Here is a 72089-nt window from a genome sequence, read left to right as displayed (position 1 = left end):
AAATAGGCATGTCTATTTTGATAAATTCTTGGTCAAACATGCATATTTTTATAATTTTCCTATAATAATTTTGTGAAAAGAACGAGAACAAATACATAGTTGACCTGTGGTATTCCATAAGTTTACATGTAAGGGTAGTAATGCAATTTTCTTTTTGTTTATTTTATATTTAAAATAATTATTTAACGGTGGTTCCAATATATTTGTGTAAATGAATACGTGGGTTTTTTATTTTATTTAAAATCAAATTATTAGATAAAACTTCTTTCAATGGTAAGCGAATTTATTTGTATTGATTAATTCTGTAACTGATGTTGTTGCATACAATTGGTGGGTCGGTTCGTAATACTTGCTAACCTAAGTTTTTTTTGGAAAGTTGTTATTTTAATCGCGTGTTCAACATTTTATAGTAAATTTGATATAGTGTTTCGATTCAAACAATCATTGTTACTTGCCAAATTCTTATTGAGCAGTTTGTAATATATTAATTAAAATACACTACATTCTACATTCTAGCCTTAATTAACGTGAATTTTAATTTCATGTGAGGGCGGTTGAATATGTTTTCAAACACTATTTGGACGGTTTTACACATGAAAGACTTAATTTTATTAACCAAAATGAAACACCATTCACTTTTTAAGAAACACTAAATCTCAACCAATATTTATTCTTAGATCTAATGGTTTATATTTATTCTCACACTTCTCATAAAACTATAGTTTTTTTACAAAAACCCTATCACACACACACACATGACGTTTTTAACAAAAATGTGGAAAAACACTTGTAGCATTGACGGTTTTTAATAAAATATAATTTATTTATTGTTTATTTACATTATCATATAATAAAATACTAAAATTGCCAAAAATATACAAAAGGGGTGGCTGGGGTTCAAACCCGCTACCAACCACTCCACACCCTTGACACAAACCAACCGGGCTAGCGTGCCAACTGGTTATGACATACAAATTCTTTAACATAAGCTAATCAAAAGTCTACTATAAACCCTAACAACATCAATCGGTTAATCCGATTGATATTGGATTGATTATTGTTAGGGTATTCATTAGTTAGGCAGCGACGAACGTATTACAGTAAGCAATTACCTCAATTAAGATCGTAGATAGGTTAATTTTGAAAACAACACGAGCCGACCAAATGAGTTGATGAATGGACATGTGAACGACAAAGATAATTCAATTAAATATGGGGATATGTTGGCTAGGGTTTGTAGATGATGTATGCTAAATTAATTGAGTTATTATGAACGATTTCTTGTATAACAAGTTCGTTTTGTTGTCGGCTTCGTTATTAAGGAAGAACATATCGTGTTCGATCGTATTAACATAATTACATTGTTGTTTTAGCCAGATTAAGCATGTATAACATTGATTTGATTCAATTTCCAAGTTTGTGTCGAGAATTAAGGTCCAAGTTATTCTAATTTTAACCGGGTTTAAGAAATGGGTATGGATTATGGATTTGGATCAGGGTACGGGTCAGGGTAACCCGTTTGTGTAAATGGGTTATAACAATTTTTCAATTTAGACCTTAAAGTTTGAAAGTAGATACATAGAGAGGTTATAGTTTACTTTAGGGTAGGTTTTGTTTAAATACTAAAGTTATAATTACATAATATATAATTAATTAAATAATAATATAATAATAGTTAATTGTCTCGATAAATGGGTAAAATTTCTCGAACATCGAAAATGGTCGGGTTTTAATAAAATTATAGATTTTGAGAAGTCCGAGTTGTTACAGCAGTTGTTCTAAACGTAATCGACAAATATACAGCCGAGGTTGAGGTGCTTGAGACCAACGAAATGTTCTTGTTTGATCATGAACATCTTTGAACTGTCATCCCGCACTTCACTGAACATGCTAGGATAGTAAACGGCAGGTACTGCTGCATGGATGCCCGGGTTCTTTCGGTTAAAACAAAGACGTCGACGACAATGATGCAAATTTATAAGGGATTATATGCGGAGAGAGGATAGAGTAAGACCATGTGTAGTCATAATGCCCCACCCATGGGCATTATGTGTCATGTGGCGCCCTGTTAGAGTTATGATTTTTTGCAAAAAGAGGGTGTAGTCATAACGCTGGGCATTATGCGCCACGCGGCGCCTAGTCACTTGGCGATGCGTTCGCCGGGACTCAAAAGTCCACTCAAAAGCCCAATAGTAAGGCCCACAGACTTCATCAAATCCATTGGCATATTCTCCAATATGCTCTAATGAGCCTACTAGGGTTCCCGAAACACACCATATAATATCCTCACTTTTAAGTTTCACAAAGCAAACACCGGAATCCTAATCACGGGGAACAACCTCGGTATCATGGTCATCATCATCCTCTCCGGCAACCACAAATCTCACTATTTCCACCTGCATTCTCAACTACAGATCAAGATATTCAAAACCCACCTCTAAAACACCAAGATAATCAAAACCCAAGTTCGAATATTGAATCTTGAACCAGCTGGAAACCCATGTTCAACAAAGTGTTTGAAAGTGTGTTCCATATTAAGCGTTTTGTAGAAATATCTCCATCCAAAACGCCCGCGCGGGGGGTGCCCCCGGCATTTTCGTCAGAAACAACACCACTACGGGTGATCTTAATATGCTACCAAACAATAAAGGTCTTCCCTTCATGTGATATTCCCACTTTTGAGCACACGAAGTGCATTTAAAATTTTCTCATTCCCCGATCCAACTCAGCTTTCTCATTTTTCTTCATTGGGAGGGGGGGATGGTGTTCTCAGTTCTTTTTGGCAGGCCTGCCGCAAGGGGAGGGCGAGGAGGGAGAGAGACCCCGACCCACTCTTCCTAGAGTTCCATACTTAAAAAATAAAATTTATATTTTATATATAATTTTGTTTTAACACAAAAACCTATGAAACGACTCTTTGGTTGAACGAAAAGTGTTTTAAACTATGAAAACAAATGTCATGTGTTCAATTCCCACAATTGATATTCTTTATTTATTTATTATTATTATTATTTGTTTGTTTTTGGTTTTTGAAATGCAACATAATTGTTAAAATTGTCGAATTATGAATTACATAATTGAGAACGCGATTTTAGGGGCTCATTTCTTTACTCATCCCAGACCCCAAAATTTTAAAGGGTTCTCAAAGACGGCCTTGCTTCCAACCCCCCCCCCCCCCCCCGCGCGTTCTTTATTTTTTATTCTTGAATTTCAGTGGAATTCATGGAATGCTCCCCGGATTTCCCCACTTCTATCATCCACCTCATAACTCTACTCCCTCCACCCCATCACCTTCTACCTCCACCTCAACTCCCATTCCCCCCCCCCCCCCCCCCCATTTTGCCATTCGCAGAACCACTCCCAATCCTCTTTGAGATTGCAATTTCTAATAGTTTCTCCAACGTCCTGCTTATAGTTATAGCCAACCATGTTTCTGTTTTGAAGTGGCCTCGCGCACATTCTATTTCTCTTTAGGGAGGGTTTGCATGAAGCTCATGCACAAGTCATGTGCCATGCAAGAAGAATATATTCTCAGTCACACACTATTTTCGCATGTCTACTTAATGGAGATTATGAAATTTTCTAGAAGTGTTTTCTAAAGCAGTAATGGTACTTCATTGAACATAGCCACTCCTTAATAGTAATGGTACTTCATTACTTGATGTGTTGTAGATATATTAAACAAAATCCGTAGTTAATTAGTATTCTCAGTTTCAGTATATAGGTCCCTCATGAACTGTAAACCACCTCTAATTTAATTTCACAGATAGGCCACGTTGAGAGGGATAAGCTCATTTAGGCTACCCAAGCTATAGAGTAGGCATAAGACCAAGCCTTTTGGTGAGTAGGCTAATAAACCCTCACAAGTCGGTTTGTCTTGTTTACTACACCTTAATATTTGTGTGAGCACGAGCGCGCACTTTCTTTTAGTTTAACCAAGCCACTTAATTAACTGGTTTCGTACATGATTTGCTTCATTGACTTGTCCTCGGAAAACTAAAACTTTAATTGAGAACCATAATATTATTATATCTCATGTGAACGGACTAAAAATAAACGGTCTGGTGAAAGATAATTGAATAGCAGTAAATAATGATTGTTGTGAGATTTAATTTATACTAAATTTATAATGTTCATAAAAAATACGAATGAATATATAAAAATATATTCATTCGTTTTATTGTAATCGTTTTATAGTAAATTATATAAAAATATAACATATATCAGGCTGACCTTTTAAAAAAATATATATATATTTACACGCGCACACACTTTTGAATAACCTGTAAAACTGATTAACTGAACCATACCGAAAATAACTACACGAATCGACTTAAAAACCGGACACCGGTGCTTCGGTTATGATATTATTTGTGTCCAAATGACTGAAGTAACCAAATTGAAATTAAAACCAACTTTTATATTTTCTAAAAAAATGTTGTTACGTATTGTAGCTTTGTCGTAATTTTTTATAACTAAGTTAAAAGATGCTAGCTAGTTCTCGTTTATGCTCCTTCATGAATTTAAAATAATGCTAATTAGCTTATTTAAGAAAGACAAAAGGATTAAGATTAATTGATTTATTTTGTAATCCAAAAAATATTTTGTGGCTACTGGAATTCGAGCCCAGGTCTCCACGGCAACAACGTGGAATTCTTACCACTAAACTACAGCCACATTGATGACAAATATCCAGATGAAATTAATTAGAAAGCAAGCAGCCAAAACTTTTTCTTTACAAACATTTCCGATAATATTCACTTTGATGATCAAAATGAAAAATGTAACGATTTTACTTATTGATTATACTTATTTGCTAACATATTGATCTTACTTATTTATTACTTTAGCAATTCACGTTGATTAGACTGGTTATTAAAATCAATTATAAAATAATTTCAAACATTGTGTCGTTAGACATCTCGTTTATGACCATACACCGGCACAAAGATGCAAAATAAGTAACAACTCCAGTGCGTTACTGATCAACTTTTTATTCTTCAATGTTCGATACTAACTCCAATACGTGAGATGTGTAAGGATATAGATGTGTAAGCTGTACTGCTGCGGTTTATAACTCAACTTTTCTAGTATCAAAATAATTGATCTTTGGTTTACACTTGTGATTATATAAGATTAATAAAAGGAATACCTAAAATGTATTGTTACTAGAATAAAGCCCGTGTGATACAATGGTGGTTAAAAACAACAAAAAAGTTAAATTTAATAATATACATGATAACATGCCTATGAATTCATAAGAAGTAAATAACGATAAACAAAATATTACAATTCATAAATCTCTAAAAACCTTTTTGAATACAACATTGGATATTGACTTAAATGTTTAATGATTTGCTAGTATATATTAATTATAAGTGAATTAACAATATGTCATTTTTAAGTCTAGAAATCCAACACAATTACCACTTAAGTGGAGTTGGTAATCATCTTTAATTTGAAATATGAGGTCTTGGATTTAAGATTTGTATCACACAATAATTTATTTTTCTAAATTTATAGAGCCTCATTGCAATATAAAGATGGATGTATTTGAGAAGAAATCAGATCGTTATTCTAGCATGAAAACCGGGTCATTGGTTATAACATAACTAAACGGGTCCGTGCCCCATACTGTGTTTAAAAGAAGAGATGATAAAATAAAAAATAATGCTCACATGACATCTATATGACATCCTATATGAAGGCCCAAAAATAATGTTATATGAAAAAATCATCTTACTTTAATAGTATAGTCAGATTAGATTAGATAGTTAAATTCGAACATTCAAACATGCACGGGGAATAGGCTTACTATACCAGATCACCAACTCCCGTTTGTTCTTTAGAACTTTCACATGATAGACATACTTATTCAGTTATTTGCATCTACCTTTTGAATATTGGATCGGCTAAAATATACACACAAACCACAACCCAAATATACAAAACTATAGCACAATTTTGCTATCAAAACTAATTAATAACTTTCCAATAACAAAAAACTCATAAATACAATACTTAAACCATCAAATTCATCATCTTATCTATTTAATAAAGAACCACCACTCACTCTAAAGAAACAAAAATCAACATTAGAAAAGGAGAGCTAGCATGAAAGGAAGAAGTTGTCAAGTTAGCCAAGAAGACTGCCTCATAACCAATCTAGAAAAGGTCTCAATATAAGTATAACAAAACCTTTTGGAAAAAAGTAACAGGCAAGTCATCCTTGGCTACTAAACAATGTTCTTCCCTTCATGTAAGCCCCTTCTTCATTTCACACTTAGAGATTGCATTGTCTAATTAGGGCTTCTCTAACATCCTATTTATAGCCAAGCATTTTTCTGTTTTCAAGTGGCCTCATGCAGATCCTATTTCTCTTTTTAATGAGTGTTTGCATGAAGCTCATGTACAAGTCATGTATCATGTAAGAAGGCTATATTCTCATTTCCCACCCTATTTTAGCATGTCTACTTGATGGAGATCATAATATATTTTTTTTTCTAAAAGTGACTTTTAGATTTGGCACCGATTTTTCCCTTTTTGACATTGGCATAACTTTACTTAATTTGCCGACTTTAGCCATGTGTAATACTTCGTTGATTACATAAACATTGAATTCAGTCACTCTAATTTTAGTTTTAGGCTTTTAGCTAATAAACTATTAAAGCTAAAAAAACCATCAATCCGTAAGCAAAATTAAATATTAAGTAACAATGGTACTTTGATATATCCATAGTTACTAACTGTTATATTAGGTATTTAGTTTAAGTACGCACTCAGTCAAGACCGAACTGATAAGACACAAAACGAAAACATGCACAAAACTAATATTGAATAACTGTTGTAAATGAAATATAACTCAAAAACCCTATAACACATAACCTGTGAATCTTCTCTCGCTTTTATGAAACCACAACTCCGTTCATCTATATATAATGGTAGCCCAACGTACTTGGCTAACAAGAATTCCAAATAAACCCTGTAATTAGGAAACTTAACCCACTATAGCATACTCGTCAATATTATTCTCTCAAATTCATCTACTTGTGACTTGTAGTCATATATATATTACCAACCCTCGGGTCCCTTAGGGATTGTGATCCATTCAATTCAGGGCTAGCCTTTGGGGGTGGCAGGGTGGTCGAAGGCCACATGCCCGACACCCCGCTAGGCCCGGAATTTTTTTTTAATTTTTTTATGTATTTTTATTAAATACAATATGCATATTTAATGTTTAAACTAAATTATATAACCTCTAGCTTGATCTAGTGGTAAATGGGTATTACTCCCAAGTCCCAACAAAAATGTTATGGTATCTAGTCTCATTTGAGACATGTTTAATATTTTTATACAAAAATTTTTTACACAACCCAAATTATAACCAAGTAAAATCATATAAATATTAAATTGTTTAAACCCAACAAAATACATTTTTTATTTAAAGCTCAAAAAATGTTTTGACTTCAGTCCAAAACTTTTTTTTTTTGCTTTTTCGAAGCCGGCGCTGCTTCAATTACACATCTGAACTATGTTGATATGTTATAAAATGATATGTTACAATCTAGGTTTGACTCATTTTTTTGGCATGTTGCCCGATTGTTTTGCTAGGCTTACTATTTAATCAAGCTTTTGAATTTAGCATGCCCGATTGTTTTGCTAGGCTTACTATTTAATCAAGCTTTTGAATTTAGCATTTATTGTATTAAGAGTATTAATATTCACTGATTACTATCCATTTGGTTGGTATCGTTTGCCTTTACATATATATGTGGTAAAATGAAATTTTAGCTGTTAAAAATAGTTATTGTTCAAACAAAAATTTGGTCGGTTGTTTTAATATAGTAACTCAAAATGTAATATCTATGTTTAATTTATGTGAAAGGGAGGCAATAAAAGCGGTTGTAGCCAAATGAAAGACAAAAAGTGAAAAAACATAAAAGTCAAAAAGTTTGATAGAAATAATGAATGTTTTAAATTTATCTAAATTTATTTTAGATACATGAATGGTAAAAAGGTGAAATGATTTAATAAAACTTATAGTTCGTGTATCAAGGCATCCACGGCTAGGCTTTCGGAGTCCGGACTTTGAAAGTTTATTGTCAAGACGTCTGTTGAATTGTCTTTGACATGTGTTGATCTTAATTCGAACATCAAATTTATGGCTTCGAAGTGGAGAAGAAACATCATTATGGTTGGATCTATAGAATGAAATTGAACCTTTTTACTCCCGGTTTCCGTGATTGTTCACGTTGGAGACGGAAAAGAACTGCACGGTTGCGACTCGGTTACTCATGGAGTCTAATTTTATATGTGGATAGTGGGGGTTGGTCATGATATCCCGGATCATTACAGGAGGTGGAAGAATTCCGGCAGCTGCTTCGAGTATGTCAAAATGTGGTCTTAGAAACGGGTGGTGACAAATAATGGTGGGATTTAGACGAAGCGGGCTTGTTTAATGTTAAGAGTATCAAGTTACACCTGGCAAACGAGTGCGGTATGATGCATGAGTTCGTGTTTAAGTAGAATAATTGGATACCAAAAAGGTTACTTTGGTGGCTTGGAGAGCGAAATTGGATCGCTTATCTACACAGGTCGCGTTGGAAACCCGTAATACTATCGTTTCCTCGCGTATGTGTGCTCTTTGCGGGGATCATACCGAATCGACGGAACATATATTTGTCTCGTGTGTTCTTGCACAAGCGGTATGGTAGGCTATATTCGGTTGGTGTCGGGTCCTTGCGATATACACTTATCGAGTTTGGGATATCCTAGAGGTATATAAATCTGATGTGGTAGGATCGGTTCAAGCAAAAAGAGAGAACCTGAGAAGAAATAAAGAGAGTAATTGGAACAATTTTCTCGATATTTTTATAAAAATAGATAACTCCCTTATAAAGGGTACAATGGGCTCAAAGCACTACTCAACTACTCCTAACAAACTGGAAATACATGCACATGGAAACTCAGTCATGGACCACAGTTCCCTTTATTCTCTCACCCACTTAGAATTGAAAATACTAAACATAATAACAAAACAAAGACTCCGTAAACAATTAAAATAAACCCACGTGCATGGGCCTTCCATCATTCTGACTTGGACTTGGGTACGTAACAATCCACCCCGCTTGAACTCACCTTGTCCTCAAAGTGAAAGTCCGGATACGCCTTTGCAAATCTCCACTTGGTCTCCCATGTAGCGTCTTCTTGAGCTCAACCGACCCACTTGACGAGTATTTCGGTACGTGGGCGATACTTTCCCTTTTTAATCACCCTTTCATCTAGAATACTTTCTGGCTGTGGTAAGGAAGAAAAGATATTGTCATCTACGGTTGTTGTAGTTGCGTCTTGGACTTCCCTAATACACTTACGTAAGAGGCTAACATGGAACACATCATGTATTAAGGATCCGGAAGGTAACTGAACTTGATACGCTACTTGCCCGACCTGTTTAAGAACTTTATACGGTCCCAAAAACCGAGGGCTGAGCTTGTGAGACAGCCGGGTTGCAACACTAGTTTGTCGATACGGCTGCAATTTAACATATACAAAATCACCCTCTTTAAATTCAACCTCCCTACGTTTTTGATCAGCCTGGATTTTCATGCGGTTCTGGGCCAAAACCAAGTTAGCTCGGAGCTGACGAAGAAGTACGTCCCGATAACGAAGATAGTCGTCTACAACCTGAACATTTGTAGTACCCGGAACATAGGGTATGAGCTTCGGAGGCGGACGGCCATACAATACCTGGAAGGGAATCATTTTTGTAGAGGCATGAATGGAAGTATTATAACTATACTCGGCCCATGGAAGCCACTCGATCCACTTTTTCGGTTGATCACCCACATAACATCGTAAATACTGCTCCATTGTACGATTGACAACCTCCGTTTGACCATCCGTTTGTGGATGGTAGCTAGAGCTCATACACAAGGTGGTACCTTGCAACTTGCAAAGAGCCTGCCAAAATGAACTTATGAAAACCATATCCCAATCACTCACCACCGTAGTAGGAATCCCATGTAGCTTAACGATATGAGTGACAAACTCTTGTGCCACCGTAACGGCTGTGAACGGATGCTTTAACGGAACAAAATGAGCATATTTAGAAAGCCTATCGACCACCACCATAATAACCGAGAACCCCTTTGAGTTTGGTAAACCTTCAACAAAATCCATACTTATATCTTCCCAATTTTTTTCAGGAATCGGTAAAGGCTGCAATAACCCACCGGGTTTCATATTGTCGGTTTTAAACCGTTGACACACTTGACATCCCTGAATGAAACGCTTGACCCTTTCTTTTAACCCAACCCACCAAAAAGTTTGCTTGACTTTACTTAGTGTTTTATGATATCCAAAGTGCCCACCTTCAGGAGATGCATGGCAAAGATGCAATACTGTACCCAATAAAGGAGAGGTTGGACTTAAAAGAAAAGCCCCATCACGAAACCAAATACCATCCCGAAAGACCACTTTATGTTGAAACCTTGGGTTTAAGTTAGAGGGCAATTCAAAATAATAAGGATCAAGTTGTACCTCATGTTGAATGTCATGCCAAATAGTGGAGCATGGATGTGAAATAGCCAGGTATTCAGGAAGACGTGAGAATGCATCCGCCCCTTTGTTGCAAACGCCCTTTTTATATTCAATAGCATAGTAGAAACCCAACAACTTAGGTAACCAACGAGCTTGCGCCGGTGTCGTGAGGCGTTGCTCCAGTAAATATTTAAGTCTCATGTGATCGGTCTTAACCACAGAGGGCCGCCCAAGTAAGGAATGACGCCACTTCCGAACCGCCTTAACTACCGCCAACATTTCTTTTTCATAGGTGGATTATGTTTGTCACACCCCAACTTAGGGTCTAGGCGTGTGACCAATAGTTGATACATGTTTTGTAAATATATCAGAGTTGCGGTTTAGTTTTAGCGGAAGTCTTTAATAAAATATTATTATATTAAAAATTTATTAAAAATTCGGGTTTAAATACCCGTTTGATATTTCAAATACATTTCTTTATAAAACATAACTCTTTATAATATTTTGAATAAAATATCTGAGCCATAAGATAGCATCTAATGACTATAACACCAATCTTCTATTCCTTCTTGTTTGTCTGTTCTAACCTTTATTGTTTTCCTGTAAAATGGTTAGAAAATACGTCAGCACACAGATAGTGAATGACGCTGACTCTAAAAATATCTTTTCAATACCTTTGTGAAACCAACAATAATACCTTTGTGACTACTCATTAGGCACCCAACTAAATTGGAATCAAATTACCCTAAGTACCATGTACAATTAATTATATAAACAATATCATTTCTCTGAACAGTCCCGCAGACCTTCAGAGGCATGTTGATGATATGCATGGCCTCGGGGAAATGCCAAGTCACCATGTATGAATGGATCTTGACACATGTATACTCTTAATCAGAGTGTCCGTTTCTTATTATTGTAACACAAAGTTTTAAGGATTCGTAAATCCTACGCAAACATTCAGACTCATTATAAAAAGTTTGGGGCGTATTCACCTTTTATGTTTATAATCAGTTTCTGTTACTGATTCCTGTTTTCTGTTTCCTTCTTCTTGTTTTGTTACCTCGGACCTATAGTACGAGAATAACCTTTATATAAATAACTAGATCATCGATCTAGCTTCAGACCTTTAGTCCATTTTGTATAGATTTAACCTTGATTAAATCATTTGTTTATATAAAACATTTGGACCTTTAGTCCCTTTCTTTATTTACCAATTATATGCTACGTTTCTTCTTCAGGAAGAAACGTCTATACTAAGTTTCTTCTTCAAGAAGAAACATTAATTTCGTAACGATAATCCCTTGTATAAATATTATACTTCTTAGTCGTAAAGAAATACTGTTTTAACTTATAACCTTCGCTTAAGAAAAGTTATATGATTCATAATCGTAATCAAGGTTTGGGCTATAACCCCGACTATGGTCTAAGCCATTTATAATAATAAAATAATAACTTAGGCAGAACCCCTACCTCGAACGGGTATTCGGAGTTAGATATTCCTAAGTTTATACGGGCAACACTTCTACTCTATATGCACGTTTATCAAGGCGTTCTTAATCAACCTTCTTGGCACGCAAACCGAGACGATGTTCAGATGTCGCCGGGTCGTGCACGTACTTCGAGACGAAATGTCGGGTTACTATTGGGTGGCACGCACTTCGAGGATAACGCCGGGTTTTTGGCACGGATTACAAGGTAATATTTGTCGGTTTGGTGGCACGCAAAACAATGTAGAGAGAGAGTAAATCTAGAGAGAGTGTGTTTTTGGTGTGTGGGGAATGAGCCCGTGGCCTCCCCTTTTATAGCTGATCTCACACTACATCGCGGTATGCGAGGGAGTCTTCCATGTGGCCGTCGAGTACCGCGACGCCGCCACTTATGCATGAACGCCACATGTTGCCACGTGGCTTGACACATCTGCCACGTGTCGCCACGTGGCCTGACACGTCTACCACGTGGCCTGCTTCTCTGCCACGTGTCACCCGGACGTGACACGTGTTCCTGAGTCATTATGGGTCATCGCGGTACGCGATGCCCGTCTTCTTGGACTCATCGCATATCGTGATGGGTTCCTGAATATTATTTTTCATTTTTAGTCCTTTTATCTTTTGTAGCTTGTCACATCTAGGTCTAATTCTCGTTGTCCAAAAATACTAAGGCGGCTCTTGGCGATGCGAGTGTGCGAAGTGCAAAGTGCGCCATCAAAGTGCCAAATTGCGCCCAACGCCCTTCGCCGTCGCCATCGTCCTCGTCCTCATCCTCTTCCTCACCCGAGCCCGTGCGCGTAGGGTGCTACGCACCTTCCGCTAGGACCACTTGGTGCATGACATCCATAAAAGAATATTTTTATGGAAAATCTCTTCCTTATAAAGAGCTTCCATTTATTTACCACTTTCCATGTGGGATGTGATTTATATTCCTTATTTATACCATGTTGAATGCTTTCACTTTCTTGCATCTTTCCATGTGGGAAGGAGTTTTCTTATTTCTTTCTTATGAAAATACTTAACTTAGGAAATATTTTATTTCCTTTTATTTTTCTTATTTTTCCTTATTTAATGTTTTCTCATGACTTGTCTTGATATTATTTTTGGTCCATCAACTTTCCTAAGTTGTCAAATTTGGATGGAAATTTTGGGAATGTTACATCCTCCCCACCTTGAAATGAATCTCGTCCTCGAGATTCGTTGTCTTAAGAGTGAATGGTTCTTACTTTTCAATTGTTGATTCTAATCTGGTTCTTTATAATCCGTATGCAGAATGATTAGGGTCTTTATTTTGTTGCTAACTTATATCTTTGAATGATGTAACCAGTCAATAGTTCAGAATATCATTTAGTAAATATAAATTGTTAAACACAGTGATCAGTTGTGTTTAATTATTTACCTTACCGTTTTTTATTATAAATATTTACTGACGTTAACTACATTGCTGTTTGGATTCAATATGTTGAATATATTTTCTTTTGTTGTTTGGATTCAGTCTATCGAATCTATTCCATTCCTTGATCCTGATCAATGATGTTCTCTATATTCTAACAGTACCCCTGTACTTTGATATTTGCTATACTTAGCGATTGTATTTTCTTGAATATCTTCGATTTTCTTTGACTTTTTGATCAACCTTACTAGGTAGGTAATAATATTCCATCAGTTGTTTTGCTTAAATGTCTTGTGGTCAATAACGATCTCCTTTCGATAATATATTGCCCTTGCATATTTAGATATCATATAACGTTGATACATCATCTTCCTAGATGATAAGTTTCCTCAACGTTTATTTGTTCTAAGTTTCGATTGAACTTTTCAACATTTGAACCTCTTGATTATTTTTTTAGAGGTAATGAATATAAGCATTTATTGTGTATTAACACAATCTACATGCTAACATTTTATTTATAACTTAGGAATTTAAATACCCTTCTTTGATTACAAAACTTCTCGTTTGAAAAAACGAGTTACAATTAATATACAAAAGTTAGCTAATCTATCTTGACATTTCTTTGATATGATCTTGTCATTTATTAGTCTTGACTAGCTTTTCTTTTCGGGCATTCAGTCTTAAAGTGACCCGTTTCTCCACATGTAAAACATACTCCTAACTTCTTACGACATTCTTCTATTGTGTGTCCTGCTCTTTTGCCGTATGCACAATTGTTTGTATTTTCTAGTCAACACTTTCCAGTATGTTTTCTTCCACAAGTCTTACATGCTGTCTTAGAAGTACTTTCTTCTTTTCCTAACTTCTCGGAATCTTTTGGTTTCTTAATTTCTTTGTCTTTCTTCTTTTCTTCTTCTTGATTCCATATCATACTGTTGATTAAGTATCCGGCCAATTCCATAGCCGAATCAACTGTTTCTGGCATATTGGATCGTACAATGTCTCTTATTTCTCTTGGTAGTCCATATATGTAACGAGTTACTTTGTTATATTCCGGAGATACTAAATGTGGAACCAGTCGGCAGTATTCTAGGAATTTAGTGTTATATTCCCTAAGATTTGTGCCAACAACCTTGTGATTCCATAACTCAGTTTGAATTCGATCCATTTCATGAGTTGGGCAAAATTTCTTTAATATAAGACCTTTGAATGTTTCCCAACTTAAGTTATACATTGTTTCTCGACCCTTGGTTTGAATCAGGGTGTTCCACCATTCAAGAGCTTCTCATTTGAACATTTGTGAGGAATACTGAATAGCTTCCTTGCCGGTGCATTTGCTAATGGTAACGATTGATTCTTGTTCTTCTAGTCATCTCATAGCGACTATACCATCCGAATCTCCATGAAATTCTTTAGGATCGTAAACTTTAAAATTCATAAAGTTACATCCTTTTTGAATCTTTCGTTTCTTTCGTTTCTTGTTCCTTGAATTATTAACAGATGTGGAACTTTCATGAGGTTCTTCCTTTCTTGAATGAACGGACTTACTTCGACTTCTCTTGTTAGATTTTGGTTGGACTTTGACTTGTAGATATGTCCTTGATTGCGTCAAGAACAGGTTTCATAGCTTCCTTAACCATCTTTTGAATTCTATCCATATATTGGGCGAGAATTTCATTATCTTTATTTTCAACGCTTTCTTCATTTACAATTTTCTTGGGAGGACTGTTGTGAGAGTTTGCACTTTCTTCTCTTGACATACTACAATAAAATTTTAAAAGATAAGTCCAATATTCGAAGAATTCAAAACATATCTTTTATTCATTGTAGTTACAAGAGTGCACAATATTTATTCAACTATATTCTTTACAACTATTAGGGTTCTATTTCTTCCAGCGAATAACTAGTTTCTTAATCTTGCCATCGTTTGTCTCCTTTTCTTCTTCCTTTACTTTTATCTCCATTTCTTTCTAGAGCATTGTTTCTTCATTTTGAGTGCAAGCAAAGTAAGGATCTTAAGTTGCCGAAAAATTAAAATATTCTTTATAGTGAGTATATTCTTCCGGATAAGTCACTACTTCTTTTTTCCTTTGGCATCATTGGTTTCTTGGATCTACTTGATCCTGCTCCATATATGTTTTGATTTGGAATTATCTGAGCTAACGAAATGTCGGAATCAAATGAATCCGAATCTTCCTCCATTTTTGTTTGGCATGTACTTTCATCGCTAGATATAGGAATTGGGAGAAAAGACGTTCCCATAAATCCTTTTCCTTTACCAGATCGAGGCTTACATGATCCTTGGCTAGATTGACAATCGGACATCTGCGCGAGGTTTGTTTTAAGGATAGGTAGACGCTCTTATCTTATTTGTGTTGTATCTTATCCGTATTAGTTTTGAATAATTTCTAGATACTTTTCTACTAAGTATCAATATTTGTATAATAAGTTTTCAAAACTTATCCTTAATCAAAGCCTATGTATAATTAAATACCTAATTCGCTAAGATTGATCGCTCTGATACCAACCTGTCACACCCCGACTTAGGGCCTAGGCGTGTGACCAATAGTTGGTGCCTGTTTTGTAAATATATCAGAGTTGCGGTTTAGTTTTAGCGGAAGTCTTTAATAAAATATTATTATATTGAAAACTTATTAAAAACTCGGGTTTAAATACCCGTTTGATATTTCAAATACATTTCTTTATAAAACATAACTCTTTATAATATTTTGAAATAAAATATATGAGCCATCAGATAACATCTAATGACTATAACTCCAATCTTCTATTCCTTATTGTTTGTCTGTTCTAACCTTTCTTGTTTTCCTGTAAAATGGTTAGAAAATACGTCAGCACACAGCTGGTGAATGATGCTGACTCTAAAAATATCTTTTCAATACCTTTGTGAAACCAACAATAATACCTTTGTGACTACTCATTAGGCACCCAACTAAATTGGGATCAAATTACCCTAAGTACCATGTACAATTAATTATATACACAATATCATTTCTCTGAACAGTCTCGTAGACCCTCAGAGGCATGTTGATGATATGCATGGCCTCGGGGAAATGCCAAGTCACCATGTATGAATGGATCCAGACACATGTATACTCTTAATCAGAGTGTCTGTTTCTTATTATTGTAACACAAAGTTTTTAGGATTCGTAAATCCTATGCAAACATTCACACTCATTATAAAAGGTTTGGGGTGTATTCACTTTTTATATTTATAATCAGTTTCTGTTACTGATTCCTGTTTTCTGTTTCCTTTTTCTTGTTTTGTTACCTCGGACATATAGTACGTGAATAACCTTTATATAAATAACTAAATCATCGATCTAGCTTCAGACCTTTAGTCCGTTTCTTATAGCTTTAACCTTGATTAAATCATTTGTTTATATAAAACATTTGGACCTTTAGTCCCTTTCTTTATTTACCAATTATATGCTACGTTTCTTCTTCAGGAAGAAACGTCTATACTAAGTTTCTTCTTCAAGAAGAAACATTAATTTCGTAACTATAATCCATTGTATAAATATTATATTTCTTAGTCATAAAGAAATACTATTTTAACTTATAACCTTTGCTTAAGAAAAGTTATATGATTCTTAATCGTAATCAAGGTTTGGGCTATACCCCCGACTATGGTCTAAGCCATTTATAATAATAAAATAATAACTTAGGCAGAACCCCTACCTCGCACGGGTATTCGGAGTTATATATTCCTAAGTTTATACGGGCAGCACTTCTACTCTATATGCACGTTTATCGAGGCGTTCTTGATCAACCCTTCTTGGCACGCAAACCGAGAAGATGTTCAGATGTCGGGTCGTGCACGTACTTCGAGATGAAATGTCGGGTTACTTTTGGGTGACACACACTTCGAGAAAAACGTCGGGTTTTTGGCACGTATTACAAGGTAATATTTGTCGGGTTGGTGGCACGCAAAACAATGTAGAGAGAGAGTAAATATAGAGAGAGAGTGTTTTTGGTGTGTGGGGAATAAGCCCGTGGCCTCCCCTTTTATAGCTGATCTCACACTCCATCGTGGTAAGCGACGGAGTCTTCCATGTTGCCGTCGCGTACCGCGACGCCGTCACTTATGCATGAACGCCACTTGTTGCCATGTGGCCTGCCTCTCTGCCAGGTGTCACCCGGACGTGACACGTGTCCCTGAGTCATCATGGGTCATCGCGGTACGCGATGCCCGTCTTCTTAGACTCATCGCGATGAGTTCTTGAATATTATTTTTCATTTTTAGTCCTTTATCTTTTGTAGCTTGTCACATCTAGGTCTAATTGTCGTTGTACAAAAATACTAAGGCGGCTCTTAATGCGGCTCGCGGCAATGCGAGCGTGCACCATCAAAGCGCCACATTACGCCCAACGCCCTTCGCCGTCGCCATCGTCCTCGCCCGAGCCCGTGCACGTCGGGTGCGTAGCACCCTCTGCTAGGACCACTTGGTGCATGATATTCATAAAAGAATATTATTATGGAAAATCTCTTCATTATAAAGAGCTTCCATTTCTTTACCACTTTCCATGTAGGATGAGATTTATATTCCTTATTTATACCCATGTGGAATGCTTCTACTTTCTTGCATCTTTCCATGTTGGATGGAGTTTTCTTATTTCTTTCTTATGGAAATATTTAACTTGGGAAATATTTTTATTTCCTTTTATTTTTCTTATTTTTCCTTATTTAATATTTTCTCAATACTTGTCTTGATATTATTTTTGATCCCTCAACTTTCCTAAGTTGTCAAATTTAGATGGAAATTTTGGGGATGTTACAACGTTAGCATTGAACCCTTCAATGGGGCACTAAAAAATGCAAGAGGCTTGCCATGTTGTGTAAGAACAGCCCCGATACCCACCCCGCTTGCGTCACACTCGACGGTAAAAGGTATCGACCAATCCGGAAGACCTAACGTATGAGTAGTGGTTAAGGCCTCTTTTAAGGCCTTGAATGCACTGTCGGCGGCTTCTTCCCAGACAAATGGACCTTTACCCACCAATTTGTGTAAAGGAGCTACGACACTTCCGAACCCCTTTATGAACTTGCGGTACTAACCCGCCAACCCTAAGAATCCCCGAACACCCTTAGAATTCGTAGGAGTGGGCCACGCTAAAACAGATTGATCCTTGTCCGGTTCGACCGCAACACCATCAGCGGAAATAAGGTGTCCCAAATAATGGACTTGTGATACCTCAAAACAACACTTGGGCTGCTTTGCATAAAGTTTATTAGTTTCTAAAATTCCAAGCACAATAGTTAAATGCTCCACATGTTCATCGTAAAAAAAACCAATATAAACTTACGTAAAAACAGTCGAAATAAATCATTCATCAGACATTGGAAGGTAGCAGGGGCGTTGGTAAGACCGAACGGCATGACAACAAACTCGTAATGGCCCTCATGAGTGCGAAAAGCGGTCTTGTGAATATCTTCATCCCGGACACGAATTTGGTGATATCCGGAACGCAAATCAAGCTTTGAATAAATTCGGGAAGCATGTAATTCATCTAGCAGTTCATAGATCATTGGTATTGGATACTTATCTTTGACGGTAATATCGTTGAGAGACTGACCATCAATACAAAAACGCCACGAACCATCCGATTTTTTCACAAGTAATACCGGCGACGAGAAGGGACTGTGACTAGGTCGAATCAACCCTTGTTGGAGCAGCTCACGGACTTGTCGCTCAATCTCAAACTTTTGTAAATACGGTTGTCGGTAGGGACGGGCACTAACGGGTCGCGCACCGGGTATGAGCGGGATGCCATGATCCTGGAAATGCTTCGGAGGTGGTGTGGTTGGTTCATGAAATACTATGGCAAAACGGTTCATGACCTGCTGAATCGCTGAGCAAGGATTCAATGTAGGGTTGGATTCAACTGATAACAAATTGATTTGAAGGAGAATCGCGGGTCCAAGGATACCCATTGCTTCATGAGATTTTAAGGCAGCCAATTCAGATCCTTTAAGCCCTTGTAGCGTGTGTGTTGAACCAGCTAAATGGAAACCAATAGTGAGTTTCTCATAATCAATCTCTACCGGTCCGAGGGTCTTAAGCCATTGAACCCCTAGAACCACCGGACATACTGCCACAGGTAACACAAAAAAATCGGTAGAGATAATATGCCCTTGGACCTTTATAGAGAAGCCTCGCACACGACCCGCACACGATACTTGTTCGCGATATGCCACAACAACTTTGAAGGGTGTATCCTGTTCGACCGTAAGACCAAAATGATCCACCAGAGCCTGATCAATAAAGTTATTAGAGATTCTACGAACAGGGGTGGGGGCTGGAAGGGATAATTTTGTTGTGGGTCCAGGGCCCAAAAGTCCAGCAGAGGGAGAGGGTTTAGCAGATAGATAGGGTATCTTTACTTCCAATCGAATTTCATCTTTCAAACCTCCGATAAAACAACCAAGAAGAAACACATCAACCCGCTGTGAGATCCTCTCGAATGCCTCTTGATAGGCCGCGACGGTGGTTATTTGTTTAAGACGAGAGAAAGCTTCAGACGGATCTTCAAAATCTGTGGGACCAAAACGTTGAAGGAGGGCCGAAGTAAACTCAGCCCAAGTAAGTGGTCCACGGGACTTCGTATACCACTTGTGCCATTGGAGAGCGATTCCGTCAAGGTGGAGCGCGGCGAGTTCAGCTTGATCGGCTTCAGGGACTTTCTGAAAATCACAAAACGGCTCGGCTTGATAGAGCCAAGCCGTCGGGTCATCTCCACTGAAACGGGGAAAGTGCAATTTGAGGTAAGGTTTATATTCGGCACCGGAATGCACAACGACACCACCACCAAAACCGGATGGACCAGGGGTGGCCTTATCCTGTTCGGTGTCGATCGTCACCTGGAAAGTGTGAACATCACCCATGAGTTTTCCGAACATAACATTAAATTTAGCTAGGGTATCTTGCTGGAATTGCTCGGTAGTTTCTTTCGAGTGTCCATGGAGATCACCACCGCTTTGATACCACTGATGTGGTAGGATCGGTTCAAGCAAAAAGAGAGAAACTGAGAAGAAATTTAGAGAGAGTAATTGGAACAATTTTCTTGATACTTTTATAAAAATAGATAACTCCCTTATAAAGGGTACAATGAACTCAAAACACTACTCAACTGCTCCTAACAAACTGAAAATACATGCACATGAAAACTCAGTCATGGACCATATTTTTATAAAAATAGATAACTCCCTTATAAAGGGTACAATGGGCTCAAAGCACTACTCAACTACTCCTAACAAACTGGAAATACATGCACATGGAAACTCAGTCATGGACCACAGTTCCCTTTATTCTCTCACCCACTTAGAATTGAAAATACTAAACATAATAACAAAACAAAGACTCCGTGAAGAAACACTAAGTGAACCCTGGACAGAATATAGATAATCTGGGGGTTAAGTAATGTTTCCCACGGATGAGATCTAGCTGAGAAGGTTGTTCTTCAGGAGACCTGCAAAACAGACACCGTAAGCTCGTCACTGAGAAGGGGGGGGGGGGTTCCTCCTTGTGACCACCCTCCGGCGTGAGAATCAGACTAGGTTGCTCTGAATATAAGAATATATTAAGAGATTGCTAGATAAGATTGAGATATCAGATGCCCTTACCATTCCAAGATGTTGGAGTATTTATAGCCGAAGGTAGGTTTCCTAGAAGGTACAGCCGGCTGAATAGTATTCCTGTTCTACCAACAGTGGATTATGCATAGGCCATACTGGTTGGTGGATAGGTTACGGCCAACAGTAACAAAGTCGGCTGCACTATTCCACCAACTGTAGATTATGGACGTCCCACCTACTGTGGATTATACGCAGGCCATGCTGGTTGGTGAATAGGTTACGGCCAACAGTAACACTATTCTACCAACTGTAGGCTACGCATGCCCCTCAGTAAGAGTTGGTGAGTAGGCAGCGGCTAATAGTGACAAACAGTACTAGAGGGTGCTCCTCCTCGTACTGTTGTCGGTGAGCTGTCACCCTGTGATTGGCTCATGGGTTGTTCTGGTCAGATTGTCTGTCCTATCCATACCTTGGTAGGTATAGTACAAAAGATCTTTCAGAATCATACGGACTGGCTCATTTTGGCGGGATTGTTCCCGCCTTGCTCATTCCTTCATGTGACTACTGAAGTAGCTATTGGCTTGTGCGTGTAGCCCTGCTGTCTGCGGGTAGCCTTCCCTGATGGCTTGTATCCGCAACTGCGGGAACAGGCGGGGTACTTCACCATTGGGAGGCTTTCCCTGCGTGTACAGCTTGCGTACTGCGCGTAAGATTCTATGAGCATGGTGGGTCCTGCGGGAGCAGATGGCCTTTGCGCAGACGTCCCTGTTCAAGGTGAGTCTTGCGGGACCAACTGGTCTCTGCTGGGACCTACCTCTTCAAGTCCCCCCAGTCCAATGTTCTTCTCATGAATGTTTAATAAAGTGAGGTGAACTTTTGGACTTTAAGCAAGGGGTTTTGAAAAGGGTTTTTAGTTTTAAGGTTCTCCGTGGGGATTCTTCCCGCGGGTTTCCTAATGTCACTTGCAAAAATTCCCGATTTTTTTGCTTGATCTTTGGGTATGATGCGGGTAGGTATGTAACCTTCTCGCAAGTCAGGAGCGTTGAGTCTCACTTGTGTGGATTCTACTTGAGGTTTTAGTGGTTTTGAACATAGTGATCAATTATGTTTAAACCACCAATTCCATCCTGGAGCCTCAAACAATGTAGTTCTCGACGTTCCCGCTATGCGGGGATGTTATTTCCGTTTCCGCAAGCATTGCCCAGAAGATCCTTCTTGGTTTCAATTCCCTGCGGAGCGTTAGGTATGTGAAGGGTTTTGCCTTAACACTGTACCCGCGCTCGTCTTACGGTTACTTTACTTTCAAGGTATCCCTGGCGTCAATTCCCTGCGGGTGCTAGGTATGTGAAGGGTTTTGCCTTAACACTGTACCCGCACCCGTCTTATAGTTACTTTGTTGCCGGGGTATTCTTGGCTTCAATTCCCTGCGGGTGCTAGGTATGTGAAGGGTTTTGCCTTAACACTGTACCCGCATCCGTCTTATGGTTACTTGGTTGCCAAGGTAAGGGGTATTTTCCCGCTTACTTTTGAATCTTTTTGAATTTTGAATTTTGAAATTCGAAAGGTTGGTGAGGATAAGAACAGTCCAAACATCTGAAACGTCGTGCGACGGTTTCTTCTGACTGTGTCAGGACGTGCAGGAAGTTATGGTGACGTGACAGTACATGGTAATTCCAGACGCTTTTTCAGGCGCGTGGGCGCGATTTTTCGGGCGCGTGGCCGCGAAATTATTGGCACGCGTCTTTTTGACAGCTGTTGCCAGCTTGCTTTTTGCCACGCGTCATAGTTTCATTGCACCTTCGATTTCTCTCTCCTCTGCATTAAATTCACCGCATTAATTGCGATTAGTATATAAAGGGGGAGAGGGTCCTTTGTAATTCACACCTTCACCCTTCTCTTCTTCTTCTTAGCGATTTCCGGCAAATACTCCCCTTTTCAGGCAAGCATTTTCCCGAAATCGCTTTTTCTGCAAAATGTCTTCTCGTGATCTTGAGTCTTCGGCCGATGATAAGAGTACTGCTGGTGAGTGCCAGTGTGCTCTGCCCGGCGATCAGTACCGGTATGTTGTTAGGAAGTTCATGCTCGATCCTTTCGAGCCTGAGTTTCCTGAACCCCATCAGACCGTGTACGATGCCCCCAGAGGCAAGATCGGGGTTTATGCAGCATTTTTTGTCTATGGGAATCTTAGGTTCCCATTGACAAAGTTTGTTTACCGTGTCCTTGAGAGGCACGGTGTTCATCTGACCGAGTTGCACCCCATGGCGATCGCCAAGATTCGCCATTTCGAGTGGGTGTGCCGGATTCTGGGCATTGAGCCCTATGTGGACCGCCTGATGACCTTCTATACTTGGAGGTGCATCCAGGGGTGGTACACCCTGACAACCCGGATCAAGGGTTTGAAGATTTGCGCGACCGAGCGCAGTCTCCGATCGTGGAAGCGGGAGTTCTTCTACATTTCTGCCCGCGCCATCCCCATTGCCATGAAGTTTAAAAATGGCCAAGCAATTCCAAGCCACCACGCCACCAACTACCAGGAGGCGGAATGGTTTGCGAAGATATCCCGGGTCCAATCTCCGGTTTACCGGTTTGCGGAGTCCGGGATGGTGATGCTGGGGATGAGCCGGGTATGGAAGGAGGCGTCTCAGGTTCCCATCCTTCTCGAATACGGTTTGAACTCTACTCCTTATGGTATGTCTTGTCTTTCTTGCTGATATGAGTTTGTCTTCTAACTGTTTCTTTTCTTTCAGAGGGGAACAATTTGGAGTCGCTCTTGTACCCGCGGGAAGCTGACGATCCCGTGCGGGTGGGTACTCGTGCTCTTGACGAGAACGAGTTGCCCATCCTGGAGCAAACAGCGGATCGGTTTGTGGAGGTCTATCCGCTGGGCCACGAGATCCTGAGCCACCGGCGGCCAGGTAAGGCGTTATTCTCTCCTCCACCCCTCAGTGCTGTACCCGCTGCTGGAATTCCTGACATCCTGTCTTCTTCTGAGGAATCCGCAGATGGTCCTCCGTTAGTGCGGAAGAAGAGGGCTGCCGGCGGGAAAGGGAAGGAGAAGGCGGCCTCCACAGCCGATCCAGTGCTCCTATCTGACACTGAGTCAGATAGTGAAGAGGTGGCGGGGAACCCCGGTGGTGAGAAGACCACTGTTCCGGAGGCTACGACTGTTACCTCCGGAGAACCAATGACGACGACGGTGACCGGCATCAAGAGACCGGCTCCATCGGGTTCGTCCCCGCCCGTCTGTACGTTCAAGCTCAAGAAAACCCGTAAGTACAACTTTCTCTTGGCTTTTATCTTCGTAGTTTAATCCTCGTCTTTTTAACACTTTTCTTCTTTACGCAGGCGTGGATGTTGGCGCATTCCAGGGTGAGGGGCCGAGTACTACCTCTCCGCCAATGACGGTAGGCTTGGTCAGCCTACCTGAGGCGTCGACCCAGGCGCCTGCGCCTGCTACCGCTGGTTCAGTTGCTCATTCTGAGCCGACTGTTCCAGCCGAGGTGACGTCACCGCCGGCTGTGAGTGCGATATTTACAGCATCCTTCACAGAGCCGGCGGTTACTTTTGCTGCTGAATCCGCGGCGGCGACCGCGGCGGACACCATGCCTCCGCCATCGACTGCGGCGGAAACCATGCCGCCCCCGCCATCGGCCTCGACGGCCGAACCTTCAGGTACGCGCGGGGCTTCTTGCCAATCTTTGTTACCTTCCCATCTGCCTGACCTTTTGGATGGATTTCCCTTAGGTTCAGGTGATGGGTTCGGTGGTTATCGGCCTGTGATCGACCCTACAGGTGCGTAGGGTTCTTTTGGCCTTTATGTATTTTTTATCATCTTTTCCTAACTGCTTTGTTTCTTTTGCAGTGTCGGATTCCAATGAAGTGTATGTTCCAAGATGGAACATTCGCCGAGGAACAACCCTTCGCACACCTGTGGAGTGCGTGGACTGGGCTCGCCACGCTGCTCCCCATGGTGCGTTGGGGGAAGCCATGGTTAGCTACCAGGAGGGTAGGCTAACCAACGAGCTTCGGGTTCTCCTGGCCCGGATGCAGCCACGCGTCGAGCTGCTTTGTCGTGAAAACGACAAGTTGAAAGCAGCTCGCGTTAAAGAAGTATCTCAGGCGCGTGCTCTCCGGGAGGAGAACCAAAAACTAACCGCAGTGGCTGCGGAGAAGGAGAAGGCCTTCAAGGCCCTCGAGGTTGAGGTTCAAGCGCGACTCGAGGCCCGCTCCAAGGCCGCCCAAGCTGTTAACGAACAGCTTCGGCTAGCTAAGGAGACTGCGAGGAACACGACCGAGAGGGCCACCAAGGCTGAAGCCGTTGCTGAGCCTTTACGCGTGGAGAACGAGGAGCTCAAGGCCAAATTAGAGGCTCTCCAACGTGCTCATGATGCCTTGGCGATGGAAGATGCCAAGAAGCTCCAGGAGATCTTGGACCAGAGGGGCGTGCTTGACCATACCGAGCGGAAGCTTAAGGGCGTCGAAGAGGCTGCCGCAAAGGAAGTGCTACTTGCCAACCTTAACAAAAGCGAAGCCGAACGCGCCTGCACCCAAGCTCAAGCCGCCCTTAAAGAAGCTCTGGTTGCCAAGGAATGGCTTCTTCGAGAAGCGTTGTCTCAGGTATGTCTATCTTCATGTGTTCACGCTTTTCTTTGTAAATAGGGTGTTGACACTTGTATATTTTCTTATGTAGGTTGTGCATCGGGTCTTCTCAGAGACATCTTACGACAATGCAATGAGCGCAGCCCTCAACGCTTCTCACGAGGATGGGGAACGGGTCGGCTTCCTGCTTGGTCTAGGGTTTGTTGAGAAAGGCGTCCCGCCATCCAACTTCCCTTTGTACAATGTAGATACCGAAGCCATATATGACCAAGTAGTAAATCAATACGCCACCTTCCCGCATCCGGTGGTGGAGAAGGTGAATGAAATTGCTGCTGCTGATGATGGGCTACCTATCCTTAAGGCTTACCTTGAACAGCCACGCTCTACTGACGGCGCTGGTCCAAGTGGAAGTGGCCCTGAAGCCTGATCCTGAAGATCCCTTCCCACTGCTAGGATAGATTTAGTTTGTATAGATTTACTTTCTTGTAGGCGGGTAGTTACCCGGCCATTCTTGTAACGAATATTTATGAAATGTAAATCTTTGCTCGGCTAAGACCGCTTGATTCATTGGATTCCTTGCTTTATAAACGTTATATGACTTACATACTTAAGTTTAAATTAGCAATTTTCCAAGTGTTTAGAATAAGTTAACCTTTGAACGTGGTAGATAGGTGTGAAGTTTTGCTTCCCCTTCCGTGATTGTGCGGGTAGGACCGTCACTTGCACGTAGTAGGATGGCTAAACTTTACCCATATCTGACCTGCGTGTAGGTTTACCTTATTTGAGGATAAGTTAACCTTTGAACGTGGTAGATAATAGGTGTGAAGTTTTGCTTCCTCTTTCGTGATTGTGCGGGTATGACCGTCACTTGCACTTAGTAGGATGGCTAAACTTTACCCATATCTGACCTGCGTGTAGGTTTACCTTATTTGAGGATAAGTTAACCTTTGAACGTGGTAGATAATAGGTGTGAAGTTTTGCTTCCTCTTTCGTGATTGTGCGGGTATGACCGTCACTTGCACTTAGTAGGATGGCTAAACTTTACCCATATCTGACATGCGTGTAAGTTTTCCTCATCTTTTTTTTTTTTTTTTTTTTTTTAGGATAACCTTTGAACGTGGTAGATGATAGGTTGAAGTTTTGCTTCCTTGTTCGTGATTGTGCGGGTAAGACCGTCACTTGCACTTACAAGGATGGCTAAACTTTACTTACATCTGACCTGCGTGTAGGTTTCCCTTATTTTTAACGTTGTGTTTATGCGGGTTTTGCCGCCTTCCACACGTAACGACTTACTTCTTCCCGTTTATGCGGTAAATACCGGCACCAGTGGGAAGTTCATAAGTATAAAGGTAAACACATTATGAAAGGAGAATCATTTCCATTAGAAGTGGCTCTAGGCCTTTTCTTTACAAGTTTTGGAATTGATCTACATATAACATTTGCGTAATTGAGCTCCATTCCATGTTCTTGGGATGGGAGTGCCATCGAGCCTTTCGAGCCGGTATGCGACCTTTCCCAGGATTTCTTTGATAATGTATGGCCCTTCCCAGACCGGGGCCAGCTTTCCCGGGCGCTCTTGGTTTGAAGCCTCGTTGTTACGCAGTATGTAGTCTCCTATATTGAAGTTGCAGAGTTTTACCCGCGTGTTGTAGTACTTTTGCATTTGTCGTTTGTAGTTCTCTTCACGCACTGCGGCTAAGTCTCTGCGTTCCTCGGTTAGCATAAGATCCAACCGTCTTTCTGCATCATTGTCTTCTGGCTGACTCAAGACCCTTGGTGAGGGCAGACCAATTTCGACCGGGACCATGGCTTCAGTGCCATAAGTGAGGCTGAACGGGGTTTCTCCCGTACTGGCCTTCTTCAGCGTTCTGTTTGCCCAAAGGACGTGCGGAAGCTCGTCCACCCAGCCGGATCTGTGTTCCGATAGTCTCTTCTTGATGCCTTCGACAATGCTCTTATTTGCTCTTTCCACCTCACCATTACCTTGCGGGTGTGCCACTGAGGTAAAGGTGTGGGTGATTTGAAGTTCTTTTAGCCACTGTTGTAGCTTCTTGTCAGCAAAGTTGGTGCCGTTATCGCTCACCAAATTCTGTGGAAGTCCAAAACGACAAATAATAAATTCCCAAATAAATTTTTTGATATGTTTCGCGGTTGTTTGGGCTAAAGGTTTTGCTTCTATCCACTTGGTGAAGTAGTCGATGGCTACCACTAGGAACTGAACATTTCCTGCTGCTGTAGGAAATGGGCCTGTCACATCGATGGCCCATTTCTGAAATGGCCATGAAGAAGTGACTGGAACAAGTTCATTCTTCGGGCGGTGCGTGTTGGGTGCGTAAAGCTGGCAAGACCTGCATTTTCTGATGTATGCCAGTGCATCCGTATGCATCCCCGGCCAAAAGTATCCCGCGTTGTTTAGCTTGGCTACAACAGCGCGGGGACCTGCGTGTACCCCACAGATGCCTTCGTGTACTTCCCTTAGGAGGTAGTCAGCATCTTGGTTGTCCACGCATCTTAAGAGTGGGCCAAGAAAGTTACGTCTGTAAAGGATGTCATTGACGAGTTGATAATTCAGTGCTTTACAGCGTAGTTTTCTTGCCTGTGTTTTTGACTCTGGTAGTGTTCCTGCTGCAAGGTAATTTATTATTGGTGTCATCCACGTTTCTGTACCGGTTTGGATGACACAAATTTCCTTGTGCGGGACTGATGGTGCTTCGAGGAGTTCAATGCGGATGTCCTTTCCCAAGTGGGTGAAGGCTAGTGATGCAAGCTTGCTTAACGCATCCGCAGATTTGTTTTCGCTGCGCTTGACGTGTATGACTTTACAATCATTAAAATCACGCATAAGGGTTTTTGCCTGGGCGAGGTACAGGGCCATTGTGTCGTTCACAGCCGTGTACGTCCCATTTATTTGGTTGGCCACCAGCATGGAATCCACGTGGGCTTCCAAGTTTTTCACTCCCATCTTACGCGCAATTCTCAATCCGGCCAAGAATGCTTCATATTCGGCTTCGTTATTCGTACTTGGAAAATCCAACCGAATAGCGTAAGTATATTCTTGGCCTGCTGGGTTGGTTAATTTTAACCCTGCGCCTGAACCCTCGTTATTGGCTGCTCCATCAGTGTAGAGTCGCCAGACATCATTGATGTCCTGTGCTGGGGAGGGTTGAGCCTCCTCCTGGCACTCTTTCTCCCGCGAAGCGGGGACTTCTGCAATAAAATCGGCCAGGACCTGGCCTTTTATGGCTGGTCTTGGCTTGTACTTAATTGCATATTCTCCCAATTCAATTGCCCATTTGGCTAGACGTCCCGATAATTCGGGTTTGCCTAGAACGTTTGAGAGTTTGAAGTTGGTGAGAATGGTGATTTGGTGGCCCTGGAAATATCGTCTTAACCTGCGTGAAGCGTGTATAAGTGCTAAGACCAATTTTTCGAGGGTAGAGTACCGGGTTTCTACGTCTGTTAGTACACGGCTAACATAATAGATTGGCATCTGGATGCCTTTTCGTTCTATTAGCAGGACTGCCCCGGTTGCTCTATCTGTTGCGGAAAGGTATAGGATTAACTCCTCTCCCGCTTGTGGTGCTGTAAGTGTTGGGAGTTCGATCAGGCGTGACCGAATCTCCTGAAAAGCTGCTTCCGCTTCTGGTGTCCTGCGGAAGTGCGTTTTCTTTAAGCAGTTTCTCAATGTTGACACGAAAGGAAACGACTTATCCGCATGGTTTGCCAAAAAGCGATTAAGTGCGACTAGTCGTCCATTCAGTGTCTGAGCCTGTTTGATGGTGGTAGGTGATTCCATTTTAACAATAGCTTCGACCTTTTCAGGGTTCGCTCTGAAGCCATCTTTAGTAACAATGACTCCCAAGAACTTCCCTTCTTCCATCCCAAATGAACACTTGCTCGGGTTGAGCTTCATGTTTATCTTTCTAAGCGTGTTGAAAGTTTCTTCAATGTCTTTCAACATCGCTTCTGGCTCGGGGCTTTTGATGACCAAATCATCCATATAGACTTCCAAGTTTCTCCCAATTTGGGCATGAAACTCTTTGTCCATCAGTCGTTGGTACGTGGACCCTGCATTCTTAAGTCCGAATGGCATCATTTTATAACAAAATGTACCATCGGGCGTCCGAAATGCGGTTTTGTCCTGGTCATCTACGGCCATGTGGATTTGATGGTACCCCTTATACGCATCCAAGAAGCATTTAAGGCGAAATGGTGCCAACGAATCCACCTTAAGATCAATTTCTGGTAACGGATAACAATCTTTGGGGCATGCTTTGTTCAAATCTTTGAAATCTATGCACATGCGCCATTGTTTGTCATTCTTCGGTACCATTACGGGATTTGCAACCCATGTTTGATATCTACTAACGCGTATGATGCCTGCGTCAAGGAGTTCCTTGACTTGGGTTCTACACGCGTTAGTTTGTTCAGGCCCCATTACTCTGCGCTTTTGTACGACTGGCGTAACAGCCGGATCGCACTTGAGCTTATGCTCCGCCTTACTTCGGGGTACACCAGTCATGTCAGCTAGTGCCCACGCAAAGATGTCAGCGTTTTTCTGCAGTAAGCGTTTGAGTAGGGTGCGGGTGGGATCAACGATTGTTGGTCCAATGGTAACGGCCTGGTCGGGGTATTTGCCATTGAAGGCCCATTTTTCCGGTTCGGTGATGGTTGGTTTAGCCATTTTTGGTTTGGGTTTAGATGAGACAGATGCGATGCATACCTGGGGAATGCCAGTGATCATCGCTACACCCTCAGCTGTTGGCCATCCCATCATGCCGTGGACTGAAGATACCACGGCGTTGAATCTTGCCATCCCGTCTCTTCCGAATAGGATGTCGTACGTGTGGTGTGGCTTTCTCATCACGACAAAATCCACGTCTTCTGTGCGTGAATGATTCCCATCGGTAAGAGTAACGGGGAAAGATAGGATACCCAGGGGGGTTTCTGTGCTGCCGTCAAACCCTTCCATTGAATCGTAGACCGTTTCCAAGCGTTCTTTGTCTTCATCATCCAGCTTGTCAAAGAACTGCCTGTACATCACTGTCGACGAACCGCCGTTGTCAACAAGAGTGCGGGAAGTGATGTAATGCCCCAGCTGGCTTTTGATGACGATGGGGCCTTCTTTGCTGGGGCCTCCTGGCACTCGCGGGAAGCGCACCTCAGCTTCCTTCCACGCGCATGGTTCTGTCACTCGTCTTTTTCTTCCTCCGACCTTGCCATGAACCATGTTGATGCTGATGTCGACTGGCTTTCGTCCGTTACCTCTGTACCGTTTGTCATTCCTTCCTCCCTTCCTGATTGATGCCACGAGATGTGCAAGTCTTCCATCCTTGACAAATGTCTCAACAATATCCTTCAAGGATGTGCACTCTTCAGTACCATGACCCTTTGTCCCGTGGAAATCGCAGGATTTGCTTTGATCCGCATTAGGTTTCTGCCGGATCAATGGGGCTTTTGGCCATGGCAATTTTTCCGTGGCAAATATCTCCGTGACGCTCTTGGTGAGTGGCGTCCACCGGTGTTTTCGGTTTGAAGGGTGTGTGTTGTCCCTTCCGCCAACAAGAGGGCGAGAGCTGGATGAGGTGTCAAAGTTTACCCTTGACTGCCAAATACCTAGCCGCCTCTTTTTGTTCTGCCGGGCGGTCCTAACGTTGTTCTCCCTTGTCCTCTGCGTGTAGAGGTGTGTACTCTGGGGAAGATCCCTTCCCAGTTGCTTTTCCGTCTCGGCAAAGCGCTTTGCCGCCGTCATGATGGCATCCCAAGTTGATGGCATGCCATCCTTACCCGTCAATGTGCGGATAAGTTCTGGGTATTCGGCGCCTTGGATGAAGGCGGCGCGAACCAGATCCTCACTTATGTTGCCGAGACTTAGCTTTTTGGAGTTGAAGCGGGTGATGAAGTCTAGTAAAGATTCATCCTCCTCTCTCACGCAGTTGAGGATCGTCCACTGCTCTTCAGTGTACTTCCTCTGTTGGCTAAAGTGCTGGCTGAACTTGTTCTGAAAGTCCGCCCAGTCATATATGTGGTGGATCGGTAAACGATCGAACCATGCCCTGGCCGCTCCGACCAGAGTCATCTGGAACATGTAGCACCACGTGGGTTCCGTCCAGTTGCTGACGGTAGCCCCCGCAATGAACCTGTTCAAATGGTCGTCTGGGTCGGATAGACCATCATAAGTGCCAATGTTGGACATCTGTTTGGCACTTCTCGGGGCGATTGCTTCCGCAATGTCCCTTGCGAATTTTGACTTTCCTGCATTTGTAGCAGTTGGTCTAAAGGTTTTGGAGAAGTCACGCGGGTTTCTCTCCGCGATTGGTTTAAAAGCTTCCCCAAAATTCCTTTTTGGTTGGACGTCCGTTTCCTTACGGTTCCCTTTCGCCTTATGGCGAGGGTTTGCGTCGGTATCGGACTCCAACTCGTCGTCTGAGTACTCGCAGTCACTGCTCATATTGAGGTGTTGGCGAGTACTGCCGAATTCGTCAGCCTGTTGAGCTGAACGCAAGCGTTCATCCAATTCGGCTTGGAATTCTCTTTGCCGTGCTTCGGCCCACGCCTTCACTTGATCTAGTGTTTGGCGAGGGGCCCTTGTTCGTTTTTCCAACTGGGTGTCGGTGAACCCCAGTGGAATATTTACTGCACTTGCCCCGGCTTGGGTAGTCGGGGTAGTGTTCGTAAGGATTGTATAACCGCCGGTGTTCCCCCCAGTTGCTGGGGTTGTTACCGGGGTTTCTTGGTCGATTACTGGCTTTTGGACCGGAGTAACGTTAACCATTTATTCAGAAAATTTGAAAAAACTAAATTAGTTCTAGCTTTTATGCACGGATGGCGCCAATGAAGAAACACTAAGTGAACCCTGGACAGAATATAGATAATCTGGGGGTTAAGTAATGTTTCCCACGGATGAGATCTAGCTGAGAAGGTTGTTCTTCAGGAGACCTGCAAAACAGACACCGTAAGCTCGTCACTGAGAAGGGGGGGGTTCCTCCTTGTGACCACCCTCCGACGTGAGAATCAGACTAGGTTGCTCTGAATATAAGAATATATTAAGAGATTGCTAGATAAGATTGAGATATCAGATGCCCTTACCATTCCAAGATGTTGGAGTATTTATAGCCGAAGGTAGGTTTCCTAGAAGGTACAGCCGGCTGAATAGTATTCCTGTTCTACCAACAGTGGATTATGCATAGGCCATACTGGTTGGTGGATAGGTTACGGCCAACAGTAACAAAGTCGGCTGCACTATTCCACCAACTGTAGATTATGCACGTCCCACCTACTGTGGATTATACGCAGGCCATGCTGGTTGGTGAATAGGTTACGGCCAACAGTAACACTATTCTACCAACTGTAGGCTACGCATGCCCCTCAGTAAGAGTTGGTGAGTAGGCAGCGGCTAATAGTGACAAACAGTACTAGAGGGTGCTCCTCCTCGTACTGTTGTCGGTGAGCTGTCACCCTGTGATTGGCTCATGGGTTGTTCTGGTCAGATTGTCTGTCCTATCCATACCTTGGTAGGTATAGTACAAAAGATCTTTCAGAATCATACGGACTGGCTCATTTTGGCGGGATTGTTCCCGCCTTGCTCATTCCTTCATGTGACTACTGAAGTAGCTATTGGCTTGTGCGTGTAGCCCTGCTGTCTGCGGGTAGCCTTCCCTGATGGCTTGTATCCGCAACTGCGGGAACAGGCGGGGTACTTCACCATTGGGAGGCTTTCCCTGCGTGTACAGCTTGCGTACTGCGCGTAAGATTCTATGAGCATGGTGGGTCCTGCGGGAGCAGATGGCCTTTGCGCAGACGTCCCTGTTCAAGGTGAGTCTTGCGGGACCAACTGGTCTCTGCTGGGACCTACCTCTTCACTCCGTAAACAATTAAAATAAACCCACGTGCATGGGCCTTCCATCATTCTGACTTGGACTTGGGTACGTAACAAAATCCTCCTCTTTACGGAAGAAAAAGGCTAAAGTTTTTGCTACAATGTTGTTTTGGATGTGGAGGTTATGGAAGGCCCAAAAGGAGGTGATTCATGACAGGATGGTTATTCGGTTGACTACCGTGGTAGAAGAGATCAAGGTGATGAGCTTCCTTTAGGTAAGGAATAGATCGAAATAAGATTACTTATGTCTTTCAAAAATAAAAGAAGAAGAAGAAGAAGGCCGTTTCAAATCGCTAATATGACAATCTGTGAATGTTTGAGACTGCAAAGTAATCTAATCGAATAGGAGAAATCGGGGTAAATGGATTAAAATAATATAGAAGTGAGATACGCTACAATGCAATAAATATATACTCAACGTCTAATATCTTAATGTAGATGTGCTAAATGGATTGTAAATCCGGTCAACCACAAGAATCTCAACTCGATACTTTTTAGTTTAACTTGAATATTACAAGTTTAATCTAAATTTTTTTTAAAAAAAGGAAAAGAAAAAAAAAAGTAAACAAATTTGCCTTCATACAATGAGTCTAGTCATAAATTAATTGACAAATTATTAAACTTGAAAGGTGAAATGAAGTTGATGAATAAACGAACCCAAACCAAATGATGAATTTAAAGTGTTTTTTAACTGTTCGGAGGTTTTTAAGAAAAACTTATTCTAGTGAAAAGAATTGAAAACTGAAATTACACAAAAAAATATTGTGGCTGCTGGGATTCGAGCCCAGGTCTCCACGGCCACAACGTGAAATTCTTACCATTAAACTACAGCCACAAGGATCATAGGTTTTTACATGAACACGTAGAAAGCATGTATAATCGACTCTGGCACGACATAATTAGGTTACAGCCAACCAGCCTTTTGCCTTTCGGTAACAAATAATACAGATTATACTTTTAACTCTTGCAATTCATGTTGATTACTTAGCGTTTTATCTAGCTTAGAATTTTTAAATATAAGACGGGCGCCCGCGCGATGTAGCGGGTGTTTGAACCTGTTAATCACATAACAAATATGAGTGTTTATGGTTCGGTTAAAACTTTGAAATCGTTTAAACCGGTCATTGGTTTGACTTCTTTTTTTACTTTCGGTTTGTTGGTCGGTTTTAAAATTTTCAAAACGTAGTGAACGGTTGGTTCGCAGTTTATATTGGCAAGCGACTATATGAAACCAGACCAGACTATAAATGTTGAATGCATTTTAATATTTTTTATTATTAATTATTAGATATGTTTTGTAATATATATTAGATATAGTTAAAATTTAATTGAATATAATCTTTTATTACAAATAACTTGGCCATACAACTTCAAATTAACCTAATTGCTTTATGGTTTATTTTGTGATCTTTGTTGTTATTATTTCATATCCTAGATCTTTCATTAATATTTACCATTTATGTGGCTAAAATTATCATTTTTTATTTATGATCCTCTCAAGTATCATATTATGTTCGTGTTTAGTTAAAATTAATGGTACATTTAAATTAATAATTATTTTAAACTAAATTTATTATTAAAGTTTAAACTGTGAAACCAAACTGGAACTAGACCGTTAGTAACGATTCGGTTTCAACTTTCAATGGTTGAGCTTGGTTTTGGACGACAAAAAAAGCAGTATTAACGGTTGGACTCACAAGTTTAACTTAAAAACCATCAAAACCGACACTGAACACCCCTACGTAACATATTAATTTATTTAAAATGAAAATAATTATAACAATATCATATTCAAACTAAAGAGAATAAAATGCTCGTTTTTATGGTGTATTTTTTTTATAAAAATATTAACGTTTGAAAAGGCTATAGTCGTTTAAAAATCATGGGCGAGAAGTTAGTTTACAAGTTAAATTAAAAACATAATATGGTTAAAGATGAGGGACAAAACTTGTAAGTTGAATGGATTGTGTTTAATAAACAAGTTTACCCTTACTAACACATATACCTCATGTTTTAAGTGTTGTAAATTACTTAAAAATGAGTGTCTTAATTTACCTTTGTTTGGTGTATTATATATAGTATATATATATATATATAAACATAATATGGTTAAAGATGAGGGACCAAACTTGTAAGTTGAATGGATTGTGTTTAAAATACAAGTTTACCCTTACTAACACATATGCCTCATGTTTTAAGTGTTGTAAATTACTTAAAAATGAGTGTCTTAATTTACCCTTGTTTGGTGTATTATATATAGTATATATATATATAGATAGATTTGGATTTGGATTTGGATTTGGACTAAAACGAGTGATACATTAAAGTTGGATCAAAATATCAAATTACACAAAGTTGTTTATTGCTTACATATCATGATACTTCTAACCACCAAATTAATATAGTCACATTGTTGCCAATATGTCATTTTCGCGCATGAACTCTTGGTAACGGTCTGGGTTCTTGACTCTCTCATGCAACTATATATACCATGATTTATAACTTGCATAACTGGTAATAATCAATCAGCTTTAGTATATATATCTTTAGTTTGGATCAAATTATGTCTATGGTTTTGTGTAGAAAATAACCCTTGTTATTTGTACTCTTTTCATTTTGGTTCCCTAATTAAAAAAATTGTGATAACCTTTCTCACGATCTAAATTATTTATTTAGGTTAGGAATATTTTATTAAAGTTGACTTTTATCACAGTTCTTGACAGGATTTAACAATTCAATTTGATAGTTATGATCCAGCTCTAAAAATTAAATATAGATTATGAATTTGCGACTTGTATTCATGATTAAAATTAAAAATTAATATGTTAATGCAAGATTCAGCTTTGAACATTAATAACATATTTACACATTTACTATTTTGTTAACCACTGAACTATTTCATTAATTCTTTTCAATTTCTTTCACACAGTGGCGAAGGTTAATTAGGGCCCGGGTGGTCACGCCCCCTGTTTTTTTTTTTTTTGCGTAGTAGTGTAAATTTACCCTATTTCGTCCGAAATTTTTTATACGTGCCGACCTCGGCCGAAAATTCGATACCGGCCCCCCCTCGCTCTGTATACATTTCGATTACGCCTCCCCTGTTGTATTAGTCCAAGCTCCGTCACTGAATCCACATCCATTTCTTTTGATTTTGGTTTTGTTTCTTCATTCTGCTTTCTCTTCACTTCAAAAAACTCAATGAGTCCACCGAGCACAATGTCTGGATCATCATCCTGGAGTAGTTGCTCGGCTACTTCAGCCGGGGTAACCTCCACCTCTCTAATCAAATCCTCGATTTCTTCAAAAAGACTATGTTGTGTGACACCAAGATAGTTGGACGCTAGCAATCGGAAACCACTAGGGGTGCAATATGACATGTTGATGTGAACGTCCATACGACCAGGTCGAAGAAGTGCAGGGTCCAGTTTGTCTTTTCGGTTAGTGGTGAATATGATGATTCTTTCATCACCGCAACTTGACCATAAACCATCGATGAAGTTAAGGAACCCAGATAATGTAACTTTGTATTCTTCGTAACCACCATACGGGTCTTTTTCTATTACTATGTCTTTGGCATCCTCTCGATCATGCAACTCCACCGAGCAATCAATGTCCTCAAGCACTAATATCGACCGGTTTGACGTTGCCACCAACAACCTTCGAAGATCCGAGTTTGAATGAATGTCGGTCAAATCCAAGTCATATATGTCAAACTTCAAGTAATTCGCTATGGCTGCGATAAGACTTGATTTACCCGTCCCGGGTGGACCATACAACAAGTACCCTCTCTTCCATGCCTTTCCGACTTTCTTATAATACTCTCTTCTTTGTATAAACCTATCCAAATCCTTTATCACCTTCTCCTTCATATCAGTATCCATTGCTAGCGTGGCAAATTTTGCCGGATGGTCTAGATTGACCGAAGTCCACGTTGTTCTGTGGTCCATGCTAACTGTGAATATCTTCACGGTTTTATCATCTCGTTTCTTCGTTTTGGCGTCTTTAAGTATAAACGGCAAGTACTCGTTCAACACCAGTTCTTTGTGTTTCTGATGAAATGTGAGCTCCAGCGATCGTTTATCCGATCTACTAATGTGTGAGCCATTGTTATCGTAATTGTGATGCTCTATCGTTGGTAAGTCCTTAGAAACCAAAGACCACTTGAATTTGACTCCTTTAAATACATCAACAAACTCTTCTTTGATTTCCATTTCAACATTAACGTCTTCTTCGCTAGCGTTTTTCGTGACCTTCAGACGGTGAATGTTGGGAGATTTTAGGGAGCTAAGGTAGAGCGTTGCGGCAGTATAAATGTGGTTTTCTTGAATGCCATTGAATTCGTAAATGACCATGGTCAACTGTCTGAATAACTTGTTAATGAAGTTGCGGAGACCGAAATAGAGGTAGTCTTGGAATTCGCTAGGCAGGTAATCACGAGCGACGCTGCGAGCAACCATCGATGCCGCGGCCACGGATCCGATAGTGGAAACAATTGTTTTTGCTAAGGCGATTTTTGATTCAGTTGATGAGGCCATTTTTAATATGTAGAAAATGGAGATGAGGTGTGGTTTTGTTTGTGTAAATGATGGGGGATTTATAGTATGTGGTGGTGTTACATTTTCAAATTTGGTGTTTTAGACTATTGACGTAGAATAATCATTGGATATACGCGTGATTTTCAAGTGTGACTCCTTCCATGAAATACAAATAAAATTATTTATTTATTTATCTTTATTGGAATATTGGATTTAATAATATAAGTACACGTAATTTTCAATGGTAGAACACTCACTTTATTAGTGAGAGGTAAGGGTTCAAACCTCACAATCATCAATTTATATGGGAGATATGAGGGATGAACATGGCTTGCCAGGGTTCGAGTCCTGACTCATCCAATTTTACCGGTCCCTCGCTGTCATGTCGTTTGGCGGGCGTGGGAGTCGGGTTTTACCCGGGAATCCCTCTATAAGTGGACCGCTAGGGGCCCCGTCCGTCCGAACTTGTGGCCGGCTCGGGCTACCTTTAGACAATGGGAACTCCGTACGAAGTACCCGGCGTTACTTAGTTGGTCATCCCAAAAAAAAATTAAGAAATCTAATAATTTAATTATCAGTAACAAATGATTTGGAAAAGTTTATTGTTGGTCTAATCTAAATGCTTCCACTCCAACAAAAACACTTGGCCATCACACATGTTCTATTTTTTTTTTAACGACCAACTAAGTAACATCAAATATTTCGTGCGCGACAACCATTAGCTAAAATTAGCCTGAGCCGGCCACGATTCCGGACAGACGGAGCCCCTAGCGGTCCCCCCTATTAAGGGATTCCCTGAATAAAACCCTACCACCATGCTCGCCAAACGGCACGACATCGAGGAGCCGATAAAACCGGATGAGATCAGGACTCGAACCCTCACAAGCAAAGGTTATCCCTCATATCTCCCATATATGGGATAGTAAAGTTCGAACTCCCCATCTCTCACTATTAAAGTGAGTGCTCTATCATTAAGCCTAATCCGATTTATACGCATGCTCTATTCTATTTGTCAAGTATGTAATTTTTTAATTTATTTATTCTGTTTGTCAATGTATCCGAATTCCGATTAAACACTGGTAGTATATAAAGTTATGTTTGGGTGCTTTCTACAGTACAGTCAATACTCCAAATCTCCAATTGCATTAATACGAAAACTTTTATCTTTGGGCTAAAAAATCAGATTATACTCATTTAGTTTTTTTTCCTCTTTCTAACCACATATTCTACTTCTCGTTTTATCTGTTTTATTAATATTTCGTATTTTGTCAATTACTTAATTTTTAAAAGGGATAAAAAAACCACAACAAGAAGCAAAAAAGTTTAAATATATATGCAACAACAAATCCTAAACAAGGTACAACCAAAAACTAAAAATGAACGTAGAACTTAAAATTTTATTCTATTTTTTACAAAACAAAACTTGCATCACGATTCTCAATCTAAGATCACCCCGTTTGCTTATATTTTCACCCAAATGAATGAGTAGGCCTTCATATCACTCACCATCGTTGTAATACTTCTTGGTTTGAAAGCATTCTAATTTTTTGCTTTCCAAATTAGCTAAAAGGAAACCGCCATTATTGATCGAATTATCACCCATTTCCTTTCTCACATCTTGCTTTAGTAGGTACTCTAGGATTTCTTGTACCAAATTAACCCACTTGTACTCAATAATCAATATGTTCCCCCATGGAAAAATGGACCTTAGTAATTTTGCATAGCAGCCATTCACCAAAAGAGGAGTTGAGGTTTTTGGCAAATTCCCGCATAAGCCATTGATGCGAGAGCCGCACAAGTAACTTCCTTTATCGATTTCCCACCATGATTGACACCCATCTGTATTAACAAAAATATTTCTGTCTCCGATTAACTTCCATAATTGATTTCCCACCTTAGAGTTTTAACCTTTAAAAAGAATAAATAATGTTATCCATACCTTTCCAAAACCAAGCATCAACGATCGCTGATATAGGGAAAGTTGCTGATTAGAAAGCAACAATTTGCAGATCCTCAAATATGTGACTTCACAATATGATTTTGGATCATTATTCCAACATCAATTACATAACATAGAATCATTTATGTATGTTATATGGTCACTAATGTGGGAATCTTTTATAAGCTCAAGAGCAAATAAGGAAGGGGATATTTCTTTCAAATGTAATGTAGCGGCCCATGAGTCTAGACGAAACAAAGTATTTTTCTCCATTTCTGATCCGAACGTTTAATCAGTCGTTAAAATTAATATTATAATTCACTTCCAATTGCTTTAGCCGACCTACGGAATTTCGAGGAGCCCTGGCTAACTTCTTAACCCGAACCCATCCCCAAGTTTAAATACCACTGTGAAGAACCATAATGATTTTTTAACACAGTGTATCCTTATCATTCTTGTATTTCGACCACCACTTTGCTAACAGAGTTTTATTAATTGCATGAAGACTAACCACCCGGCCCGAGTCCACTACGATCTTTAGATGGTACCATCCGTTTCCGCAAAACCCAACTAATTTTGGCCTTTGCATCATTTCCTCCCAAAAAATTTGTCTTACATTTTCTAAAGATTTCCAAACTTTATCTGCAACATGAAAAAAGGAGAAGAATACAAACACAAACTACCCTACACCGTTGACCAACTTTAATATTCCACCGAATGAGAGAGCTTTAGCTTCCCACTTTGAAAGTTTCATATCAAATTTGTTAGGAACAAAGGGGAGCAGCGGAACAACACACGAACAAGCACACAAGATTATACACGCAGTAAACAGGAAACAAATGATAAACGACACAAGAATTTTACGTGGTTCGGTCCTAGCGGGGAACCTACATCCACAAGCTGCAACTAGGTTATTTCATTATTGTGGTGCAAAGATTACAATTACATAGTAAGGGTATATATAGATATAAAACTAGGGTTAAAAGCTTAATTAACAAGAAACAATAACGGGCCAAGTCCTTGTTCTCCTTGTCACCAATTTGAGCCCAAGCCTTCACAAATCCTAACAATCTCCCACTTGAAGGCTTTGTATGAACCGCAACAGCCATCCAAAGAAAACTCTATACCCAGTAACTCCAGTGATCTTTAATAACAGAAATCCACCAAGCATCCAGTTCCAAGAACAAGCTAAAACTTCAACAACGGAAGTTCTCCTAGCCTTCAGTTCTTCATAAACAAGCTAAGATTTCAACAATCCAATCCACCTAGTTACAGCGGCCGGCATTTGCATCGGTTTCCCGAAAGGCCCATTGAAGTGCCCCAGCTCCAATACGGTCATCATAGACCCAGTCATGGCAAAGCCCGCCAATGACTCCTCTTAAATCTCAACAGACACCTACTTACTCACACAACCGGCTTCAGAGACTTCCAGAAGAAAGAACACTCTCCTAATACAGCACAGCAGGCACCAAAGAGAGAATTTTCATTCCAATTCTGGTCTCAAAACCCAACGTCACTGTGTAATTGTACCTGAACACCCCCGTGCTCCCACTGTTACCAAATCCCCATAAAGGTTTAAACCTCCAAGTACGCTCAAGCTGACATCCATGTGGCTTTGGGATTCATTCTTGCAATACAAACCCACTTAGCTCTACCCGATGCAGCGAGCCAAGACTTTTACAACTCTAGAAAAGTCTTAAATAACATCGATACTTCATTGAAGTATGTAACAAGAAAATGAAGCAAAACAGAATCACAAACCCAAGAGTCTTCACTGCCTTCCACTGAGTCCGAACGCATCACCACCGACATTCTTAGAAGCAAAATTTACTAATTATAGGCATCGACTCCAAAGAATGTCCTGCACTTTCATGCAGCCCCACCAAGTCAAACTATGCTCAGCTCCCACTGTCTCTGTTATTCCAACCCATGCCAAACCAACACTCCATTATATGAATCCTCAATTGTACTCCCCCCGCAAACGTCTTCAACCAGCACAAGATCCAGGTCACCTCAAATATTGTACCACTGATCACCACCGACCAAGATAAAACTTCACAGTTCTAAACCAGCTAACAAACAAACAATTATAACAGCAGTTGAGCTTTCAAGGGAAGCAAGCGTACCAGGGGTTCTATAACCGTACACATGATTAGTTAACGCAAACCATAATCGAAAGATCATCCAAACGAGCAATAGATAACATGACTTGTCGCTAACCTTTTATTTCACTTATGTCATTACCATGTAAGGCCCCGTTACCGGTAACCCTACTTTCGTGTTGGATTTACTCATAAACACAGTTCTAAATATCAGAGTTAATTAAAACATTTACGCGGAATATAAAACTTTCATAAAACATTACAATATTTCATAACTTGTCTCAAACCGTCCTTTGTCTTTCACATTAAAACATTAAAATTAAAACATCGTAAGTCTTCAGATGCCAGGCTCTTATTCTTCTGCCATGTGTCCCCGCTCAAGCCAGCTGTCTCATCCTACTCACCTGCGTGCATACTAAAAGTCAGCTACGCTGAGTGAGTTCTAGTTAATCACATAATCATACAATACATTCTTTACACTTCATACTTAACCTCTTAACTTTCTTTCATACACACTTAAGCGCTTTTACTTTCATTTTTACCTTCATACTTTCTTTACATACATAATCATACCTTTTAAAGAGCCTTTCACCCTATAACCTCACAGATATTATAAGGGTCTGGTCCCTAGTTTTCGAATATTAGAAGGGTTCGATTCCCTAACATCACAGATATTATAAGGGTCTGGTCCCTACCATCACAGATATTATAAGGGTCTGGTCCCTAGTTTCGAATATTAGAAGGGTTCGATTCCCTAACATCACAGATATTATAAGGGTCTGGTCCCTAACATCACAGATATTATAAGGGTCTGGTCCCTAGTTTTCGAATATTAGTAGGGTTCGATTCCCTCTTCGTTCCATACATTATACCCCGAGTATTTTTAGGGCTCGGTACCCTTTTCGTAACCATACAACCATACATCATACCTCGAGTATTATTAGGGCTCGGTACCCTTTTCGTAACCATACAACCATACATCATACCTCGAGTATTACTAGGGCTCGGTACCCCTTTTCGTAACCATACGACCATACATCATTATTTCCTTCTTTTATTATCTCTACCACGTTCATACGCATAAGCATTCATATTATACTTACCTTATACATAGCATTACAACCTGACAGTACGTGCAATATCCGAAGATCGTTCACGTACCATCAAGCAATCATTCTTACATAACACATATATCACATAGGGCATACACTTATCACTTAGGATAAATGTATTAACAACACATCAAGTATGCACACAACCCCGAAAACATAACAAGGAATGGGGCTAGAAACTCACCTGAACACGGTTACGTTCACCGTTAATCGTAATTCCTTTCTTCAGTTGTGCATGGCTGACTGTATAACAAGTATACGTATCAATTAACTATCACTTCTCATAATGTATGTCTATCTTTATATGACCCACAACGAACGGGGGTCCGGGGGCAGCGCCCCTGGCAGCGGGGTCTAGGGGCGGCAGCCCCTAGCAGGGTCCAAGGGGCAGAGCCCCTGGCTGGGGTCGAGCTGCCAGGTCAGCTTGGAAAAATTTTATTTCCATTAACTGTCTTAACACATTTTTCATTAGATTTTTAGTTTACTTCCTAATCGAACATGGCTTTAGGCGAAGTTAAACCTTAGGCGAACTTAGCTTTAGGCGAAGTTGTCATCAGGCGAACTTGGCTTTAGGCGAAGTTGTCATCAGGCGAACTTGGCTTTAGGCGAAGTTTTCATCAGGCGAACTTGGCTTTAGGCGAAGTTGTCATCAGGCGAACTTGGCCTCAGGCGAAGTTGTCATCAGGCGAACTTAGCTTGCAGGCGAAGTTCATCAGGCGAACTTAGCTTGCAGGCGAAGTTCATCGCTTTGAAGACGAAGTTGCCCAGATGCAGGCGAAGTTGCCCAGACAGCCGCTGTTCGGTTTCTTTCCAGCATTTTGAGCGATTTTAACCCCCTTGCTATGGTTCAATATCACCCACTACGCTTCCCGACCATTTTCGGTCGCTTATACACTAAAAAAGCTTGGATCTTTAAACTTCAAAGATCAAGAATCATACCTTTTTGGGCTTGTTTGGATCTCGTTTACTTGCTAGTACACTAATCGCTCTCTCTCGGACCTGCCCGACTCTTCCCTTGGCTCGGCCGGCCGGCGGCGGTATGCGTGTGGTGTGTGTGTGTGTTTTGGGGTGTTAGGGAGTTTGGTGAAAATGAAGATATTTTGGGATTTTGGGGGTATTTATATCCCTGAAATCCCATTCTCATTTAACCCATCTCAATTAATCCACGTCCAAGACCCGCTCCCTACCCGATATTAATTAATTACGCGAAATCACTAAACATAACTTCCTTTATTCATCATTAAAATTTTTAGGATGTTACATACCAGCGTACCCACTAGTTCAATTTTTTCCAGATTTATCCATCACTAATACCACATCCAAGTTCCCATGACAAACCAATCAACCAAAATCCAAACCGTCAACATTTTGATCATCACTTCGTCTTCAGCTATGACAATAACATTCGAGAACAAATCGAAAACAGTGAACAGACACAACAATGGCACGGACCTGAACTTGACAGTTGTTCTACCGAACACTGTCAAAATAAACCGATTTGCTCCTGCTATAAACGATAAATCAAGTAACTATAAATAAACTGTAAACAGTTACCTCAGACTAATCTCTTACAAACAAATCTAAATCCGAATCCAAACGCTCTTCACAAAACCCAATTAAAATAATTATGGTTAATAATAACGCCAAAACCTGAACTTGAAATAATTCTAAAACCCAAAACATAGCCCCATCATGATAAAAAGTGGCAACCAAGGCCAGACCACTAATCTTGCAGCTTGGCCCAACAACAAGTCAAGGACCCATCATCTAGCTAAAAAGAAATTGTAGCAAAAGTACGTAAAAATACCCAAGCCCAAAACATTCCTTCACAACCCAAACAATAGGCTCAAGTCAACTACAAGGAAAATTATCTCCTTCACATGAACAACACAACAAAAAGGACCTTTTTTCCTTGGTTCCTTAAACATGCACCAAAATCTCGCCAACCACTGTGTCGTCAACCAAGCCCGACCAATGACTTCGATCTCACACCTGTGCCGATGATTGATTTCTTTATTCTGTCAACTTAAAACCAGCGACTCAAACCCGGCCCTTGCAAGGAAAACCAAGAACCAGTCTTGATTTTCGGTGAACATCAAGAGTTTCTGGCTAACATAATTCAGCGATTTGCAAGGAGTTACCGGCTATGGATGTCGGTCATGACCGCCGACACTAAGCCAACCTAATCATAATTCAGTATTTGAACTAACTTGTCAGTTAAGATTTTAGATCTAAAACTTCCGTTTGCAAAACTGGATCTCAAAACACATACCCTCAATAGGTGAACTCCAAGGATTCCCATGCTTTCAGAAGCTGCCAAAAACAGTGGACTAAAACTGAAACCCTTATTCGCCTCTTCATCTTTAAACGGATAAAAACCACTACGAATTGTCTTTACAGTGCAACACAGTGTGTTCAACGAGCCAAAGCTCTGATACGACTTGTTAGGAACAAAACGGCGCAGCGGAACAACACACAAGATTATACACGCAGTAAACAGAAAAAATATGATAAACGACACAAGAATTTTACGTGGTTCGGTCCCAGCGGGGAACCTACATCCATAGACTGCAACTAGGTTATTTCATTTTTGTGGTGCAAAGATTACAATTACATAGCAAGGGCATATATAGATATAAACTAGGGTTAAAATCTTAATTAACAAGAAACAATAACAGACCAAGTCCTTGTTCTCCTTGTCGTCAATTTGAGCCCAAGCCCAAAACTAGCTCAAAGCCTCCACAAATCCTAACAAAATTTGTCTAAGATTGGCTGCCTTATTTCATTTTAGATGCATACTTGCACCAATAGGTTAGCCAAGATATAAAAATGGGAATCTGCCAGATTTACAGTTAATCCACTAAACCATCTTTTTCTGTGACATTTGTCAGTTTTTCGTATTCTATTTGTATTTGTATTCGTTAAATCGACCCGTTTTGTCGTTTCAATGTCTTTGTTTTTGAAAGTTATCAATTTATACCAATTTCAATGATTTAAAGTTCGTATATGTTCATTTTTTATTCGCATTGTTCAATTAACGAATCTCCGAGCATTGAAAGTTTATATAATAATCAAGTTTCAAACTATAGGAGTATAACACGTAAACAATCCAAAGAGTATATCAAGTTTTTTTTATCAAGTTAGGTATATATACAAAGTTCAAGATTCAAAGAGTAAATAAAATTTAAAAACAAAACATAAAGGTTTTAATAGTTTAAGGGGTTAAAGTGTAAATTATTTAAAAATATAATTAAATTACCCAACCCAGCCCCCATCTCCCTCCTCTCTTTGCATTTTTCCGGCAAAAACTCCGGCGGCCGGAAACCGGCGTCAGAGAAAACCCAAACAACGTTATTACCCCAAATTGATTTGTTAATCCATCCCAACGACTTCTCCATTAACAATACACATTATTAGTTGAGTAATTTCGTCATGAACAACCATTTAACTTGTAATTAATCACCCACTCACCGGATTATAATCAAAATCGTAATAACTCAAATTAAACATGAAATGATACAACTGAGGCCAAAAATAGGACGCTAATCATCGTCTAAACTTGTTGCAAACATAAAACTATACAAACAAACTCTCTAAATATATCGTTTGATCATCAAAGTTTATTTTTCCGGCGAGTCTTGGTCTCCATCATTCCGACGCGGTTTGAGGTTAAAGTTATACGCATTCGTATTATTTTTTTCCGTCTAACAAAACCCTTAACTTAGTTTGGGCAAACATGGAACATATTAAGAGAATTGAATCTAGGGTTTGTTAGGAATAGTATGAAGTTGAAAGTTTGTTTATATTTAATTGTTTCCATCTTTAAACACATAACACGCCTGGTCTTGCGGTTGTGTATGGTTAGTGTGGTCCAAGGGACCCGGGTTCGAACTCGGGTTAGCGATTAAATCCCGTAAACATTATTACATTCAAATTTAATATTAATCTCATAAGTAATATTATAATAATTATAAATAATTAAAATCCGTTTGACTTAAATATTAATATACCTTAAAAATGTGTAAAGTATAGATATAAATAATAACGTATGAACCTTACATCCAACATTTTATTTCCGTTACTTAGTTAGTAATTCTCGTGTTTATTATTTTAGCTCGTGAGATTCGATCATTTGGTTTCATATAATGCGCTTTCCGTTTCATTTCCATGTTGTCATCCAATTTCAAATGTGAGTTTCTCACACCCCCTTTTTACTCTATTATTTCTTTGGGGGTAACATATGTATCCTACATAACTCAATTACTTACGATTTCGCTTACAAACTACAATTCGCTACATGGACTTGTGTGTTTACTTGTTAGTTGCTCAAAATTACATGTTCATGCCCCCCTTGCGCTCAAGACCTTGTTGTTATAAGTGGAAAATGGCCTCATTATCCGAGTACGTTGGTTGCTGCCATCGGGAAAGGACCTTATATGCTTTTTACGAGTTTTCATGGAATAATATGATTTTTATGTGTTATATTAAAATGCGTTAACCCGTCAACTATTAAGTTAGTTGACATTATTTTATACATATGTTACGGGTATGCTTTTTAGATGATGAAACAAAAGAAGACACTAGACATAGGATTATTAATTAAGTATTTGACATGTTTCATTTCCTTGTAATTTTCTTATATGCAAAAGAACTTGTTATTTGAATCATCAATGAAATAATGATAATTTTGTAACTTAATTGTGTCACATGTGTTTTGAACAATCTATACGTCGCACCCGGGCGTATTCCACTTTAGCCAGGGTGTTACATTTCCTCTTCATCAACCTCCACCTTTACTAGCATAAAGTGTACTTTTATGCAACTTAAACTTTAGATCACACACCATGTAAAAATATCTTAAGCTCTGCGTGAGATTTTCAAAGTTGGATTCTCTTTGTTCCCTAACGAACACTGCATCATCAACATCTAGTAGATGTGAAATTAAAGGACTATCACGTGGGATTTGAATATCATGAAAAGACCTATCGAAAAAAGTCGATTTCATTGACACACATAATGCCTCCATTACTGTTAGGCAATACGGTATAGACGCCATTTTACTTCTTCCTTCATAATGTCACGTCAGCGCCATATCATACATCACTCCATTTCAATTTCTTCTACTATATCATGGAAATTGGCACCAATTTACCAATTCACCACGTTCCTCCTTTTTTAAATACAATAATAATATTTATATAACTGAAATTAATTTAATATAACTAAATAAAAATATTAGATATTTGGATAACACTATTATAACTAATTATTAAATTTAAAAGTTTTTAAGAAACACACTTAATTCTCAAATCTGGCCATTCTTTAAAATTATACTCATTTTCTTGTAACAAACCTATTAAATGTCTAATTCTATAAAAAACCTATTAAAAGCCCACTTTAAAAAAAATAGGTTAACGATTATCCCTCTCTCCAGATGCAGCCACAATATCCATCTTCTCCATCTATGTTCATTTAAAAAATCAAAACCTAAATTTACACCATGCTCTATCTTATTCTTTCTCTATTATTATTCTAAAATATTCAACAAGAAAAAAGGGTGAATAATTGTGCAACGAAGGATGCCAGCGGCATTTCGGGTGGTGATTTTTCCACAGCATCCTCGCCGTTGGGCGGCACCGACTAGCCTAGGGTGGTGTTTGCCACTGGCACCGCTCTCTAGGTCAGCTTTTCAATGGAAAATTGGTGTCTATACCTGATAGCCTTAGGAACGAAGCGTCGTGTAGAAGCGAAACAATACACATATGCACAACGATAAACACGCTTAAATGAAAATATAAACGACACAAGAATTTAACGTGGTTCGGTCCCCCGTGAGAGGACCTACATCCGTGGGCTGCAACTAGGTTCTTCTTATTAGCTCAGAACAAAGATTAGAATTACATGATGAGTGTATATAATACATAAGATTAGGGTTAAACACAATTAGATACCAAAACTAGGCCCTAATAAAACTAGCCCAAAGGCCTTCATAACCCAACAATCTCCCACTTGAAAGTCTTGCGATAAACTTCAGCCCGCCGTCCAAACAAATAACAATAACCCAGTCATCCGATAACTTCAGTAATCTTTAGTAATAGAAATCTACTAAGCCTCCATTTCCAAGAACAAGCTAAAACTTCAACCACATAAATTCTTCAAGCCTTTAGTTCCTTAGGAACAAGCTAACATTTCTACTAATCCACACCCTAGTTGCAGTTGCCCTTTCATCAAGTTACCTGAAAGGCCCAATTGAAGCTCTCGAGAGCTCCAATCCGGTCATCACAGACCCAACCATGACAAAAACCGCCAATGACTCATCCTCAATCTTAACTGGCCCTCACTTACTCACACTACCGGCTCCAAAGACTTCTAGAGGATAAACACTCTCCAAATCAGCAAACTATACCAGGAGAGATTTTCACATTCAAATTTACCGGTCTTCGAACCCAACGTCCCTTTGATAACGAACCTAGAACACACTACATGCTCCCACTATTACCAAAACCCCGAACATGTTCAGACCTCCGAATACACTCAAGCTGACATTGCCGTGGCTCTAGGCTTCATGTCTGCAAACTGAAACCCCTTAGCTCTACCCGATTCAACCAGCCAAGACCTTATAACTCAAAAGTTGGTTCACGTCTTTCGATGATACAAATACTGTATCTTTTAAAGTCTTTAACTAAAAGATTCAACAATGCTTTATTGAAGTGAGTAACAAGAAATAAAGCATACCAGATACTTGAACCCAAGAGTCTTTACTCCCTACATTGAGTCCCAATGCATCAAACCCAAATACATTCTCAGAAGCAAAATTCTAAACCTTTCGACATCGACTCTTCAAATGTCCCACCTCCATGCAGCCTACCAAGTCGACTATGCCCAATTCCCACCGTCTATGTTATCCCAAACCATGCCACACCAACACTCCATGAGATGAACCCCATTCGTACTTTCCTGACAAGTAACTTTACCCAGCACAAGATCTTGAACCTCTCAAATGGTGTACCACTGATCACCACCAAACAAGATATAACTTCACAATTCCAAACGAACAAGAAGTAATAATCATAGTTCCGAACCAGCTAATAGGAAAACAGTTATAACGACAGTAGAACTTTCATGAAATCAAGCGGTTCCAAAGGTTCTATGATCGTACACACGACCAATTAACGCAAACCCAAACTGAAAGATATCCAAATGAGCAATAGTTTACATGACTTGCCACTAACTTTTTTTTTCACTTATGTCATCACAAGCACACCCGCTGGTTCCATTTTCTCCAGGTTTACCCCATATCAGTACCACATCCAATTTCCCTTTGACAGACCAACCAACCCAAATTATTAACCGTTGAATACTTCGATCACAACCATCCCGTCTTCAGCTATAACAATAACAAACAGAAAACACCAACCAACGACAATGATGGACACAACAATGGCATGGTCCTGAACTTGATGGTTTTTCTACTGAACACTCTGACTAATCTCCCACAGACAAATCTGACCCAAAACAGTTGTTCTTCACAAAACACAATTGATAATAACTAGTCAAACCCGAACTCAGAAAACAAACCCTAACCTGGTCTTCATTCACAGTCACATGCTAACAATCTTAGTCCCAAATCCAAAGCGACACAACCCGAGCAACACTCAACGAATTAAAGAGTTTTTAACCAAACCCTAATCGATCAACTTGCTCGACCACGACTAAACAATGACTAAAATCCTTGACTTCCTATTGAAACAAAATAAAAACAACTGTAGGATTTAAAAGCAAATTGGTACCAATCTCATAAGATTAATAAAAAACAATAATACCTTTTTTTCTGTTGTTGCGACAGAACTAGAAAAAGACAAGAAAAAATAGCTCCAAGGATTAGTACCCAATCCCGATCATAGAAAAGAAATAACAATAACAACCCTAAAGAAATAAAACCACCTATTTTGCAAAGTTAAGTTTCGGACACACCTAAAATTTGGCGGCTCCTCAAAGGTAACACACCATCAAAATATATTCTTGGTTCTCTTTCACATGGCCAAATATGTATATTCTTTTTCAAGCATCTATTCTTCAAGAGCCTTAATCAGCCGCCGACTGTAGTATTTAATTATACGAATGAGGATTGACCAATTTGTACAAATCGACTTAGTGCAAAATTGTGTGTAATAACAAGCCAGAGCTTTGATACCACTTGTTAGGAACAAAGCGGCGCGCAGAAGCCAAACAACACACATATGCACAACGATAAACACACATAAACGAAAATATAAACGCCACAAGAATTTAGCGTGGTTCGGTCCCCCTTGAGAGGACCTACATCCACGGATTGCAACTAAGTTTTTCTTATTAGCTCAGAACAAAAATTACAACTATATAATAGGTATATATAAGACAGAATTACAAATTTTGTTCTTTAAACATAGCTGATTTATAGATCAAGTCCTTTAAAAAGTTTACTTTCAGGCGGTGTCCTTTCTATGACATGTTTCCCCGCTTTTCGTCCTTTAGACTAACTATAATCCAATTCCTCCTTTAGATCCTGGCATGTGCTTCGCACATGAGGGTATAAAGGTAATTTTCACCTCACATTTAAAATATTTCAAATAAATTAAATAACAAAAACAGGATAAAATATTACTAACAAATTTGAGGCCCGCCCCATCTCAATTACATCTTCACGACCTCAAGATCCCAACATCAACCCAAACCTGAATCTTCTTCCCACATAAGCCCATCGACGCTCTGCAACCACCACAGGAAACACCACCGAAGAGTCATCACAGATCTGCCACCAAGCTTGAATAATAAAATACGAACCAACCAAAACAAATCAACAATAATTGAACAAAACCCTATTTTCAAAACATCAAATCTGGTTCAAATTGAAGCTCTATCATTTCAAGTTTCTTAAATTCTTAAATATGTGAACTCAATGATTGATGCCTGAGATGGGGTAAAGAGAAGTACTAATTCGCCATTATTAATAATAATCGAACAAGCAAATGCCTCTTTTAATTAGAAGTGAAAGAGGCTATGGTTTCATATGGGATGAAAATTGTAGCGCGACGGCATCTGTTTCAAATTCCAGATTGAAATACAATATTAATATTAAAATTAAATATCGGTTGTTGTTATAGATGGAGCGGGCTGGGCTTACCTACACTCCAAACCCTAACCGACCACCGATGTGGTGGTGGTGGTGGTGGTAGTGGTCGGATAGTGTGACGGTGGTGGTGGTTGTGGAATTTTAGTGTTGGTTCAAGTTTTTTAATACTTTTTTTATTTAATTTTAATATTGTATTTTATAATAAATAATAGTATTATTATATTTATTATTAATAATAAAGGGTTGAAATTACTTTTATACCCTCATGTGCTAGGCACATGCCAGGATCTAACGGAGGAATTGGATGACAGTTAGTCTAAAGGACGAAAAGTGAGGAAACATGTCATATAAAAGACACCGCCTGAAAATAAACTTTTTAAAGACCTTGATCCGTAAATCAGCTATGTTTAAAGGACAAAATTTGTAATTCTATCTATATATAATACATAAGATTAGGGTTAAACACAATTAGAAATCAAAACTGGCCCTAATAAAACCGGTCCAAAGGCCTTCATAACCCAGCAGTTGTAAGTATGAATAAAAGGGGGGGGGGGAGTCCCCTTCTTCAGAACCTCTTTGAACATCAAATTCAAGCGTATGTGCACCGTTAACAAACACCAACGATTTGCCAAGTATAGTGTTCCTTTTGTCCAACTTTTCAATCTCATATGAGACATCATCGAGTCTAGAAATCTCTAATCACAAGTCAAAACACTTTTTCATTGTTGATTTTGAACACCATAGTTTTTTTTACTTTAATTTGTTTTGTTTTTATTTTTTTACTTTTTAATCCAAGATACCAATTCGTTTAAATTAAGAACTCCTTTTGTTATGTTCCTACCCCAAAGCATAAGCCGATTGTACCTCATTAACAATGGTACCTATAACCTAATCAGTTAGCTAACATGTGATATCTCACATCAGTTGGGGAGTAAAATAAAACCATATTTATAAGGAGGTGGATAAATTTCCCATCATAACGCGTTTTGGGCGCTTAATGTTAATGGATGAGAGAAGAGCTTCATAGTTAAGCGTGCTCAGATAGGAGTAGTATCCAGATGGGTGACTTCTTGGGAAGTGTCTACCTAGGCAACCAAAAGCAAATATATGAGAAAATGGTGGTTCGTCCCGGTCAAAAAAACCACAGTATTATGGTGCGACGATAGTCGAGTTGCTACATAGCACCTTAGAGATAACTGTTGCTAACACTCGATTAACTTAATTGGCTTAAAACAGACCAACATCTTGTGGATCAATTATTTTGGGTAAGACTGAAGCTGAAGTTATATCAGTTATTGATTTTCTGATAACAATCTTTTTTTAAAGGTAACAAATAATATGGATCATAATCTAATTAAATGATTTTATCATATGTAAACGTTTTCATCAAAATAGAAAATGTAACAACCTTGCTCAAAATCCGAATTATTTGTTAACATATTGATTATACTTTGGAAAATTGGATTACAATAATCCAAACTATTAGGTATTGGTCAACAATAATTCCAAGTAACAATGTGACTATTGGTAATCCTAACTATCAGTTTTGTTACTAATAATAATCCAAGACTAACCAGAAGTTAACTCCGTTAATTTATGATGACATGGCGTGTGATGTGGTAATTACGTGACGGTGACTTGGATTTTTTTCTTCTCATTATTTTATTTGGATATAATTTTGAAAGTACAAAAATGGTCCCTCTAAAATGTTTATATTTCATTTTTGGTCTATAACTTTTATTTATTGTTTTTTAATATGAAACGTGTATGATATTATATATGTATATATGCTTGTATCATCATTCATCAGCAACTAGAACACCTCTTCTCCGGACAATAACCGCCGCCGCCATATCTGGCCGGTAACCACCGCGCCGTAAACCACCATCTTCTCCCCGTCTCTCATCACCCCCGCCAACCTACCTGAACCTAAAATTCTTGGATGACCCTCTGGAAGATAATACTTATTTATCTTGTTTCCAGTGATCGATTACCGTTTCTCAACAAGTTTCCACGCCGGAAGAAATATATTTACGAGACCATCTTTATCAACGGCTGCCAAGTACGCCAGCACTCAACCACCGCTTGAAATCGGTTTCAGATCTCATTCCTGGCAGTGACGACAACCAGCAGATCTGACAAAAGTGATGCATAGGGTTTCAAATCTAGATGACGGCGGTAGGAGATGCCAGGGGTTCAGGCGGGGGTGATGAGAGAGGGGGTGGAGAAGGTGGTTACCGATCGGATTTGGTGTTAGTGGTTACCGGTCGGATATGACGGTGGTGGCAGCGGCAGCGGTTACTGGCCGGAGAAGAGGAGTCTTTGATACAAACATATATAATATAATACACATTTCATATAAAAAAACAACAATATAAGTTATAGACCAAAAATGAAATATAAACATTTTAGAGGGACCATTTTTGTACTTTCAAAATTATATCCAAATAAAATAATGAGAAAAAAAAATCCAGGTCACCGCCACGTAATTATCATATCACACGCCATGTCATCATAAATTAACGGAGTTAACTTCCGGTTAGTCTTGGATTATTATTAGTAACAAAACTGATAGTTTGGATTGCCAATAATCACATTGTTACTTGAGATTATTGTTGGCCAATACCTAATAGTTTGAATTATTGTAATCTAATTTTCCTTATACTTTTAACTTGACAATGCATATTGATTACTTACTATCTAGCTCAGAATTTTAAATATAGATTTGGTATTGGACTAAAACAAGTGATGAATTTGGGACATACGTTGGATCAAAAACACAAAGGTACGTTGCTTATCGCTGGAGCTAGTAATTGTATGCATAGCATGATATCTCTAACCACCAAACTATAGTCACATCGTTGTCAATATGTCATCTTCGCCGTACTCTTGGTTATGGACTCTCTCACACAACAATACGATGATTTATAACTAGTCGAGTATAACTGGTTATAATCAATCAGCTTTGCTATATCTTTAATCTGGTTATGTCTATAGCCTTCAGTAGAAAATAACCCATATAACTTTTTTATTTGTAATATTTTCATGTTGGCTCCCTAATTCCAAAAATTGTGATAACCTTTCCAAGATCTAAGTTATTTAGGAATATTTGATTAGAGAACAACTTTTAAGTTTTATCACAGTTCTGAGAGGATTAGCAATTCACTTTGATATTTATGATCCAGCTCTAAGATTATTATATATTGATTTAGAATTGAAGTATAACTAGTGATGAATGTGACACTTACATATATGATTAAAATTAATATGTTAATGCGGATTCAGCTTTGAACATTAATACAAATACATAATTCATATCAGAGTTACTATTTGTTAACTACTGAACTATTTCACTCTTTTCAATCTCTTTCACAGCCAATTCTTTTGCTTTTGCTTCAGTTTCTTCATTCTGCTTTCGCTTCACTTTAAAAAACTCAATGAGTGAACCGAGCGCAATGTCTGCATCATCTTCCTGGAGTAGTTGCTCGGCTACTTCAGCCGGGGTAACCTCCACCTCTCTAACCAAATCCTCGATTTCTTCAAAAAGACTATGTTGTGTGACACCAAGATAGTTGGATGATAGCAATCGGAACCCACTAGGGGTGCAATACGACATGTTAATGTGAACATCCATACGACCAGGTCGAAGTAGTGCAGGGTCCAGTTTGTCTTTCCGGTTGGTTGTGAATATGATGATTCTTTCGTCACCACAACTTGACCATAAACCATCGATGAAGTTAAGGAACCCAGATAATGTAACTTTGTATTCTTCATGTTCACCATGCTGGTCTTTTTCTCGAACTATTTCTTTGGCGTCCTCTCGATCATGCAACTCCACCGTGCAATCAATGTCCTCAAGCACCAGTATAGACCGGTTTGACGTTGCCACCAACAATCTTCGCAGATCCGAGTTTGAATGAATGTCGGTCAAATCCAAGTCGTATATGTCAAACTTCAAGTAATTCGCTATGGCTGCGATAAGGCTTGATTTACCTGTCCCGGGTGGACCATACAACAAGTACCCTCTCTTCCATGCCTTTCCGACTTTCTTATAATATTCTCTCCTTTGTATAAACCTATCCAAATCCTTCATCACCTTCTCCTTCATATCAGTATCCATCGCCAGCGTGGCAAATTTTGCCGGATGGTCTAGATTGACCGACGTCCACGTCGTTCTGCTGTCCGTGTCAACAGTGAATATCTTCACGGTTTTATCTTCTCGTTTCTTCGTTTTGGCATCTTTAAGTATAAACGGCAAGTACTCGTTCAACACAAGATCTTTGTGTTTCTGATGAAATGTGAGCTCCAACGATCGTTTATCCGATCTACTAACGTATGAGCCCTTGTCATCGTAATCGTGATACTCTATTGTAGGTAACTCTTTAGAAACCAAAGACCACTTGAGTTTGACTCCTTTAAATACATCAACAAACTCTTCTTTGATCTCCATTTCAACATTAATGTTTTCCTCGTTAGCGTTTTTGGTGATCTTCAAACGATGAATGTTGGGAGATTTTAGGGAGTTAAGGTAGAGCGTTGCGGCGTTATAAATATGGTTTTCTTGAATGCCATCAAATTCGTAAATGACCATGGTCAACTGTCTGAATAACTTGTTGATGAAGTTGCGGAGGCCGAAATAGAGGTAGTCTTGGAATTCGCTAGGCAAGTAATCACGAGCGACGCTGCGAGCCACCATCGACGCCGCAGCCACGGATCCGATGGTGGAAACAATTGTTTTTGCCATTGCTATTTTTGATTCAGTTGATGAGGCCATTTTTAATATGTAGGAAATGGAGATGAGATGAGATGAGGTGTGGTTTTGTTGGTGTAAATGATGAGGGATATATAGTGATGTGGTGGTGTCACATTTTCAAATTATGTGTGGACTGTTGACGGAGTATACTCGGTGGAGAGCCGAGTGTGATTTTTAAGTATGACTCCTTCCAGGAAGGCAAGAACTAGAAATAAAGTAACTTTTAAAGTTATTTATTTACTTATTTTTATTATGAAAGCTAATATGAACACGTGTAGTTTTCTTTTTCTTTTTTAATCAAGGAATCCAGCAATTTAAATATCACTAACAAAAGATTTGAAAAACTTTATTGTTGGTCTAATCTAAATGCCTCCACTCCAAGCAAAACACTTGGCCATCACGCATTTTATTCTATTCTATTTGTCCGGTATGTTATTTTTAATTTATTTATTTTACTAACTTTTAAATCCGTGGCTTTTTTTAGATAGTGAACTTCTTTTTTAATCCTCTTGTCATGTATTACACAATATTTATCAAAATGATTAAAATAAATAAGTTTGGTTATTTGAAATAAATGAATAAAATTAAAGATAAAAAAGAAATAATATAACAACGAAAAGTTTAGAATATCAAACTTATAAATTTATATACAACATTCGTTGTTTTATCAAAAATATTCTCATTATTGTCTAATATTAATAATTTCAGACCATATCTACTAGTTACACTGGATAATGTAATATATTGTGTTTTTGAGAAAAAGTAGGCATCGAAGAAACAAATTAACCTAGAAAAAGATTGTTATTAGTTATTTTCTAGTTATTTAACTTTCATATTTCTATGTGTTTGATCTTCAAAAATATTTTAAATCAAGTTTTCTGACTACTTGTAACTTAATTGCCAAAATTGTTTTGACCCATAACTCACGAATAGCTAGGATAAATGAAGGAAGAGATTAGAAGATTATGAGGAAAATTTACTATTTTATAACTCAATTATCAAAATGGTTTTGACCCATGACTCATGGATTAGTAGGAGGAATGAGAAAATATTAAAAATATGAGGGAAATATTGGTCAGTAATGAATATGAGATTGACACATTATCCTTATTATTTTATTTTATTAGTATATGGTAGATTTGTCAAGTGGTCTAAATTCCGATTAAGCACCGGTAAGTAGAAGTGTACAAACCGGTTTAAAACTCAAGACCGATTTGGTAAAAATCGGTTCGGTTTGGTGAACAAAATTCAAAACCGGTTTATGATTGGTTTTGGTTCGGGTTGAAACCGGTTTCTTACCATGTTACTATCGGTTTTGGTTCGGGTTTTGACCGGATTTTGCCTGGTCTTGGCCGGTTTCGGTTCGGTTAACCGGTTTTGGTGGAGAAAATTACAAACCGGTTCCAAATTGACGGTTTTAATCGGTTACAAACCGGTTCTACATAAGCAGTTTCAAACCGGTTCGGTTCGGTTAACCGGTTTATTTACCCACCTCTATAGGTAACTGGTAAATAATATATTTGAAGTTATGTTTGGGTGCTTGACTGCTTTCTATAATACTCCAGCATTAATAAGTATACTTTTTTTCTTTCGGGCTTAGCAATCAGATTATATTAGTTTAGTGTTTTTTTGTTATCTTTCTAACCACATATAATACTTTTCGTTATCTGTTTTATTAATATTTCGTATTTTGTCAATTACTTATTTTTTAAAAGGGATAAAAAACCACAACACAAGAAGCAAAAAGTTCCAATATACAACTAAAAATCCTAAACAAGCTACAACCAAAAACTAAAAATGAACATACAACTTATAATTTTATTTTGTTTGACAAAATTAAATTGCATCACCAATCTAACTCGTCCGTTTGCTTATATTTTCACCCAAATGAATGAGTAGGCCTTCATATCACTCACCATCTTTTGTAATCGAGCAACTTTTTTGTTTGAGAATCTTCTAATTTCTTGTTTTCCATGTTAGCCAAACCATTAGTGATCGAATTATTACCCCATTTCCTTTATTACATGTTGTTTTAGCAGGTACTATATGATTTCTTGCACTAAATTAACCTACTTGTACTCAGTATGTACCCCCACGAAAAAATGGACCTTAGTAATTCTGCATAGCAGCAATTCACCAAAAGACTAGTCGATTTTGGCAAATTCCCGCATAAGCCATTATGTCTGGCACGTTTATGTTTCTAGATGCGAGAGCCTTATGCGTAACTTCCATTATCGGTTTCCCACCATGTTTAGCACCCATCTATTTCAACAAAAATACTCCATCCCCGATTAACTTCCATTATCGATTACCCACCGTAAAGTTTTAACCAGAAAAAAAAAACAATGTTATCCATACCTTTCCAAAGCCAAGCATCAGCAGTCACTGATTAGAAAGCAGCAATTTGTAGTTCCTCAAGTCTGTGACTTCACGATACGATTTTGGATCATTATTCCAACACCAATTCCATAACTTAGAATCATGTACAATCGTACATGTTTTACGGTCATTAATTGTTTATATAAAAAAGGAAATAAAAGTTTAAAATAACATCTTTATGAAGAAACAAGTTTCAAAATTTTGTTTGGTGGAACCCTAACGCAACACTTGAATCTGTTGTGCATTAATATGTTGGGCCATGCTTGAAATGCAATGTTAGGATGCAATTTCGTTGCGTTAGAGATTATTTGTCAAACACAAGTTGAGTAATAATCCGGATGCTTTATGGTTAAAGATTATGATGGCTATTCATGGAGATGCATTTGGCTTGGATAGGTCGGTTAAGGAGTCGAGAACTTGGAATCACATTTGCTTAGTTGCGTCTAGTTTGCATGCCGCCAACATTCTTTCTGAGTCATCATTTCTAAAAAGGTGGGAGGCGGGAGTAATACTTGGTTTTGTCTAGACATCTTGCTAGGTGATGATTCTTTGGCTTTCCAATTTAAGCGGATGTATTGTACGCACTCGAGAAGAACAAGTCACGTCTTGTCTCGGACAAGAGAATGAAGGATCGATGGTTAAGGGATTGACGAAGGAAACTGATAGGAGGTACTGAACAATTCCTATATGGCGAGCTCGTGAACCTTCTTAGTGAAGAGTTAACATTGATAGATCATCCCTCATATCATTTTCTTTGAATACGATTCCTACTAGATGGAATTCTTTCTAGCTGATTAAATTTATTATTTGTGCTTGAGAGGTTACTAGGAAAAATCTTAGTTGTCATGCTATTGACATTCTGCACATTTTTTATCCGCCTTGTATGTCGAATGAGGGAGACAATAGTCATGTGTTTGGTTTGTGTGAGATTGCTACTCGGAAGTGGAGGTTGGATCACTATTGTCTTTGAAGGAGGGTAGGGTGGTCGATGGCCACTGGCCCGATTATCTGGTAGGCCTAAATTTCCTTTTCAATTTATATATATTTTTATGCGAAAAAAATATGTATTTTTAATGTTTAAACTCAATTACTCAATTATCCCCCACTTCAGGCCTAGTGGTATGAGGCTTAGCTTCTCAAGTAGAGACTCAAGTTTGAATCCCACTTGTGTCACATTTGGGTGGATATTGGCAACGATGGATTTGAGTTAGGCCTTGTGGAAAGGTTGTCATCTCGAACTTTGAGCTCACCGTGTGTTACGCTAGAGAGTTATGCTCTTGTGGTGGCAGTGGCACGACGACTGTTAAATGGCAGTTGACGATATGGTTTCCTGGGGGGATGCCCAAGCCAAACTCTGAAGCCAGCGTGGACCTGGTTAAGACAACATAATCTAGCAAAAGTGGGGAATTGGAGTTCTTCAAATTTGGAGAGTGCGGGGGTAGCCCAAATACAAGAAAGTAGTTCTAAAAAAATTACTCAACTCATTTAAGCATATTTTCATAAAAAAATATAATTTGCACAACCCAAATCATTAACAAGTAAGCTCATTTAAAACTTTAATTGTTTAAACCTAAAAACAACCATTTTATTTAAGGCCCAAAATTATTTTGCCTTTAGGCCAAAAAAATTAAACGATTTTCAGATACGGCCATAATATTTGAATTTGAATATTTTGACATTGATCGAGGAATTTAGCAATTTGATCAAGGAATCTTGCATTATAAGAGAATCTAGGAATTTGATTACTACAGCTAAGACAATTTATGAAATAGTTTATTATTGGTCTAATCAAAATACTTCCTTGTTGGGTTTCAACGGTGGTTCGGAATGAAAACGGTCAAGTAATTTCAAACCCGTTTTAGTTAATAATTTCGTTTCGATAGATATTAATCAATATTAATATACAAACTTATAAACGAACTATAAAAACGCCGCGGACGATTAAACGAACCAAAACCGAAACCCAAAACCCGGATCCTTGTTACAAATATGTACGAGCACGAATAATAAATACCATAGATTAGTTTATCGATATACCTCGGTTATCGAAACCGGGATGACACCGAAGGCTAACGAAAACAGCTAGAGATGACACAATCAATAACCAATGGAAGATCCGGCGACGGCGGCGGCGGATTCCGGCAGGTTCTATGGCGGCGGCAGCAGCTGATATGGCTCAGATCCGGCAACTATAGAGGACGGCGGACAGCAGAGAACAACGACAGCAACTTGGAGCAGCTTCAGGTCACCGGAAACAGTTAGCCAGAAAACCGGGTTGGCCGGAATAAAACGGCAGCACGGCTAGAGGAGGTTGTGGTGGTGCTCGGAATGGTAGCAGCAGCACAAACACTTGTATATAACCAGTGGAGAAGGTGTCTAGCTGTGGTGGTTGTTATAAGGGCCTGAAATAGCTCGCCGGAAAACCGAGCAGTCGGAAAACGGCGCCGGCGGCGGCTGAGTAAGGTGGAGCTGCTAGGGTTTGTTAGTTTTAAGGTTGTGTTTATAATAATATCATCTTATACTATATATATTGATATTATTGGGGTTTAATCAAATTAAACCAATTGGGCTTGAGCCCAATTAACAAAACAAAGCCTTTAACCACCATCCGGTCCAACTAATTGATTGTGTCGGGCCCAATTAACATTTAAGTGGGTTTTTATTTTGTCACCCCTGGTGTAACTCATACCGGGTCACATTCGGGTCGGTCCGTGTTGACTTGACCCGAACCGACCATTAAATCCAACATTCCTCTCCAAGCATCGGTAGCACTGGCGCTCCTTAGGAGGCGGCGGTGGTATCTTTGGAACCCCTTTGTTAGCATTGGTGGCACGAGGGGCAGCAACGGTAACATTCTTCTTGCCTTTACCCTTCTAACCCCGGTTCTTGGGATTAGGCTTCTTGACACCAGCAGATCGGATCATCAGAAATTGATTGGTCCTTGAAGGAATGTTCATCTCAGCCGTCTTGAGCATGTTATGAAGCTCCGGCACTGTCTTCACCCAGCCATTCATGTTGAAATTCATTACAAACTGGTCGTAAGAGCTGGGGAGAGAGTTGAGGATGAAATCAGATGCCATCTCATCAGGCATGGGATAATCAAGTTTCTTGAGCTGATCGATGTGCCCCTTCATCTTACGAACATGCGCACTGACAGGAGACCCTTCTGCCATCTTGCAATTAATGAGTTGTTTCATGGTGTCGAAACGTTCTTGACGGGCTTGTTTCTGGAACATGCCCTTGAGTTGCTCAAGCATCTCATAGGCACCAAAGTCTTCCAAGCCTTTAGCAAGCTCAGAAGTCATGGTGGCTAGCATAATGCAGGAAACATCAGCTGAGTCATCCTTATGCTTCTCAAGAACTTTTCTAGCAGCGGCTGTGTTGTTTTCAGGCTCGGTTGGAACAGGTCCATCGAGAACATACATGTGTTTTGCCATGGTGAGAACAAGTCTCAAGTTGCGGTGCCATTCGATGAAGATGGTACCATTCAGTTTATCCTTCTCAAGGATAGTCTTAAGGGCGTAGGGTGAGTTTTCGTTTGACGACATCTGATTAATTAAGCAAAAGTAAATTTAATTAGTATTTTCGACGTTGTAGTCCCATTATTAATGACCTAATAACATTAATGAAATAAGAGCATGAGAATCCGGCTTCCAGTTGTTAAAGGCAGCTGTAGCACACAACATTAATAAGTGGTTAGGCAGATTGACAACGATTGCCAATTGTGAATAGAGCACAACTCTCGGTTATGAGGCCTATAGAGACAACGATTGTCTGTATAGACACTTTTAGCCTCAATTTTGCCCACTTTAAGTCTCCAGACAGCTTTAGCACGTAACAGGAGAGTAAAGTAATAGTTATCCTAGTATAGTGACGTGTGAAAGGGCCGGATGTGTTAACGAAACGCTTTCACCTTGATGGGATAGGCTAGAAAACAAGTGTGGTGTTGTAGCTCCAAACACTCGAAATTTCGCAGTATGCCTCACGTGTGACTTGTAGTAGGATTGGCATAAACCATTGGTTTTAAATTGGGATTAATTTTATAATTACCAAATAGAGTAAAAGTCAAATTTTACTGTATTTATTATTGGGACGAATTGATGAACCCTTTCATCTCTCAGGACACTTAGTTTTAAATAACCTATTAAAAACTTAGTTTGTCGCGATACGGCTAACCAATTTTAAGTCAATAGAAAACTATTAAGTTATTAGTTTTGGAAATCAAAACGCTTTTAATTTGCAAAACATAATTGGTTAATAAAATGTTTATTTTCAAATTTATTTGGTATTAGGTCGGTGATATTATAATCCTATTATAAACAATCCAAGCAACCACAATAGCAAATAATAATATGTAAATCCTTATGGCTAAAAGGTGATCGGTCTCGCTAGAGCCAATTAGGGAGACCGATCGGGTCAAGGGGTTCACAACACAAAACAACCACAAGGATGGACTTCTTCGTGCATCCTGTCATCTTGCCCGAACTCCCACTAACTCCAAGAAATCCTTGAGCTCGTCCTCGGTTATCTTCGCGTCTTCTTAATTACAAATTTATAAACTAACAATAATTTGTCCTATTACAAATTTGAACCATCTTTATGGCCAAAAGAAAACCGAAAAATAAATAATAACCGTTTACAACTTTTGAACTATCCATATGACCAAAAACACGCTCAACAACCAAACACAAACATATAGGTCGGGGCCGGATTTACATATTCAAAAATAAATAAAATTTCGGGTCGTTTTGACTTGGTCAAGTAAAATAAACAAAACTTTGACCAAATCTAAAATCACCCGAAAATAAATCTATATCAAAACTTTAAACGATTTAAAGTTTAAGATGTTGATCCGGTTTTAAACGAACCGGAATCGACTCGTACGTTGTAACCGCGGCTCTGATACCACTGTTGGGTTTCAACGGTGGTTCTAAACGAAAACGGTCAAGTAATTTCAAACTCGTTTTAGTTAATAATTTCGTTTCGATAGATATTAATCAATATTAATATACAAACATATAAACGAACTATAAAAACGCAGCGGACGATTAAACGATTAAATGATTAAACGAACCAAAACCGAAACCCAAAACCCGGATCCTTGTTACAACTATGTACGAGCATGAATAATAAATACCATAGATTAGTTTATCGATATACCTCGGTTATCGAAACCGGGAAGACACCGAAGGTTAACGAAAAGAGCTAGAGATGACACAATCAATAACCAATGTAAGATCCGGCGGCGGCTAGCGGCGGCGACGGCGGATTCCGGCAGGTTCTATGGCGGCGGCGGCAGCTGATATGGCTCAGATCGGGCGACTATAGAGGACGGCGGACAGCAGAGAACAACGGCAGCAACTTGGAGCAGCTTCAGGTCACCGGAAACAGTTAGCCGGAAAACCGGGTTGGCCGAAATAAAACGACAGCACGGTTAGAGGAGGTTGTGGTGGTGCTCGGAATGGTAGCAGCAGCACAAACACTTGTATATAACAAGTGGAGAAGGTGGCTAGCTGTGGTGGTTGTTATAGGGGCCCCAAATAGCTCTCCGGGAAACCAAGCAGCCGGAAAACGGCGCCGGCGGCGGCTGAGTAAGGTGGAGCTGCTAGGGTTTGTTAGTTTTAAGGTTGTGTTTATAATAATATCATCTTATACTCTATATAGTGATATTATTAGGGTTTAATCAAATTCAACCAATTGGGCTTGAGCCCAATTAACAAAACAAAGCCTTTAACCACCATCCGGTCCAACTAATTGATTTTGTCGGGCCCAATTAACATTTAAATGGGTTTTTATTTCGTCACCCCCAATGTAACTCATACCAGGTCACATTCGGGTCGGTCCGTGTTGACTTAACCCGAACCGACCATTAAATCCAACATTCCTCTCCAAGCAAAACACTTGGTCACCACGTATTCTAGAGGCCCCAAAGTCAGAGGCCTTTAAAAAAACATCATCTTTTCTATTTGTCAATTGACATTAACCACTTATAAAAAAATACACAATTATGTTTGGATGATTTCTATAACACCCAGTGGCATTAATAAACTTAAGTTTTCTCACTTCCTAATCATATACTACTGATAACTAAATTGATGGGTGTACTGGTTTTATCTTGTTTTAATGGTTTTTATCTTTATCGATTTTACATACTGTAGGTTTAGTTTCAAACAATTTAGCATATACTAGATTGAACAAATGTCTAGTTCGTTTTCCAGTTTAATCGACTAAATTGATCGATTCAAGGCTTAAAGCTTATGTTGGCAGCCCAATTGATCAGGCGATGTGAATTTGATGGCCCTGAAATAATTACTTCCAGGATGAACAAAACCATTCTAAGGGGTGTTCGTGGTGTAGCATGGCTTACCTCGGGTACCTTAAAACCCGATTCGAGTATACACCCAAACAATTTGGCAATGTACTTCGGATATCAAATTCTGTTTGGTGAAGCCAAAAAGCAGTGGCGGACCCAGGAATTATTTTCTTGGGAGGCGGCATCGGGAATTAACACTAATTTTAAGGGGGCGATCTGGATTTCACATACAAATAACACTAAAAAATATTTAAGGTGAGCCCCCCCCCCCCCCCCCCCCCCGCCCTCTAACCTCTACATAGGTCCGCCCCTGCCGAAAAGAGAGGGAGAGAGGGTTTGACCAATGATTGCTTTTTTATTTTATTTTATATTATTCATCAATAAATCTTCATACACCCCTACTACCTTTAAGGGTGTCGGGACACCATTCGGGTAGCATGAACTCGATTCGGATAGACACCCCTTAAGGTGAAGAAAGGTATGAGTAGAGAAAATAGTTGTGTGTGAAATATAAAAGTGGGATATAACCTTTTTTTTTAATTGCAAAAAGCCAACCCTCCCTCCCTCACCCACAAACGATCATTTGACCAAATTAACGGCTAATTCCTTAGGCAAGTGAAATCCACCTCGACTACTCGCTTGCCATACCTGATAGGGAGTGATAAGGAGTGGGCAGTACTGTACCTGATTCTGGTACCTTATCCAGTTGCGCCCCTTCCTCCCTAAGATAGATTACCTGTAAGTTTCTAGTGACCGATTGTTAAAGGTTACATTTTATGTTCTAAGTACTAACAAAACAAATACAAGAGTCCAGGTATTTTTGAGTTCAGATCCAAAATGGGTTAAAACGAACTAAATGATATTTGACAACATATGTGAATCAGCCTATATCCAAGTATGCTGGCACTTTATAAATTATTTAAAAGAAATTAGGACTGTACGGCTGTGTAAAACTTGGAGCAACATCAACTTGAAGGACCCGAATGACTAATACGTAAAGTGTAAGGGTGGTACAGAAGATCTCAAGGGGCGGTTTGGTGAAGATCCAAATTTCAGGGACCAAGTTGAATAACTTGGTGTCATTGTATATTTTATTTATTATTGAAATATGGTAGAAGTCTATTATGATTATGTTTCCTAGTTTGAGTAGGAGTAGGGTATTGAGTGTTATATAAACCCATCATAAGTTTCTTTTGTTTAGAGTAGAGAAGAGTAGAAAGTATTTTGTTCTTGTTTCTTATTAATGAAAAGAGTCGCATAAACGTTTAATGCAAAATCGTGTTTGGTGTTCTTGATTCACTTGTCTAAGGTTTAACAAGTGGTATCACAGCCTAACGATCCAGGCTCGTGTTTCCGATTGGTGGAAAGTGTTGATTGCGGTAGTAGTTCCGATCAAAGACGGCCAATAAACTGATCGCATGAAAGAAACGGTTCAAGAATCGTCACAAAGATCTCCGCAGAACGTATACCAGAGGCGTGAGAAAAGATTTGATATCACCCTCGTTTGAATCAGAAATTCGTTTTGTTTATTGGAGTTTTCATGCGCCAATACCAAAGAAGCCAAGATAAAATAATTATTCTTTCGGGTTAGTGGCAATAAATTTTTATTTGAGTTTTGTTGATCACCCAGGTCAACACAAATAACCAGTAATATTCATTGGAATTTGAGGGGCCACAATTTGATTATAGCAATTAAGAATAAAAGTCAATATCCACCGTATATGTAATTGATTTTATTGATCAACTAGTTTTTCTACTCGCAGATGGCAACCATAGCATTGAAACACGAGCGTTGGTGAAACTCGAGCATTACGACGATGAGTCGACACGAATTCGGTCAGTATCGGCTGCGTTCGTTACGACATAGACACCACTGATAAAATTTCAACGTTAAAACCCAAAAAATTAATTCGTTAAATGAACATATAAAAACATTAACATATAAGAAAACAAAATATTTAAAACGATGTTTATTTGGTTGGCAAACCCTGGCAATGGTAAAACCCAAGCGTTGTCAGTACCAAGCATTGAGGCGGTAACATGACATGAATTCGGTATGTTTTGATTACGTACGTTACGGTACCGAAACTCAAAAACGAAAAAACATATAAAATTGAGATGGACCAACAACCATTTTCTTTGGGGGGGGGGGTCGGTTTATAAACTTGCGCATTGGTAAAACTCGAGCGTCGTTAGTCATGGGCTTTAAAAAAGACCGCAAGTCTACGCGAACACTGTCGGTTTCTTTCAGGTTTAAAAAAGTTGACGTTTGATTGGTTTCCTATACGTTTATTATAGTAACCGAACTAAAAATACAAAATTCATCAGTCAACACGGTGCCGCACTTCTTCTTATTTATATATAGTATATAATTGTAAAACCCTCAAGTCAAATATACAGTGGTTGAACCGAAAGAAGTTGAGCGGCAATTTTATCGTAATAAAAAAAAGGAAGATGGCAGAATTTCAAGTTGTAGGAGGGATCAAGAAGTTGATCCAAAGCAACTACAAACAATGGTCGACATGCATCAAGTCGTATCTTCAAGGTCAAGATATTTGGCAGGTAACGAACGGTACCGAGACGAGACAACCTGCAAACGATATTAATGGTAGTATCAGGAAGTGGCAGGTGAAAGCGGGTCGAGCAATGTTTATCATCAAAACAACGGTGGATGATGATGTTCTTGATCATATTCAAGATCTCGAATACCCAAGCAAGCGTGGGATACACTTGAGACCTTATTTACGAAGAAGAACAATGCTCGATTGCAATTAGTCGAAGGTGAGTTGATGACGGTTTGCCAAGGGGATCTTCCAATCGCACAATATTTTCGTAAGGTGAAGAACTTATGTCGCGAGATTGGAGAACTCGATCCACAGTCTTGGGTTAGCGATGCTCGTATGCAGCGGATACTCATTCACGGTTTAAGGTAGGAGTATCGTAGCTTCGTTACCGCTATTCAAGGGTGGGCGACCCAACCGAGTATAACCGAGTTCGAGAATATTCTTGCCGGACAAGAAGCCTTAGCGAAACAGTTAGCTGGTGTGTGATTAAAACTGAGAGCGAAGCCTTGTATGTCGGAAGGAAGGAGAAGCATCGGTTTAGTAAAAATCATAACCGTTATGGCGAGAAAGGTAAGAGTAAATATCGAAAGAACGAGAAATGTGACTGACCCAAGAAGAGAGAATGGAACCGGAAGGGTCGGGTTGAAAACCGTGAAGAAGATTCATCGGATGAAGAGAACCGAGACAAGGAATCAAGGTACCAACCAAAACAATTTCCGTTTAGGTGCCGTAACTGTGGACAAAAAGGGCATATGGCAAGGTCCTGTCGAGAGCCTAGGGAGGAAGGTCATGCAGCTGTGGTTAAAGAAGAAGAACCGTGGTATGTGGAGGCTAATATGGCCGAGGTTCAAGGAAAATACGCAGTTGACACAAATTCAAACCGAACCTGGTAGATGAGTGGTTTGAAGAAGGCTCTTGTTGGTGGACAAATCAGGAAGTAGTTCCGGAGTCAAATCAGTTGAAGGTAACCTTGGAATCATCTATTGTTATTTTGAAGTTAGACGATGAGGAAATTGTGGTTGAAGAAGAAAGTACGGTTGATCAAGATGTAACCGTGATAGTAACCGAACAAGACGAGAAAGAAACCGTGTTGGATGAAGTGCACGAGGAGGTAGTTCCGTCTCATGTTACGGGTTGTCATGGTGGAATAGAAAACGTTGAACATCAACAAACCAACTGTCACACCCGGCCCTGAGCGGCGGAAACAGCCGGGCGTACACGAGTGGGGATTGATAATTAAGCACGGGCCATTGCAAAACATTCAAAGATTTTCATTGCGCATGAAATGTTTAATACAAATACATTACATTGTTTAAAGATTACATAAAAACATCCAAGTATAAAAACTGTTGAAGATTTCCACGCCATATCCCCTTTGCGCGGCGGGTACAACCACGCGCATCGAAGGGATAGAACTAAAATCTTCCAAAAAGCTAGTTTTAGATGTTCAGCGTGAGGTGCTCTAAGTGTGACTCCATGCGCTACCTAGTTATCTCCTGAAAGACACGTAAAAATATTTGAATCAGTATAAACTGAGTGAGTTCACAAGTTTTAGTAACTTGATAAATCGTATTGCATCATAATCTTGATACAAATCATTCTGAAACATAATTCTGATAGCATTATTAAACACATGCTTGGTAAAACATAGATCTATCAACATATTCTGATAAAATCGTTGCGCGGGTTACGCGCGAACATTTCTGGGAACTGTGCTCGTCTGTGTAAGTGGCGCTGCCACTACGAGCTAAAATAATGTAATACCGTCCCGCGGGTTACGCGCGGACACTTCTGGAAAACTGTGCTCGTCTGAGTAAGTGGCGCTGCCACTACGAGCGAATAATACTGTAATACCGTCCCGCGGGTTACGCGCGGACGTTGTGCCGGAAAACAAGGCGCTCGTCTGCGTAAGAGGAGCGACCTCTACGAGCGGGCTCAAACCCATAGTACTGCCCCATGACCATACTAGGCACTCGTCTGTGTAAGAGGTGCGACCCCTACGAGTGGGCGGATCAAACCAGCAGTCCCTACCCTTAGAGTTCCAATGGTAAAGTGATCACTTACTCGAATCTGGTGCACTAACATCGAAATACCATAGATAACTGTTCGCATTGCTCATCATGAAACATAACTTAAACACGTAATCGTTTGCATAGCTTGTAAGTATACCATGATAAAACATTATTTAAGTACGTGTCCCTCGCCCCGAAAGTAGTTTAAAAACAGTGAAAACAGTGAAAATAGGGGCTGTGAGACTCACCTGTGGTTCTTGTTAAGGGATTAATCGAGATTCGGGTTTTCTTGGTGTTGGCCTCGGAATCGAAGGTCTAGAATACGATTAAATAACAAGAAGTATATATATTAAGATCAAGAAATGGGAGAACATAAGGGTTGGAAAGTAGATCTCAAGGTTATATTCTCGGCTTACCTAGTAACAGGATCGGAAATGAAAACAACGGATGCTTGGGAGAGGATTAGTGCAAGTTTGTAGTTCTTTGAAGTGTGTTTTGGGTGATAATTTAGGTTACAAATTTATAGGCAAACTCAAGGGAACACAATCCCTTGCTTTAGGGGATTGAAATCTTTTCATATCTAAATGTAATGATGATAAAGTATGGAAGTTATTATTATTTACTTAAGAGTGGAGTGGTGGATAAAAGATTTTGATTTGATTTGGACAGAACATGCAGGTCTGGGGTTGGTGAGAATAGGGTGGCTGACAGTTGACTTTTCATGTTACAGTGTGCTTTTTCAGGTACTTTTGTCAGTGTACAGTAAAAAGTGGAAAATCTCTGAAACACGCTACTGTTTCCTTTCGGGCGGGAGTAATCTCCTTATAACTGGAGAATAGACTAAGTGTTCTGCGCGTATAACTTTGTGCGCATAGCTTTCTGCGTGAAGGACATTTCTTTGCTGCGGGTAGATACGTAACCTTCTCGCAGTTAGGGACATTTGAGTTTCATTTGTAGATTCTCCAGGTGGTCTTGGTATTTCAACATAGTGATCAGTCATGTTGAAGTCAATTCCATCTTGGAGCTTCAGACAAACTAGCTCTCAACGTTCCCGCCATGCGGGTAGGTTAGTTCCCCTCCCGCACGCGCATAATTGGTTTTGGGATGCACCCGCCTTAGCCTCATGCGTGACGGTCAACCCATTTAGACAACATAAAGTTTCATGAAAACATAAGGCCAAAACGTTCACGCATGGCGCATATAACATATGCTCACGCTGGTTCTTAACATGGTGCGCTCGCGCAGGTTGCACATAACAACTGCACGCGCTGACTAACATGGCGCGCTCGCGCAGGGCGCACATAACAAATGCACGCGCTGACTAACATGGCGCGCTCGCGCAGGGCGCACATAACAAATGCACGCGCTTAATATTTACAATCACCTAATTATTAGGTTGATTACTTGGCTTATGGGTTTGGGAATTTACCGGTTGTCACACCAACTAAGTTGACGTTGGAGTTTGCATGAGCTTCATGCAAAGTTCGGGTGATCCACATGTACGAACGAATGAAGGAGTTAAGTCGAGAGGGAGCATGCAACGAGTGGGGATGAAAGAATTGCTTTGAGTACCATGATAGTTGGTCATGAAGTTAAGAAAGCAAAAGTTTTTTACGATCTGAAAACGGGTGATGCGGTTCTATTAAATGGTAATCTCGAAACTAGCTCAATTGATAACAGGAAAAAGAAACCTGAAGGTAGGGTTATGAAGTCGAATCCAAGAATCAAGCTCAAAGAGGTGAGAGCGTTACAAGGTGTGAAAGATCTTGGAGGAA

At 39.6% G+C, this 72089-nt stretch overlaps 1 protein-coding gene, 1 non-coding gene and 2 pseudogenes across 2 annotated transcripts; all 4 read right to left on the bottom strand.

The window, feature by feature from the left end:
- Positions 1-18214: 18214 nt before the first annotated feature.
- LOC143551249 (uncharacterized) lies at positions 18215-20325 on the bottom strand. The gene is made up of 3 exons (XM_077041712.1): positions 18747-20325; positions 18499-18678; positions 18215-18429 (listed from the first exon to the last, which is right to left on the bottom strand). Exons 1-3 carry the CDS (start codon positions 20323-20325, stop codon positions 18215-18217), a joined length of 1974 nt encoding a protein of 657 aa, XP_076897827.1.
- A 13931-nt stretch (positions 20326-34256) lies between these two features.
- On the bottom strand, positions 34257-34328 carry TRNAH-GUG (transfer RNA histidin (anticodon GUG)). The gene has a single exon. It is a non-coding gene; the product is annotated as a tRNA-His (tRNA).
- Positions 34329-36516: 2188 nt separating this feature from the next.
- On the bottom strand, positions 36517-38108 carry LOC143551247 (AAA-ATPase At3g50940 pseudogene; annotated as a pseudogene).
- A 17522-nt stretch (positions 38109-55630) lies between these two features.
- Positions 55631-57130, bottom strand: LOC143551246 (AAA-ATPase At3g50940 pseudogene; annotated as a pseudogene).
- Between the last annotated feature and the right edge of the window lie 14959 nt (positions 57131-72089).

This window comes from Bidens hawaiensis, unplaced genomic scaffold (genome assembly GCF_021521415.1).
Source record: "Bidens hawaiensis isolate Kalapana, Puna unplaced genomic scaffold, B.hawaiensis_p1.1 tig00016275_1, whole genome shotgun sequence".
Taxonomy (NCBI): Eukaryota; Viridiplantae; Streptophyta; class Magnoliopsida; order Asterales; family Asteraceae; genus Bidens; species Bidens hawaiensis.
Note: the sequence above shows the minus strand (reverse complement) of the source record. Positions and strands in the feature narration are given on the sequence as shown.

What these genes read in the sequence shown, in the direction of transcription:
- LOC143551249 (XM_077041712.1), bottom strand. Translation starts at nt 20,325, where the DNA reads ATGGGTGATGTTCACACTTTCCAGGTGACGATCGACACCGAACAGGAT. An exon ending in TTTATTTCGACTGTTTTTAC is followed by an intron (nt 18,679 to 18,746) that starts GTAAGTTTATAT and finishes TTGGAATTTTAG; the next exon opens with AAACTAATAAACTTTATGCA. An exon ending in GGGATTCTTAGGGTTGGCGG is followed by an intron (nt 18,430 to 18,498) that starts GTTAGTACCGCA and finishes TGGTGGGTAAAG; the next exon opens with GTCCATTTGTCTGGGAAGAA.